At 34.5% G+C, this 72,089-nt stretch overlaps 4 protein-coding genes across 5 annotated transcripts; 1 reads left to right on the top strand and 3 right to left on the bottom strand.

Annotated features, from left to right (window-relative positions):
• Positions 1-10,486: 10,486 nt before the first annotated feature.
• On the bottom strand, positions 10,487-14,752 carry LOC100252832 (putative E3 ubiquitin-protein ligase LIN). The gene is made up of 7 exons (XM_002274283.5): positions 13,509-14,752; positions 13,263-13,410; positions 12,195-13,165; positions 11,962-12,109; positions 11,499-11,762; positions 11,088-11,397; positions 10,487-10,900 (listed from the first exon to the last, which is right to left on the bottom strand). The coding sequence occupies exons 1-7, from the start codon at positions 14,591-14,593 to the stop codon at positions 10,716-10,718; spliced, it is 3,111 nt and encodes a 1,036-aa protein (XP_002274319.3). The 5' UTR covers positions 14,594-14,752; the 3' UTR covers positions 10,487-10,715.
• An 11,007-nt stretch (positions 14,753-25,759) lies between these two features.
• On the top strand, positions 25,760-27,310 carry LOC100257977 (probable 3-ketoacyl-CoA synthase 21). The gene has a single exon (XM_010657627.3). It carries the CDS (start codon positions 25,830-25,832, stop codon positions 27,225-27,227), a length of 1,398 nt encoding a protein of 465 aa, XP_010655929.2. The 5' UTR covers positions 25,760-25,829; the 3' UTR covers positions 27,228-27,310.
• Positions 27,311-27,491: 181 nt separating this feature from the next.
• Positions 27,492-49,295, bottom strand: LOC100252857 (eukaryotic translation initiation factor 2 subunit 3-like). Of its 2 annotated transcripts, XM_059740404.1 has the most exons (10): positions 49,158-49,283; positions 48,880-48,918; positions 34,143-34,334; positions 33,921-33,982; positions 33,323-33,435; positions 33,125-33,227; positions 29,572-29,799; positions 29,264-29,482; positions 28,379-28,639; positions 27,492-28,055 (listed from the first exon to the last, which is right to left on the bottom strand). In XM_059740404.1, exons 3-10 carry the CDS (start codon positions 34,246-34,248, stop codon positions 27,753-27,755), a joined length of 1,395 nt encoding a protein of 464 aa, XP_059596387.1. In that variant the 5' UTR covers positions 34,249-34,334; positions 48,880-48,918; positions 49,158-49,283; the 3' UTR covers positions 27,492-27,752. The 2 variants fall into 2 exon arrangements, with proteins under 2 accessions (XP_059596387.1, XP_059596386.1); XM_059740403.1 differs by lacking the exon at positions 48,880-48,918 and having other exon boundaries at positions 49,158-49,295.
• A 6,281-nt stretch (positions 49,296-55,576) lies between these two features.
• On the bottom strand, positions 55,577-60,630 carry LOC100240850 (protein argonaute 2). Its single transcript, XM_010657626.3, has 3 exons — positions 59,853-60,630; positions 57,770-58,958; positions 55,577-57,133 (listed from the first exon to the last, which is right to left on the bottom strand). Exons 1-3 carry the CDS (start codon positions 60,397-60,399, stop codon positions 55,690-55,692), a joined length of 3,180 nt encoding a protein of 1,059 aa, XP_010655928.1. The 5' UTR covers positions 60,400-60,630; the 3' UTR covers positions 55,577-55,689.
• Positions 60,631-72,089: the final 11,459 nt, after the last annotated feature.

Here is a 72,089-nt window from a genome sequence, read left to right on the forward strand (position 1 = left end):
GTCTAAAAATACCCTTTATAGGGTTAAAGCTTCATTGTTCTAGCATTATCTCTTATGTTTTAGAGACCATAGTCATCACCCTCCAAATCTCTACTGTATGAGTGACTAGTTTCAAGGAATAGACATTGAACAGAAGATCAAAAGTTTATGGGATCGTTTTCAACTACCATGTCATTAAATGATGATCTTCATTATAAGGATTTGATTTAGGAACATCCAAATATGAGGTAAGCACCCCAAACCCATAATTTAGATCCTATTAAAGTTTTTAAATACTTTGTTTCCATTGTGCATACGATCTAGTTGCCTTAAGAATAGTTTCATGCACCTAACAATATTTAAGGGCCTAGGAAATGATTAATCTTAAGTTCCCAACAATTGAAACCTCAATTAGAAGGTTTTTAAGCACTTTTAGGTATAATCAATTGAGGGTAACCTAAATCACTCGAACTAATTGGGGAACTATCTCAACCAGTTAGGCCCAACTGATTGAAGATTGGTTGGGCTCGACTACTCAAGGACCAATTAAGGGTGCACACAATTTTTCTCTCTTCTACTAGCTATTATGCTAGTGATCGAGGTTTTAGCTATTGGGATTGAGCCCCTAAAAGCAAGACATAATGTAACAAAGTTACACTTAACTATCTTCTTTCTATCCCTTTAGTGTATTGACATTGATTTGAGCATTCAACTCACGTCTCTTACATTGTACATGACTTGGGTGCATTAAGAATTGCACAAAAGATACAAGTCATGGGTTCCTTGTAAATAGATAAGTTGTCCAAAATTGGTTCATGAATTTGGACAATCCAGTATAGACAGTATTGAATTACCTCCTAATTGGAGAGATTACTTGTCTTGGTCATCAGGATGGGTGTCCCATGGTGAGTCCACTAGTATATGTGATGCATATTGGACAGGGCCTATAGTGAATCATGATGCAAGGCTATCAATTGTCATGATTCACCAAGCTACTATACTACATGAACTTTCAACCTTAATAAGATCTTGAGTTCGTGCCAAAATCAATAGGAGGCTTTAACTTATGGATGAGACCCTAAAGTGGTCATATATCCCTATGGATTGGGTCACTATTGATGAAGGCTGGTGGCAACAGGTATTCTCAATAGAGGCACCATGATATCTTATGGGATTGAGACAATGTGTCCCATTGGGTGATCTAAAAGACATGTGATCAATAAATCTATGGCCACAATAATTCCTTTAATGGAATTTGACATATGTTTCTTGAAGATAAAGTATGTCATTTGATCACATAATAAGTGGAATCTGTAACTCAAGGATTGAAGAGGCGATCTTGATAGGTGATAGCACTACCTTGTTAGATTACAAACACCAGTTCATGGGAAGTTTGTATACAGTGGATAGTAAGTCACGAACCCAAGCTCCATCTCATTGTTATTTACATAAAGTATTAGAGTGCAGTTGATTCTCTTTAGTGAAATGTTGAATCAATTTCAGAATTGGATTTTGAGGGAGCTAATACTCCTATGAGTCTCGTGGTCCCTACTCTAAGTTCCTATACTATGATGACACTATTTATTAGGATTGGATTGGATCTAAGTTCATGCTTGTGCCTAAGGACATTTTGCTAATTTTGTAAGGTTGCATAGAGAATAATGAACAAGGTATTTAATTTGGGCTAATTGATTAATTAGATGGCCTTATGCGGTTAATTAATCAATTATGACTTGTTTTGGGCTAGATTAAGTGACCCAAGTCTTGATGGGCTTAAGTCACTTAAGCCTAATGGCCGACCCTATAAATACTCATTTATGGGTAAGGGTTTCCTAATGACTTTTCGTGAAAGTTGTCTTCCACCTGCAAAGAAATGGTAATAGCCCCCTTCCTTCCAAAGCCCACACTTTATATTGCCAAGATTGTGGTTCAAGTCATCGGGAAGAAGATCTTGGGTGTATGTGACTTCCTTGAATGCAGGGTTATAGCGCATGGGACTCGCACAGGCTGCGTGCATGGGAATCACACGGGATGTGCACGTGGGTAGCAACTTAAGGAGAGAGACTCTCCAATTTTTCCAGGTATATTCTTCAATAGATGGATTTTGATCTGGGAACATCCAAATTATAGGTATGAGTTTCAAATCTCTAGATCTTTTTTCTATAATGGTTTTTGAAGCCATTATTTTTTGTTACATTAAATCTAAAGAGCCCTAGGAATAAACACATGCACTCTACGAGATCTAGGGCATAAGAATGGAGTGATCCGAGGTTCATAACAATGAGAGGCTCACAACCTATCTTTTTGAGAAAAAGTTTGAGAGAAGGGGAGTTGATAGAACCTTATTCATAAATAGGTCCAAGGATGAATTGTTAGTAACTCAGATTTATATTGATCATGATATAGTTTTTGAAGCTACTTTTACAGACCTGACCCTTAGTTTTGGCAAAGAAATGAAGACTTAATTTGAAATGAGCATGGTAGGTGAATAAGCCTTCTTTCTAGGATAGTAGAAGGCAACTAAAAAATGGAATCTTTCTTTCTCAATCCAAGTATGTTAGGGAGCTAGTTAAGAAATTCAGTCTAGAATTTACCAAACACTCTTGGACATCTATGAGCACTACCACTAAGCTTAGCAAGGATGCATTTAAAAAAGATATTAAGCAAAAGCTTTAAAGAAGTATGATAGGAAGCTTACTTTACCTCATAGTGAGTCATCCCAACATATCTTTTAGTGTTGGAGCTTGTGCTAGGTACCAAGCAAACCCCAAAGAGTCACACTTAACTAGTATTAAAAGAATAATTCGTTATATAAATGGAATTCTTTATTATAATTTATAGTATCCCTATGATTCTTCTCTTATGATTGTTGGATATTCTAATACTAATTGGACCAAAAATGTTGAGGATAGAAAAATGACATTTGGTGTTTGTTTCTTTGTTAGTGATTGTCTTGTGGCTTGGCTTAATAAGAAACAAAACTCTATATCCTTATCTACTGTCGAAGTTGAATATATTGCTATTAGAAGCCATAACACAGAACTCCTATGGATGAAGTAAATGCTAAAGGACTATGGAATTGAGAAATGGACCATGAATATACACTGTGACAACTTTAATGCTATAAATATCTCAAAGAATCCTGATCTCTATTCCTATACTAAACACATTGAAATTCATCATCACTTCATTGGGAATCTTGTTAATGAAAATATTGTTTCTCTAGAGTTTATCCCCACTGAACATAATTAGCAGATATTCTTAACAAACCCCTAGATTCTCTTAGATTTGAATTCCTTAGGAAATCCTTAGACATATGCCTAATCGATTGATCATCAATGTTATAGGCCTTAATGGTTTTGAGCTTATCATGTATTTTATGTTTCCTTTGTCCTTCTTACTTTTTTAGCTTAGGCATATGATTTTTGTTTATTTACTTGATATATTAGCATGGTTCATAATATTTCAAGTTTGTGAACTAGAGAAAAATACTATATTTACAAAACTTGATGTGGATTGACTCAGATATTTGTTAATCACTATTGACATATTTGATTCTTGATAATTGAATATCTTTGTATTCTAGAATTTCAACCTTAGTTACATCTGGAACTTGGTGATCAAAAGGGAGACTTCTTTAGTTTAACTCATAAACTAGACTTTGATTTCTTTGGAAGGATCCGTTGTCATGCTCAAATCTTATTATCCACATATCTTTTTTTAACTATGATCATTATAATTGTTTCTCGAATTAAGTTAGTGCAAATTATTGAATTATTGATTAAGCTTAACTCTTATATACCTTCTCTAAGATGCATGATCTTAAATGTATTCTACTCACTTGCAGCATTTGGAAACACCCCCAAAGTGGATACAAAGGCAACCATGAATGAAAAGAAAATAAAAAATCAATTTTGATCATGGTGTACAATACCTCCACTTTCAAAAGAAAAAGAAAATGATATTAAATTAAGAGAGAGTCAAGTTGTGTTGTATGTAAATCAACGAGGTCATGTCAAATAGAAATCTGATGATCTTAGTTTAAAATGACTAAATGTGTTTGTTAGGATAGAGCCCTTAAAAGCATGACATGATGTAATAAATTTGAAATTCATTATTTATTTAATGATGTTCCAGTGTCACTTTTATCTATCCTTATTCCATGTATTATACTTTATGAGCATTCTTGCCTGTATCTTTTGCATTATACGTGACTTAGATGCATTAGGAGTTGCACAAAAGATCTAAGTCATGGGTTCCTTGCAAGTAGATGACTTGTTCAAAGTCGGTTCATGGGCCTAGGCAACCTATTAGAGGTTATACTGCACCACCTTCTAATTGGAGGTATGGCTAGTCTTGGCTATTGGGATTAATTTCCCATGGTGAGTGCACTAGTGTGTATGATTGCATATTGGACAAGACCTATGGTGAGTTATGACTTAAGGCTATCAAGTAGTCATAAATCCACAAGTTGCTTCATTGTATTGTCTCTCAACCTTGAGAGAATATTGAGTTTATGTTGAAGTTAGTAGTGGCTTTGACCTACGGGTTAGATCGTAAACTGATCATATATTCCCTATGGATTGGGTCATCGTTGATGGAAGCAGGTAGCAATAGATATTCTCAATAAAGGTACCATGATATCTCTTAGGATTGAAATAGTGTTTCCCCTTAGGTGATTCTAAGAAGTTGTGTTCATAGAAACTATGACCATGGTAGTTCCTTAAGTGGAACTTGACATAGTCTCTTTGAGAGCTAAGATATGTCAATTGAACACACAATAAAAGGATATATAACTTAAGGATGGTAAAGGTAATCTTGAAAGGCTAATAACTTTCACCTTGTTAGACTAAGGACATCAGTTCATGAGGAAACTGAACACAATGGATAGCAGGTTACAAACCTGAACACTTGGTGTCTCGTTATTATTTACATAGGATACTAGAGTTCAATTGATTCTCTATAGTGGGATGTTGAATCAACTTTAGAATTGGATTCTGAGGGAGCTAATATTCCTATGGGTCCCAATGGTCCCTATTTTGAGCTCATATACCGTGTTAGCATGGGTTATAAGGATCAGATTAACTCTAAGTTCACTTTTGTGCACAAGGGTGTTTTGGTAATTATGCAAGGTTGCATAGGGGTATGTGAACAACTAATCAATTATGCCCCATTTTGGGTTAGATTAAGTGACCCAAGCCCTTAGTGGGGTTAAGTCACTTAAGCCTAGTAGAAAACCCTATAAATATGCCTTTAAGGATTTGGACTCATATAGTTTTTTTCTAAAGACTTGTATTCCATCTCTATAAAGAGAGAGAAAGAGTCATAGCCTCCATCCTCGCTTCTATTCCCACCAGAAGTGTGTCAAGATCAAGGTTCGAGTCATTGGGTAGAAGACTTCAGGTTTACAAGACTTTTGTGATTTCGTTCTTCATCTTCACCACATGGATTTGATTTGGGAACATTCGAATTTGAGTTATGGTTTTCATTAGCACTTTCTGAATCCCTTTAAAGTTTAAAAATGCAAATTTTCCGTTGTGCATAGGGTTTAGAAAAGGCTTAGGATAGTTATGCATGTTCCTAACCTGATTTGGGCTTGGGAAACCGAGATATTCCAGTTTTTTCTATCAGTGTTCTTTAATTTGATCAAAGGCATGACTGGATCTCTTCTAAGTGATCAATTTCGACATAAATAACTAGAGAGTAAGTTGTATACCCTTGAAAATCAATACTTATGTTTCTATGTGGGCTCTCTTATACATTGATTATTATGTATTAGGTTTCAAAACTAAAATTATGATTAACTCTGACCTTTGAACTGAAACCTCATTCTTAATGGATTGGTGTATACGATCTAAAGTAACTTACTTGATTTATTATTGATTAAACTAATATTGAGAGTTTTTGAACTGATGATTTGCCTGAGTTGAGTGTTCATTATTTTTACTTGTTTCAAATTGATTACTCTTAAAATTCTAATTCTCTTGGCTTGGTTGATTCTTCCTTTAGAATTGTCCTTAAGCTTCAAGCACTCAAGCGTTGCTCCCAGCACTCAAACGCTCCATTTAGAGCTCCCAACACTCAAGTGCTAATCTACATCGAGTGTTCCAAATGGTCATATAAGGGCCATCAAGCGCGCCCAATTCATTTCCAACCTCTATGTTTCTCTTCAAGTATCTAGGTTACTATCTTTTACTCATTTGAGGTTAATTTGCTTCTCATTTCTCATTTTCGTTCGTATAGAATTGTTTTGCACATCAAGTTTAGTGTTTCTAGTGGCTTTGTTTTTCTTCGTTTTTGTTTGTCTTTTTTGTACTTTGTGACCTTTCATATTCCACATAGTAGTTATGTCTAGTTGTAGACGTCAGAGGAAGGTGACCCCTCTTGGGTCACTTGAGCCCATCCAAGGTGTTCCATTCTAGGGTCTTTTTGATCTAGATGCACTTCCAAATGAGTGTTTCCATTGCTAAGAGGCACGTGAGCATTACTATCACTCTTTCTATGACTATCAAGTTGAGAGCGAGTGTGTCGTTAACCTTTGATCTTTCCAGGACACCGTCCTTCCTATTATTGTTTGAGATAGGGGTTGGGAGACCTTGTTTTCTCTCCAGGGGGCTTACTATCACTATTCGGTTCACATGTTCTATTCGAACATGCATTTGGTCATGTTTGTGGTCACCTTTTAGGTGACCATGTACTGTCAGTCTTTCTCGATTTCTTCTCACTCTATTCGATGCGTACTTGGCATGCTAAGATTAAAGGCCCGTGTTCCTTTCTTCTTGAGCTGCACATGAGACTTTTACATTTGCCGACCCGATTGCCCGAGAGTCACAAGATTCCATGGCCCTCATCCATCAGAGGTTAGACTCTCAGGACCTCCAACTTCAAGAGATTAAGGGACATCTCAATTACAAAATCGCTTGGATCCACTCTTAAGGCACTTCGAGCTCTATTCCTCTATCACCATCGGATGCATAGTTGTTTAGTTTCTTTATCTTTATGTATTTTTGTTGATTTGGATTGTTTTCATATTGCTTATTTGTGTATCAAGAATCGATTCTTTTAATATATATATATATATATATGTGTGTGTGTGTGTGTGTGTGTGTGTGTGTGTGTGTGTGTGTGTGATGCTTGCATTTCTCCTTATTTCTTGTGTGTTTTCTCGTGTTTATAATTCATTTATTTGGCTATTTTTGTGACAAAAATGGGGAGATCATTGAATATTTAATTTACTTTAAAAGAGGGAAAATATAAATAAGAGGAGATGCGGTGAGCATAGGCATGCACTATATTTTAAAAGAAACTCCTTAACATTTAGGGTACATTTAGGGGAGTTAAGATTTTTAAATTCTTTAATTCAAATTCATACATTCATTAAGGGAATTATTAAGGGAATTTAATTGAAAAATTGAAGGAAATTAAACTTGAGACATTGGAGAAAACCAAATCAACTTATGAAAGTACAACTTAGAAAATTTAGAGAGATATCTAACAGGAATGTTTCCTACAAGATATTTATGTTTGAATTAACTATCTCTCTAGAACAATTCTGAGTCACAAAAGCTTCTTCCCATGTTTTCACTACCTATTTTTTGGTTGGAGATAGACCTTTAGGCATCATTGTTGATCTATTGTGTCTTATCTAGCTTTTATTATGTATGTTTAATTTGCATACATCTATATTCCTCTCAAGATTTGCTTTGTACTTTGGTGTCATTATAGGAATTTGTTTTTTTCATGCTTTCATAAATGCATCAAGCAAAGTCTGTAACTATCCTATTCTATTACTTTGATCATAGCTTATCCCACACATTACTTTAACATTGGTATAGTTTTCTATATGTGTGCAGGTTACAAGGTTGGAAGAAAAGTACTACAAAGTAATGCAAAGCATTCCCTTAGTTTTTTTTTTTGCATTATTGTGTGTTATGTAAACTCCTTTATGATAGTTTGGGTGGGTTTGTGTAACAATATTTTGTCACAAAATTGCCAAAGGGGGAAATTGTTAGGATAGTAAGTCTTGTATAATTGTTGAAAATTTTGTTCTTTTTCAAGTTTGGTCATAAAAGTTTTTTTAGATAGTGACTGCTCTCCATTGAAGATCAAGGGTATCTATTCGTCCAACTGGGAAGTCACAGGTACATTTAAAAATGTTTGACTTGTAGCAAATTAGGCTATGTTGAGGTATTAAGAGGATTGGTTTTCGTTTTGAACCTAAAATGGTTTTAAATTGGATTTTTAAATTGAGTAGGACTACTCAAGAGGGCCATGTCGCTCAAACACTCAAGGCACTCAAGTGGTTCATGAGTTGACTTGAGCAGTCATGCAATTTCTACTGAGTTTTTTTCACTCAATTTCGATTGAGAAACCTTCCAAAACTGAGACTTTTCAGGTTTTTGCCTATAAATACCTCCCTAATAACCCTAGAGGGGTAGAATTTGGGTAAGGAGATTGGAGAGATTATTGAGAGACCCTTCATTTATGACAAAGAATCTCCTAGAGAGAAAGTCTAAAGTACCACATCATTTCCGATATCTCATTCAAGGATTAGATCTTTGAATCTTGGGTTGAAGACCATCATCCTTTTGGACTGGCTAGAGGATCTATTAGGCTGTAACAGGAGGTTGTTGCGTCACAAACGTCAAGTTATAGGTATTAGAAAGTAAGTCTTTAGGGAAAAACGGTCAAGTAAATCTAGGTAACTTGATTTTAAATAATGGATTTAGATCAGCGGTCTTAAACTTCATGATTTTTTTATCTTGATAGTTAGTGTGAGGGTTTTTCACGTAAAATCTAGTGCATCATTGTTCATATTTGTTTATGTTTGGTATTCTACTTGAATTAGATATTTTACAGGTTATTCCTAAGTAATAAAAATCATATTTTTGTATACCTAAAGATTTTAGGTATAATCCATTGATTATATTGAGTCTTCCTTATATCTCTTGGGATTAAAGAATTTGGTATAATATATAAACATTTATTTAAAATTTTTAAATCACCTATTCAATCCTAGTATTCTCTATTGGACTTTGAGTGGTTTTTCACTAACCTCTCCTATTTTTTAATTTGAAGAATAATTCATTTTTGACATAAATACCCTTCAACATTTCAATTATTTATATGTGTTATTTCAAAATAAATAAATAAATAAAACATTTTTATCTTACATGAATATTTTTTTTATGATGAAAAAAGGAGTGGAAGAATTTCAACCCCTTGAATCAAATAACTCTTACATTTTTCCTTGAAAGATTCTTCTTAACACGTTTCTTATCTAGGTGAATTTTTGACAAGGAAGTGGGCCCCGTTTCCCATGTTCTCCTCAATTCCAGGTCATTCCACATTCCCTGTCTCATAGAAATGTAAGATAAGCTTCAAAAAGAAGTGGAGGAGACTGTAGGAAATTCTTTGGATTCCATTCTTTTTAATTTTTAAGAAAAAACGGTTAGGTCTGTGAAAGTGTATATTTATATATATATGCTTCAATGTTATATTAAATCCAAAATTGGAGGTTTGTAATTTTCGAATTGGTTGAAACTGTGGTCCATTTCTTGGAAGATGCAAGATTGGAATATTTTAGATGATGCCAGAAATCTTTATTTTTGGCAATTTGGAATCCTAGACAAGCTAAAAGCATTGAAGGAAATATTAAATGCAATAATTGTAGTTCTATATTTATGTATTTAGCATTGAATCCATGTCTAATTAATGGACAAAATTCAATGTTCCAATGGTTTTTCACTTAACTATAATGCCCTAATTTCTGATTGTGGAAGTATTCAAAATTAGAAGCTGCAGGGTAATATTCAGTAGCCCATAATTCAAAGCCTATAGTTGGGAATTTGATGAAATTTTTCACTCCCAACACATGTTTTGTAGCTATTATTTTGGATTTTCCCTTGTACATTGTTTCCCGAAAATCTTTCTGCACCCAAAACTACAGACCCTGGGATTTGTTTCCATCCCAGAACTTCTGCTGCGAACAGAGCCTTGATTGTATTCTTTCAGGTCATTAGTACACGATGGTGCCTACATTGTCCCCAAGGAAACCGCTGAAACTTGAAAATACTAAGTACTGAACACAGCCCGGTCAGTTGATGCAGTCCAGATAGTCTGAATCTGATAAAATGCAAGTTGCCTGAACACCCAGCTACATGATTTTCTGGGTTTTTTTCCTTGGGTATTCAGTCTTTAGGTGAAATGGTGGAGCTGAAAGCCAACTAGGCCAACTGAAACTGCGCTAAAACATTACGGCCAAGTTCAAAAATGCTATTAGCTGCTACGTTTCTAGCTAGCCCTGTTGCTTCGAAACAGCAGAACACTGAAAATTCTTCTGATCCAAGAATGAAAAATGACCTCAATACTCTCTTTAGATCTCCTGTATGAATTCTTGAGTTGTTCAATGTTATAGCTTATTTGTTTGTGGAGACTGACTAGACATTGATGAGCAACCAGAACGTCCAAGCAAAATTTTGAGGGAGACAAGCACTGTAGAGGACACTAGAAATTCTTTTTTTGGGTTACATAACCTTATCTGGATTTTTATGAGATGTACAATAGAGGATTTGGGAGATTAAAAAAAGGGAAAATAAAAGAGAACTATGGCGTATACTTGCACACAATAAACCCAAAAAAAATGGAACATTCCCTTTGAATGAACATGTGATGGCAATAACATAGGAAGAATCGCCACCCTTAGTAAAAAGAAAAAGAGAGAACAATTGGGGAATTTAGATTTTAGATGACTCCTTTCTACTTTTTGAACTTGGCACGGTTTCTCGGTCAGGAAACCGATGCCTTGGCCTGCTTGTGATGATTGACATAAGCTCGTTGGCTGTCCATGTGACTAACGATAGATTGCGAAGAGAGTTCACCAGCTCTTCATGATCCAAGGATGAGAGCATTGAAGTGCATTCTGTGAAAAATATGAACCCAAATAGATCAATAAAGATGACTATTTTTGGTGCAAGTTAATTTGAAATAAATCTCAAAGAAGAACAATTCTGATAAAATGTTTCCTATGCCAAGTTTATAATTTATAACATCTTCCTGGGAGTAATTCTTCTTTGAAGTTACTGATGATATGTAGTTGCATATTTTACCTGAATTCTTGGCAAGATTCAGCAATGAATATGAAGCAATCACTCTTTCCTCAACATCTCTGTTGTAACTCAACAACTCTATCAACTGTGGGACAAGGATTGAGCATGCCATCCACCGAAAACTTTCATCTTCCATGGAACACAAAAAGTTGCTCATCCATGAAACTGTGACCAAGCTTGCTCGGGCCAAACATGGAATGCCATTGGCTATGGAATCTGAGAGAGCAGACAAGAATCTCTTGTTGCCGCTTCTGAACAATGCAATGGCTGCCTTCTTCTGCCAGTTTTCTGTTGCTTCTTCCTCGTCATTCTGATCATTGTTGCACAAAATTAGATGTGGGAGATTCAATTGAGAAATTTAGACCCACTCAGACTACCAAATGGAACTACAGTAATAGCCTAGCAGCGTACCTCAAGGCTTCCAGAGTTCATAATTTCATTGACAAATATTTCGGTGTTGTGGAGTGAATCTTCTGAGATCTCTTCTAAACCAGCTTGCTGTAAGAGCCATTTTTCTGCTGATGCCTCTCCTGTGTAAGAGAATCGGCCTCCCAATATCATGAGAGTTTTTGATGACTGTTGTTGGACCTTTTCATTACATGTTTGACAGTCCAAAGCTGCTATAATTGTCTCGACTGCTTCTTCTCTATATACGCTGCTCTTTGAAGGATCTCCCTGCAAAATAACTGCTACTCCATGTGGGGGCTGCTCAAGAGTCTAAAACCAGACTGTTTTGAACTAATGCATGCCCAGGTTGGTTCCCAAGAGAATTGAGGAAAAGGAAAGAAATTTTGAAATCTCATGGCATCCATTTCTTCAAATTCTCAGAAATCAAGTGGGGCACAAGTGAATGAACGACTAAAATTAGACTTACCAGAAGATCAAGCTGTAACAACAGAGCTGCAACTAATGGGCGTTCTTCAGGTGGAGCCCTCTGCAGATAGACTAACAAGATGTGCATTGTGTTCAAGTGAGCACCTCCATTCTGAAGACCATCTAAGAATTTCGTAATCTGAGTTCTTCTGTAGAGCGAAGCAAGCTTCTGACAATTACTTCAACTATTGTTGAAAGCAAAAGAAAGAAAGACAAGAGAGAAAAAATCGATACCTATTGAGGCATATCAACTCAGTCAATAAAGCGAAAGCACAAGAACTGGAATTCTTTTGATTGCCTAGAACGAGGAGTTCAAGAATGGAAGCCTTGTTCAGATTGTTCGCCAAGTAATGTCGGCAGCTTCCATCAGCCTGAATGCAACAGGAAATGATGGAAGCAGCATTGTTCCTTCCGCAGGCATCTCCAGTCTCTATTCTTTTCACCAACAAGCTCAATCCTCCAATTGAAACAACTTGTCTGGCATTCTCCAAGTTTTGGTCTTCATTGAAGCCCATAAGAAGTTGGTCTAGGAAGTAATATGCTGCCACTTGAGGACTGCATCTAACTGTGAATAAGGTCTGCAGCTGGTCCCCAAACTCCAACACCCGAAGGACCAATGGAATCCACTCAATTGATATCAGCTGTTTGGCCTTTGGCTTCAATAGATAAAGCAAAACCGCAGCTTTTAGAAATAGACTACTGCTTCTCAGGAGTCTCATAAAGATCTCAAGTTGTGGATCTGAACTCAATATTATCTGCCTATTTGCCTCCTTTCTCCATACAAATTCTGCTAAAATTGAGATCCCCAATTCTAGAATTTCATCGTCATTGGAAGCAAATAGAACTTCAAGAATTCCCTCTATCACAGGTGCCTTTGACAATGCAGATTCAGTGACACGATCGCCATGTGAGTCCAACCAAGCTTTTGTAATCACCCGAACTGCTCTTTCACAGTCAGTTAGGCTGTCTGATGAGGAAATGGTGGTAATTGCTCTAGCGAGATCACTTGCAGGAAGGTAGCTATTTTCTTCCTTTCTGATTGAATCATTCCTGACTATGAAATTGCCGTTCACCAAGCATTCTGTCAGCTCCCTTTGGCAGGTAAAGAACCGAAAAAAGTCTATTCTCTGTGTCTCGGACCACAATTCATCTTTTGTGAATCTGTAATGTTGGCTTGGCGATCTTCTCTGAGCTCCTAATCCATTCTGCCAAGGGAAAAGAACAGATGAAATTTGGGAAATTTCTAAGTAACAGTTACCTTATATAAAATATTCACCATCCTGAGGAGACGGAGTTACTCACATGAACATAATGATGTCGGGCGTCGCTATCTTCATTCGTACAAACTTTTTCTTTTTCCTCCACACTCCATGTATCAATTTTAGCTCCAGTTCGCTCACTATGTTCCATGGATTGCCGCTCAGAGGTGGGGCCGAAAACAGCTTGATACCTTTCAAGATAGAGCAATGATGAAACAAAGCACACAAACAACTTCGGGGTAATTTTTTAGAAGATCATGGAAAGTGATTAAAATACTTTGAAACTTACAAGTTTTTGTTGATGGAGAGATTCGAAGAGAAAGAGTCCGATGATCGCCTCATTGAATTCCCATAACTAGGCCTTGATGGTAAGGGCACAGAGGGTATGGGAGGGGCTTTGACCCCAACTTTGAGCCAGTCCTTGTAGTAAAACGCAAACTGCCTGGTGCCCATGTCCATTTGATCGTTGTAGATCTTGCTCAAAGCTATAGCCCTCTTCTCTTTGTCCCCAAAATTTGGGTTTGACAGGAATTCAAGCTCATTAGCGTACCAAACCTTGAGATGGAGAAGATGGGGAAGGAAAAAATGCTCCCAAAGATCAGGAAGCAAGTCAGTCCGGGCTAGAAAAGGTGCATCACAGAACACTTGAAGCAAGTGCCTAGCTGAAATTCTATCATTTTTCTCAAGCTTATAGACTATGGACAAGTAGAGCTGAGCGCAAGCTGAGAGGTGGGAATTGGGAATCCCACAAGTAGAGCCGTTACGGGATGTTTCAGAATTAAGTGAGGCAACGATGCTCAAAAGCCTAATGGAGTTCCTCAGGGATTTCATCCTCAACTCCATGTGTGTCCCAGGGCTCCCAAGTACCAGCTGCTCAATGCTCTCAATTCCCAACTCCATGTTTGCAAACACCCCATTATCCGAATCCTTTTTCCTACTCTCCAAACAAGCGTAACACTTTTCCCTGACGCTTTCCCGGAAAGTTTCATCCTTGAGGTACCTCCCAATGTATCCACTGAGTATTGAAATCACAGCCCTGATGGCCACTTCATCAATGGCAGGCCCATCCCTCCTTGCACCCTCAGAACCACCCAAGGACTGAGAATTGGCCCTCTCTGAATCCGAACTAACTCTTTTGGAGGAAAGGAGGCCAGGGGCGTTTCGGGTGATGGCCTTGTCGGCCTTGTGCTTGACGGAGTGGAAGTTTCTTCTGTCATGGCAGATGTAGATGGGGAGAGCAATGGAATCATCTCGAGCAAGTCTGGGGTCTCTGTTGGGCTTGGAGAGGAGTGGAGGCTTTCGGGAGGTTTTGGGGTGGTTTTTCGTGCGCTCAAAGCCTTCTTCAACGAGAAGGTCGTGAAGAGACGCCATCATTTGTGAAGACGGTGCCGTTGGTGGGGAAGGTGGTGGTGGTGTGGTGGAGCGATTCTGAAAAGCTTCACTGACATTCTTTCAAAACCTAAAGATAACAAAACAAAAGCACACACAAGAAGAAAAGGAGAAAACAATGAGATGAGGACAATATTGCTTGGCCGTTCCTTTTTTTTTGTTAAATTATTACTTTTATTTCTATTTTTAAATCATCCGCCTTTTTAAATTTTTCCTCTTAAAAACAAAATGATAGGAATTAATAATTAGACAATATTAAGCAATTGAACTTAATCAAAGAGGAAGGGGGAATGTTTTTTCCCATCTTAAGATGTCATTAGTGGGTGAGAAAAGGATAATAAAGAGAAAATTACATTAATTTTTTAGACTAGGATGGATGGATCAGGAGTTATAATTTTAAAATTATAAATTTTATATTATAATTAAAAATTCTTTTAATAAATTTAATTTAATTATATTGATTGATATTAATAGATTATTTTTAATTGAACAGAAAAAATAAATTTTCTTTTTTGTTAAGTCACTTTCCTCAAAAAATACCAAAAATTTTTGGTAAACCCGTTGAATTGGACTGGTCAGGGTGATATTATAAAATATAAAGTTTTTAAGAAAAATATCAAACAGAAAAGGTTGCATGTAAGTTTGGGAACTCAGAACATGTGCCGTGCTTAGGTGAATGGGGCACACTAATCAGCGCATAGAGATTGCGAGATTCTTACTCCAAAAAACAATGTAAAAATAATAATAATACTAATCATATTCGGATGATATCATCTACATGCCACCGCAGCATAACCAACCAGGACCCGCTTGAATATTCTTAGGACTTTGGTTAATCGTGACATCTGTTGACGTGGAGTACATATTACGGTGATCGACTAGAATGTGAAATGGCGCAAATATCCAAGTCTTTGGTTTGAAGTGGAGAAGAGTGTCAAATGGTGCAAAGATTGTGGAAAATTGTGGAGCATAGGGAAGACCCGCTTTAATATTGTTAGGACTTTGGTTAATCGTCACATCCAAATCCTATTTTGATGTGGACCATATTACGGTGATTGAGCAGAGTGTCAAATGGTGCAAATATTGCAGAAATTGACGCTACGGAAATTGACAGTTGGATGGTGTCCCTTCAACTCTTATCAAAATTGGAGATGTGGAGTCATTTTTTAATCCAAAACTATTAAAATAATAACTTTTATTTTATAGAACAAAAATACTACATCGATGAATCATTATTTTTTTATGGGTCATTGCAAACAATTTTATTATTTTTTTCATATATTTTTACCCCAATTTTCAACATATTATATGTCATTTTATTATAATAAAAAGTGAAATATCAATATAGGAAAGATAAAATCTTACATACTCCTTATGTTTATAATCTTCTATAAAATAAGAAAAAAAAAATAAGGTTAGGTTTGAATCTGGAAAAATATTAAGAAAAGAAAAAAAACATATGTTAATATTTGATTTTATTATAAAAGAATATAGAAAAACATCAAATATAATTAAAATTAATTAAAAATTTATATATTTTAAAATTATTTAATTTTTATATAATTAAAGAAAATAAGTGATATAATTAAAAAAAAATTAATTTATTAAATATTAAAAATTGAAAAAAAAAACAGTCATAATAAATTTTATGACTGGGAAAAAAAACATTTGATAGAGTTTAAAATTGGGAAATGAAAATAAGAAATGTTTGAGAAATGGGCGTTGAAGAAGAGCATGTGTAAGGATTTGAATTTGTGGGCTCACGCAGTGGATGGTGGCTCCGTGCCAAATAAAAGGTCGAGGTATAAAACGAAGGAGAGGGGAAGGACATTGGGGCTGTATAGATATATTCAAGTATGCCTTAACGTTTTCTGACCTTCATTCTCCGCCTCCCATTTTTCGATGCCCTCTCTTCTCGTCTTATTCTTCTTTGCCGCTGCCAATCACTTTAGTTGGTGTCTTACTTTTTACCTAATTTGAACTTATGCTTCGATATCTTCTCCTCACACTTACCCTAAAAAGTAATGAAAAATGTTTATTATCCAAATTATTATATTCTAAGAATATATTTTATAGTGATTTTAGAAAATATTTTTAGATTAAAAATAGAAATTTTTTTTTTAAAAAAGGTATTTAATGAAATTTATAAATATTTTTTTAAAATCTCTATACAATATATTTGATAATAATTTTAAAAACTATTTTTTAAAAATAAAAAATTTTAAATATTAAAAATACTTTTTAAAATCACTTAAAAAATAATCAATATAATTTATTTTTTTTAAGAAACAGTCCAATCATAATTGGAATGAAAACAGCCAAAGGAGGAAATGAGAGATGTGCATAGGTGTTGGCTTTCTCATCTTTCCTTCTTTTATTTTCTATTTTGTATTTTTTTTTTTTTTTTGTCTTCAATTGAAATTAATCGATTTCATTTCATGCATATCTTTCAAGGAATCTCGGAAGCCCGTGAGCTGTTGACTGCGACAAACATTGATGGGCATGTGCGTTGGAACTTGGAAATTGGGTCACCTTGGATTGGAAGAGGCGGCATATGGATTCCACCGACGACTTTTTCTGTCCCTTTCTTTTTATCATTCTAATGATGCAATTATTATTAAAAATTAAATCCATGTTGTAAAAATAAATGAAGGGATTTTGAAAATTAAATACAACATTTTAAAAAATAATTTTTAAAATATGACAATTGAAAATTTATTTCTAATTTCCTGTAATTTATTAAAAATTAAATAAAATGTGATCTTCCGAAGAAACAATAACAATTTAAATATTAAATTTTGAAAAAAAAAAAAATTTTAAATTTGAATTTATATTGAAATTGGTTTCAAAAGACAATTTGTAAATATAATTTTTCAATTGTTATAAATCTCAAATTATCTCTCCACTACCATATTTTGCAAATAGTAATTTCAGAGTGAAGAGAGTGATAAAAGTAGAAAAAAAAATCCATAAATATAGATGTCAACGTATTTTCTCATCTAATTATGTTAAAGATGAGTTGCTTGAACTTTGAATGTCTCAAATTCTTTCAATTCTCCTTTCCACATTTTCTTTTATTTTATTTCCCATTTATTCTTCAATTTATAAGACATGTTCAACATATGATGTTTGGGAGTTAATTATCTAAATCTTAATTCTAGATTGTTAATATAAAGTAGATTTTATATATTTTATTAATGTTTGTTTTCCTATTAGCTCAAGTTGTTTTGAAGGTAATCATCTTAATCTCAATTGTAAAATTTTAATATAGAGTAGATTTTGTATATTTTTATTAATGTTTATTTTCTTCATCTAAATTACATTATATACAAAAAGAAACTATTAATAAATTATTTTACTTTATCATAGTGAAAAGTTATGCACATATCATTATAAGTAGAAGTTATGTGACAACTATTTTAAATTTTCTTATAACAAAAATATATATATATAAACAATTTTATAATTTATTATAGCCAGAAGTTATAGTAATATTATTAACCTACAAATTACACAAGTTTTATTTTATATTGAAGCATACTTTTATAATGATAAATACTATTTATGAAAATTTGTTGGTTACACCTAATTAGTAATATAAATTTAAATATTGTTTGGTAATATAGTTTTGAATTTTTGCGATTGATTCTAATAATATTATTTTATTGCATGTGAAAAGTTTCTAATAATGTTGAATTTCACAAAACTTGAATGTGTTATTTGAAATTTCAAGAAAAAAAACTATTTATCTTGGATCCTTGATGCTGAAATATATCTTGAATATGTGAGATCGGTAATTGGTTTTTCATTACTTCTCATATTCTTTTGGAGACATGTCTTAAAGATTATGTAATACTTCTTTTTCTTAAGAGGTGTATTAGTTTATGAGATATCCAAGATAATTTCAAGGGTCACTTCCTTTATAGTCAAGATCATTAGAAGATGTTTGATATTACAAACATCAGATTTCTAATGAAGATTATATGATAAGGAATAAGGTAAAAAGTAATATAGATTGGAGGATACACTAGAAGATAATCTTACATTACACAAGATACTATGAATCTAGAGGTATAAAGACATATCATTCATATGACTTTTAATATACCAGTATCTCATCATAGTGGGAGGTTTATATCCCACAGATTATGAGGAAGAAGTAAGCAGTGTTTGTTTTCACTTATGGCAAGGTGTTATGAAGGGATAGTTAAAATTGATTCATGGATTTGAGAAATTTAGTAGAGACTGTAGCACACCACCTCCTAATTAAAGGGATGCCTTGTCTTGGTTGTGGGGATGGGTTTCCTATGGTGAGTGCATTAGTGTACTTAATATACATTGGACAAGACCTATGGTGAATCATGATGCAAGGTAATTAATTGTCATGATTCACCAAACTACTATGTTATATTGACTCTCAACCTTAAGAGGATATTGAGTTTGTGCTGAAATTAATAAAAGACTTTAACTTATGAATGAGACCTTAAAGTGATAATATATCTCTATGGATTGGGTAACTATTGATGAAGGCAGGTAGCAACAAGTATTCTCAATAGAGGCACCATGATATCTCATGGGATTAAAACAATATGTCCTTTTAGGTGATCCAAATGACATGTGATCAAAAAATTTGTAACCGTAGTAATTCCTTTGGTGGAATTTGACATATGCTCCTTAGAGGTGGAGTATGTCAATTGATCACATAATAGTGAGATTTGTAACTCAATGATTGAAGATGTAATCTTAATAGATGATAACACTACCTTGTTAGATTGTAGACATCAATTCATGAGGAGTTTGCATGTAGTAGACAATAGGTCATAGACCTGAACTCCATCTTAATTTTATTTACATAAGATATTGGAGTGCAATTAATTATCTCTAGTGGGATGTTGAAATAACTTTAGAATTGGATTATGAAGGAGTCAATACTCCTATGGGTCTAAGTGGCCTCCTCTCTAAGCTCATATACAATGATGACATGGTTTATGAGGGTTATATAAAGGTGTTTTGGTGATCACGCAAGGTTGCATAGGAGACCGTGAACAATGTCTTTAGATTGGGTTAGCTTATTAATTATATGGTCTCGTGTAGTTAATTAATCAATTATGACCTATTTTGGGTTAAATTAAGTAACCCAAGCCCATATGAGTTCAAGTCACTTAAGCCTAGTAAAGAAACCCTATAAATACCCTTTAGGGGTTAGGGTTAGGGCTTCCATGGATTTAGATAGTCATCTTTCACCTCTAGAGAAAGAAAGAGAGAGACTAAGTTTCTACTCTTCCAAAGCCTACACTTTGGAGTGCCAAGATCATAATTCGAGTCATCAGGCCCAAGATCTTAGGTGAACGAGACCTCCAAACTTTTGAGGCTTCATCCTTATCGAATGGATTTTCATTTGGAAACATCCAAATCATATATATGAGTACTATAACTCTAGATTTATAGTTAATAATGGTTATTATTGTCATTTTATTTTGCTACAATGGTTTTAGAGATGCCCTAGGAATAGAAACATGCACCTTACGAGATCCAAAGCCTATGAACAAAGTCATTTGGGGTTCCTAGTAACACACTAGTGCACTTACCATAGGAAACTCATTCCGATAGTCAAGACTAGTCATTCCAACAAGTAGGAGGTAATGAATGCACTATAACCTTTAATGAATTGCCTAAATTCATGAAACGATTGTGAACAAGTCATCTATTCGCAAGGAACCTATGACTTGAATCTTCTGTACAACTCTTAATGCACCAAATTCATGTACAATGTAAGAGATGCTATGTGAGAATGCTCATGAAATACCATGCATGAAATAAGGATAGGTAAAAGTAAAACTTGAATATCATTAAATAAATAATGAATTTTAAATTTGTTATATCATGTCATGCTTTTAAGGGATATATTGTAACAATATAGGAGCTTGTGATTAATCTCTTTAGATTAGGTTGATTAACTAATTGAAGCTCAGTTGGGTTACTTACAATTGAGCTAAATTAAGTGATCCATGCCCATTAGAAGCCTATAAATACCCCCCACCCCTTATAGGTTAGGGCTTCAATCTTACTTCTTATTCATTTTGAGAAAGAGAACTTGCGAAACCAAGGTTTAGTTAATCTATATTTTGATGATAATAAAATAAAGTTTGGAACTAATGATTATATTTCAAGTGTGATTAGGCAAGAAAATTTCCAAAGTGGCAATCACAAAGACAAAATCAAGCCAAAGCGAAATCAATAAGAAGATGAAGACCTCAAAGAGAAGTGTTTTTCAAGACCTAAGCTTCATAGGATCTCTTTGTAAGCTTGTTGGTGCACTAGATTTTTCATGCATTATAGTCTTTACTTATGCACCAAAATCATTCAAGAGTTATTTTGTTTTAAATCTTTTAAAATTGGATGATTTCATGTTTTCAACTAAAATCTTATGTGCTTTCCAAATTTGTTTAAAAGGTTTTAAGTTGAAAAAAAGTGGTTGTTAAGCCACAAAACGGCTCAACCAGTTGAATCAAATGAGGAACCAGTCGACCTATTTAGCTCAACCGGTTGAGGGTTGCAAAACCTTCTCTTTCTTCCAAAACGCTTGTTCAACTGGTTGAGGACTAGTCGAGGGGCATTCAAGGGGTGGTCGAGGTCCAACAGTCACTTGTCATGCATTAAATGCTAACAGTTAGTCAACCGGTCAAACCGGAGCTCAACCGGACGAACACCCAATGGCTAGTTTGACATTTTTCCTTTGTAAAAAAGGCTTCAATCTTCATTGTTTTAAGAGTTTGACCTTCCTAAACATTTATTGAATATATTTGAGCCTTAGGGGAGTGTTTTTTAGTGCACCATTGTTCTAAAACTTGCATATCATTAGTGCACCTTTCGATCTTAATTTTTCTTGTACATTTGAGCCTAAAGTTTTTTACTAGGATTTTGTGAAATTATTTCTTATCTTCATTTGCAAATATTTGAGAGGAATAATCTAAGTATGAGGTATCACTTAGGGATTCTCAAGTGTGGGATATCACTTAAGAGATTATTCAAGAGTGAGATATCTCTTGAAGATTGTAAACGGTGCTTAGAACCAAAAGTCCAAGAGGGTGGATTGGAACCATAATCCAATTGTATGTTTGAAGGCTTGGTTTGAAAGTCTTAAATTAGTGGAACCTCAAGCTTAGGATTGAAGCTAGAGGAGAGTGGACATAGGCCGAGTTGCGCCGAACCACTATAAAAATCTTGTGTTTGCATGCTCTCTTCCCTACTCTTTTACTTTATATGCAATTGTCTTTATATTATTTTATTATATATTTGCAGATAATTTTCTCTTGCATTCACATAATTTAAATTTGTAAAAAAAGATCATCACCCTATTTACCCCTCTTCTAAGGTGATTTTACCTTAGGTTAAATTAGCCCAATTTTTTTAACAGAACCCTAGTCACCAATCATCCTAAAGGCTTCCACCCCTTTACTACCGAGATTCAAGGAGACAGTCATTGTGATTTAAAAAAAAAAAACAATCAATCGGTTCGTGAGATCTATTGTGACTACTACACCTTCGACAAGCTTTCTTCATCGACTAGATTAGATATGGAAACATTCGGATCTTGGTAAGCACTGAACTTTAGATCCTAATTTATATATATATATATATATATATATATATATATGTACTACTTTAGGTGCTAGAATCTATAAGCCCTAGGAAGAATTGCATGCACCCAATTGGCCCTATGATAGGGAATAAAGTAATCCAAGCATTCTCTATAGTTTTTAGTTCCACATCACCATTTTCACTTATTGGAATTGATTTCGAAACATTTAGATCACATGTATTGTTTTTTAAGCATCTAGATTTAATATTTTTATTAAAAATTGTTTCCTTGCTTAGGTTTAGTATCCCTATAATGTTAGTAGTATGCACCCCATGATCCAAAGCTTGGAATGGATTAATCTAGATATTTCAATAAATTTCATTAGCTTTTAAAACAAAAGGAACATATAGAAAAAGTTTTTTAAAAAAAAAACAAAAACAAAACAAAATCATAAAAGGAAAATAAAGTTGAATATGGTATTTTTCTTTTTCTCTCTCTACAACCCAATATTAATACCAAAGATCTTAAAATATAAATTTTCTTTGAATTATGTGTTTCTTTAATTTCCTTTAACTTCCCTAAAAAATTTCATTAGGTAAATAAATTCCAAATCAAACCGTAGATGATATATAAATTTATTAATTTTAAAAAATAATTTGAAACTTAAAAACCAACTTAACTAGTATTAGAAAATCATGAAAACTCAATGACATTAGAAAGTCATAGACTAAAATTCATTTTGAATGATTTAACTAGTTTTTTTTTTTTGTATATAATAGTATATTTGTAAATTTTTTCACTAGGAAAATAAACATCAAATCAAGAAATATTTTACGTGTTGGATTTATTAATGAATCTAGTAATTTTTAGAAATAACTTGAAACTCAAATAGTGATCCAATTAATACCAACAATTTATAGACAAAAATTGATTTAGAATGACTTTATTATTTCTCTTCTACGTAGGAACATATTTTTTCAAATACCACATAGTATTGAATTAATACCAAACTAAGTGACACTTGTATTGAATCTATTAATAACCCAATAATAACTTAAATTTAAAGATGACTTTTTTCTAACAATGACTATTATTTCTTTTCTACATATAATTATGTTTTTATAAATTTTCTAGAAATACCACATAGTATAATTAAAAATATATACCATATTTTTAATGTAGTTGTAATTACAAGTCTATTTTCATTTTTAATAACACTTGGATTAAATTTAATGAATATTATATAAATTGAATTTACAATATTTTTATAAAATCAGAATATAAAAATTATTTTAAAAAACAACTTATCCAAATTTTTTTTAAATGTTTTTAAAAATAATTTATCAAATACCCTTGTTTTTATAAAATACTAAAAAAAAAAACTATTTTTTTAAATGAAAAACAATTTTTAAAAACAAATATTTTCACCACATAGAAGGAAATGGATACTTTCCCAAAGCTACCATTATTTTTGTTATTTTTGTTGGTCTTGAATGTTAGTGGGACTAAAATAAGAGATTAGCCTAATGCAATTACTGTTAAATTATTGTTTGCCCAAAAATGTACAAGTAATGCTCAGTAAAGAGACTCTAAAGAACTATTGTTAAATTACAAGTTATATAAAAATCCATTTGGGAGTGATTTTGAGAGGAGCATAAGTGCTTCCTAAGTATTTGAAAACACTTTCTTAAAGAAATTAGTTTTAAAAATTGAGAAAGTTATGTAAAATGATTTTATGGACAAATTACATGGTAGATGATGCTTTCAAAAACCACTTATTCGTTATATAACATGATATCAAAAACATTACAAAAGTTTCTTTGTATATATAGTAATTCTCCTTAAAATTGTTTCTAATGAAAAAACTAAGTTTTTAATAATAATTAAAAAAAAAAACTAATAACAAGAGAACAATAACTAAAAGCATTTTAACTGAAATCGCCTTTGCAGTACTTCCTAAGTATCTATAAGGTCATGTATCATGCGACATTCTTACCATATTATCTCATATGAATATAATACCTATCCTAGCTTTGGAAAAATTAATAATTACTAATAATTAAAATATTTAACATGTTTGTAAATAAATAGATATTATATTATATCATTATATATTATATATTAAACTATAAAGTAGATGATATTTTAAGCATATGAATAAGGATGAAAATATTAATTTTGACGAATATATTGTTAACTTAATTCTATGGATATATCGAGATATATCGGAAAATATTAGTAGATAGTTTGATACAAAATATCAATGAAACGAAAATTGATCAAAACTCATTAAAATGTTGAAAATTTTTAAAAATAAAAATGATATAAGAAGTAAGAATAAATATTTTGAAGTGGTTTTGTTAAATAAATTAATATATCTATAATATACTTTGTCGTATTCAATAATAATATCATGTGTTGATAAAAAATATAAATTTTGTAAGTATATGTTTATTATTAAGTTACATTAAATATTATTGGACAATAATATTATGACATTTTATTATAATATGTCTATCTTTAAAATATAATTAATATTAAAATTATAATCCATTTAATTCTCAATTATATTAAATAGTATAAAATAAATGATAACATATGTACAAATTTTATTAATATTTATATTTCTTATATTTAATTAACATATATATGATTAAAAAAAATTATTAAGAAAATTATCATGATAATTTTTATATTTTTAGTGATGAATTAAATGAAATTTAAAAATAAAATAATTAGAATTAATATTTTTATTAAAATATTCTTTTAATATTTTGTTTTTATGACATGTTTTGGTATATATTTATTCTGGTGCATTTGTATAATGAAAGGGCCGGCATGTTTGCCTAGTGGTAAGCCAATGTTGTGTGTTTGGATGTTTTGTCTAGTTTCATAAATTGTCGAACAATCTATGAAATTTCTAATAAATTATCAAAATATCGATAGATCGATATTTATGTGTCATAAATCTTGTCGGAGACACCAACACCCCGACACCCGTTATATCAAAGAAATATCAAAATATTTTCGTCCTTGTATATGAATATATATATATATATATATATATATATATATATATATATATATATATATATATATATTATTTATCTAAAATTGATTACGTTTAGAGATTTTCTTAAATTCTTTTATTGTTTAGCAAAAGATTTCACATTTTTCGTCATAATTTCTAATATCACAAAGTGATTCATACGAGAGAGAAATTACTTAAAAGAAATGAAGCAGAGTGATGGAGAAAAGAAATCTAGTATACCTGTGTTTTATATGTCTCATCCCGTATTCTAATCCTATTTGGTAAATGTTATATGTCGATAGAGAGAGAGAGAGTATACACAAAGCATAAATGAAGCCTCCTGAATTCTGCAACAAATAGTCTTCTGAGACCATCTAATCCAATGCATCATCCCAAGTCAGTGACACGCAAAATGGGAGTTTTGAAAATGCAGATTCAAACTGTGGGTATGGCAAACCCATTCAGCCGTGCACGGCTTCATGCCTTTAGGCAAGGCACCAAAAGGATGTTCAATTGCCTATTCATGTTCTCCTCCACTTTTTAGTTCCCAATTCTGCAGTCTTTCTCCCGGCGATGCCATATATTATTCCAGACACAAACAACTCCATATGCAACATCCTCAGGTGCCAAAGCCCCACATCTCTCTCCTTTTCTTCTTCATGGCTATCGTCCTGGAAATCAATATGGGTTCCTCGGAATTCATTTTCTTCGTTATCCACCATTTCGCGGTTGTGGTAGCAGCAGCCTTAGTCATTATTTATCTTGTGCACAAAAGAAAAGCTTCCATCTACTTACTGGACTTCACTTGTTATCGGCCACCGGCTTCTTGTCGCGTACCTATCTCCATGCACCGCGAACTTGTGTCTCTTGACACCCGATTTGACCCTGACAGCATTGCTTTCCAGATCAAGATCCTGGAGAGATCAGGATTCAGCAGCGAAACATGTGTTCCTCCATCTTTCTGTGAACATCCCATAAGAAAGTCACTCTCATTCGCCCTAGAAGAGGCCTCATTGGTGATCTTCTCAGTTGTTACCGACCTGTTCAAGAAAACCAACATTAACCCGAAATCCATAGACATTTTGGTATTGAATAGCAGTATGTTTTCTCCTACGCCCTCTCTCAGTGCAATGGTGATAAACAAGTTCAGAATGAGAAGCAACATCAGGAGTTTTAATCTTTCTGGCATGGGGTGTAGTGCAGGAATTGTCTCGGTTGGTTTAGCTAGAGACTTGTTGAGAGTTCATCGCAATTCCTTGGCACTAATTGTGAGCACGGAGGTCATAAATCTGAATTGGTACACTGGAAAGAACCGATCCATGTTGCTGACAAACTGTCTCTTCCGGATGGGAGGTGCAGCCATACTAATGTCCAGCCAAACCCAAGATATGAACAAGGCAAAGTACGTGCTACAACACCTCGTCCGAACAAACAGGGCAGGTGATGATCAGTCCTATGCTTGTGTCTTTCAGGACATGGACCTGGAAAACAACGTTGGAGTATCAATATCAAAGGGCATAATAAATGTGGCTGGAGATGCTCTCAAGGCCAATATGGCCTCCACTGGACCACTGGTGCTGCCATTTTCTGAGCAATTCTTGTATGGTTTGTCCATCATTTGCCGGAAGATATGGAGGAGAAGCATCTACGTTCCAAACTTCAGGCGGGCTTTTGAACATTTTTGCATACATGCAGGCGGAAGAGCTGTGATCGAGGCAATGGAGAAAAGCCTGAGATTGAAGAAAGAGGATGTTGAGGCCTCTAGCATGACTCTGTACAGGTTTGGAAACACGTCCTCTTCTTCCATCTGGTACGAGCTTTCTTACCTGGAAGCCAAAGGGAGGATGAAAAAGGGAGACAGGGTTTGGCAGATTGCATTTGGAAGTGGCTTCAAGTGCAATAGCGCTATTTGGAAATGCATTCATGAGGTAGGGGTTGAGACGAACGTATGGAGCGATAGGATACACTCATATCCCATACATGTGCTCGATATTCTCAAAGATTGATTGATATAATTAATGCCATTCAATTGTCTAATGTTGTCAACTCTCCAAATGAATCCCGAGGTAAACCCCAGTACAAAGTTCAATAGCGTGTTTTGCCCTCTATTGGTCATTTTAGTGAGAAACAGAGGCAAATATCTTTCTTTAATTTACTTACAAGTAATGGAAAAATCAATTAATGAAGATAACACAGCACGGACCCTAATGAAGAAGCAAACCAAGGCTGCAGAAGAGGGTTATCAAACAGCTGACACTCAAGACAATGTCTTTACCCAACATCAACCATTGATATAAATGTCAGTTCAGTCGGAAAGATACTGAAGCAAAAAAAAGAATCAGTCTGGGGTACTTTCCTATCACAAAGCAAACAAATATCACAACCACAAGCATCCAGAACATGTTTTCTTCTCCACCTTAAAAAAATTGTTCCTAACAGTTGTCTGCCCTCCCACATTTTCCTTAATCCTCTTCTGCCGTATTACTCCTCTTTTCAGCCGCTTCTGTTTTACCTGTTGATTCAGTTCTCACTCAAATGGGGCTGGGTGGGACATCGAGAGTGGTTCCAGCTTGAATTTGGCCCCATCCAATCAGACGCCAATGCTTCTCAACTCTCCGACTAAGTGCAATCTTCTCCCCTCTGCTGGTGCACACAGGAGATGTGAGTTGCAACTTTGCCAAATCATTCCTAACAGCAAGGACTCGAGCACCTGTAGACATGGACCCAATATTCAACATGAGGATCTCTCCCTTAGTCAGCTTTGAAACCTTTCCCTGCTTTTCTGTTCCCTTAGTCCTTACACCAATAAGCCGTCGCAGCAGGAAGAAGTTTACCTGCAGAATTGGAGAACAGAATGATCAGCAACAAAGGTGTGCTTCATAATACGAGGATGCAAGTATTTTATTTTCTTTTCCACGGCATTTGAAAAAGCAAAATGAATTCTTTGGCTAGCATTTGCAAGGTACATTTCTTGGTTGCTGGTAACTAAAACCAATACAAGCGCTGATAAGCAAGAAAGGAAGAACAAATAATGAAAACTTCCAAAATACCACCTAAACTAAATAGAAGAAACAACAATTGCTTTGATGTGTAATGTTATCTGGGCATATATAGGAATAATACAAGTTTAATCAGTCCTGCAGGTTTAGTTGGTTACCTCTAGTTCAACAAAAACATCAGGGAGGGATCCAACCTCTCCAAGAACTTGCCCCACCAGGCGATCAGCTCGTGTTAAAGTGGGGTCCATGGTTGTGCCAACCCCAATGAGGCCTCCAGGCACAGCAAATTGCAGCTCATTTTGTTCAGCATACAATGAGACTATCCTAGAATATATTGGTGTGCATTTGATGTTCCCATTCTCATCTTTAACAACAATCCCAGGACGAACCTCAATAAACTGATTCACTTTCAAAACACCCTGCCAAGAACATAATGTCAAATGTGGTATTCAAAAATAAAAGATATCTGAGATGCCCAATTCCTAAAGATATCTATTTCCAGAAAAAAAAAAAAAAAAAAAAAAAAGAGGTTCTAGAAGGTAGTTTATCAATACCAAGGCTCAAACAAGGGTCTGTTTGGCCTATTCAAAATGCATCTCCAACAACATGAATTTGATTTTTCATAGATTTGTGAACAATCAAGGAGTTGTAGCCAACGGTGAGAACAACAGAAATCACTAGCCCAATATGAAGTGTTTTTTTATCTTTTTTTTTTTTTTTTTTTGGCTTTCTGCTGGAATCCACTCTTCCAGTTTACAGTTAAGAAATATGACTCAAATACACTCTAAATGTGATTTTGCTGCCCATTCTTCCACCCTAAGTCCATGAAGAAACCACGCTGGATGACTCAAGGCATTCTTTAAAAAAAACAAAAAAAACCTCTATGGTTTATTTCAGTTCAAAATATCCCTATCATGAAAGCAACAAGCTCGCTAGATCTTCCATGTGGAAGCAGATAAAGCATTTTGCATCAGCAGCATCCATGTGAAGCATTTACATAGTTCTTACTTCTGAATCTCTGAAGTAATAGAGGAGATACATACCCTGAGAATGCTTCCACCAGCAACACCACCTCTTATCTCATCAACCTCAAACCCAGGCTTATTGACATCAAATGACCGAATCACAATCATATTTGGTGGTGAAGTAAAGTCTCTCTCTGGAATGGGGATCTTTTTCACAATATATTCACACACAACATCAATATTATACTTCAGCTGCGCAGAAATTGGTACCACTGGTGCACCATCTGCAACAGTTCCCTGGTATAGTACAAGTTCAGCAATACAATTCATTGAAGTAAATTGACACATAACATATAAATTCAACTAGTGTGGTCTAAGGAAACTACCTGAATAAATTTCTGAATTGCTTCATGCTGGTTGATGGCTACATTTTCCTGAATGAGATCAACTTTATTTTGAAGGATTATAATATGCTGAAGACGCATTATTTCAACAGCAGCCAGATGCTCAGCAGTTTGCGGCTGTGGACAGCTTTCATTGGCAGCTATAAGAAGTAATGCCCCATCCATAATTGCCGCTCCATTAAGCATTGTAGCCATGAGAATATCATGCCCCTAGATGGGAAGATGAAAAAAGAAAAACATAAAAAAAAAATCACTAGACAGTAGACCCAGGCATTTAGGCCTGGACATCCAGAATCTTAAAGCCACCTTCTTTAATCCAATGGTGCAATATCACTGCACAGCAATCTACAAAAATGACATAAATGGAAAGAAAAGGCCATCAACAAAGGCATCCCTAATAATAACCATAACTACCTCACTAAACCAGTACCATGCCATCCAGCAACAAGCTCCAAAATTTACCAGGCATATATACTACTTTCAACATCCTGCTATTGCTGAACAAATCTCCAATAAACCACATAATGGGTTATTGCTGTGCACACATCACAAGTTGAATCTTCATATATGAGAAGATTGGTCTCTGTTGCTGTTCTTCCAATAAAGAAAATGACAAAGGGGTACCAACTTCGATGAGTAGTTTTGTGTCATACTATCATCAATATCTTCCATAACTTTCCTAATCTCTTTTTCAAATCTCAAACTAAGGCAACCCTTTCTTAATTTAAGTATCTCTATCAGACATAACTTCAGATTTTGGATATTTGCCTAAAGGAACAATAGGTCCACCACCCTTTTCCTTTAGAATCACCTACAGAAAGAATATGTTATGCCTAGCAGCAATGTAAATCATTTGATGGGTTTGAATCCATTTAGTAAAGAAACAACCTTCAAGCCACAAATTTGACACTGTTTACGAGTGACAGAATGCAAAACTAATATGCACTTCCAAGGATAAACTGGAGAAATACTGCATTAGAAAAATTAGAATGCCCTGGAGAGGGAGTGGATGTCTCACATTTGTTTTTTGCTAATGATACCCTAGTCATTTGTGAGGCTTCTCACTCTCAAATGATCTATTTAAGTTGACTTCTTATGTGGTTCAAAGCTATCTCAAGTCTGAAGATCAACCTTGAAAAAAGTGAATTAATCCCTATATGCAAGGTTGACAATGTTGAGTATTTGGCTGCAGAGTTGGTTTGTCATGTGGGTAACCTTCTGGCTACTTACCCTAGGTCTTCCTTTGGGCGCTTATTTCAAAGTGGATTCAGTGTGGGATAGGTTGGAAGAAAGTTTTGAAGGTAAGCTCTCAATGTGGAAAAGGTAGTATATTTTGAAAGGAGGGGGACTTACATTGATTTGTAGCACTTTATCCTGTTTGCCTATTTGCTTTATGTCTACATTCACCATCCCTAGTAAATCAAAATGAGGTTCAAAAAGATCCAAAGGGATTTCCTATGGGGAGTGAGCACATTGGAGAAAAAGTTGCACTTGGTGAATTGGTCGATCATATGTAGAGCTGCATCAAAAGTCTTTCTTCTCTTACTGTTGGAAAGTGGAATTGGAGATTTGCCTCTCAAGAAGATGTCTTTTGGAAGCAAGTTATTTAGGAAAAATATGGAGAGGAAGCTAAGAGGTTGGAGATCTTATGTTGTGAGAGGCAGGTATGGAGTGAGCCCTCAGAAAGCTATTAGAAAAGGGTGGGACATTATGAACTTCTAAAGTTTCTTTTGACATAGGGGATAGGAGAAGGATGAAGTTTTGGGTGGATGGATGGTGCAGGAGGAATCCTTACATGTGTCTTTTCACACCTTGTATGTTTTAGCTTTGAATAAAGTGGCGTAGGTAGTAGATGTTATGAGCAAGGGGAGGGGGGGCATCATTGTTTTACTAGACATTTGAACAACTGGGAGTAAGACATCATGAAGTCTCCTTTCTCAAGATTGCATGGGAAGTTTGTGAAGATGGGAAAGAAGGATAGGTTGTTGGTGTGGATTGGCTCAAGGAATGGTTCTTGGGAAAATCTCCCTATTCTGTTCTAGAGCCAAGGTACTCAATTCCTTTCCCTTAAGGCATTTTAGAAATTTATACTATACGTCCCAACTAAAGTAAGTTTTTTTCACTTGGGAAGCTTGTTAGAGGAATGTTTTGACTTTAGAGCAACTTCAAAGGAGAGGTTGGTCCTTGGCAAACAAATGTTACCTTTGTAAAAATGAAGTGGAGCCTACTGATCATATCCCTCTTCATTGCCCTAAAGCTAGGGAGATATGGCACTTGCTTTTTGCTTTATTTAGAGTCACTTAGGTGCTTCCTTTGTCGGTTAAGGAGGACCTATTAAGTTAGCATGACTCCTTTATGGGAAGAAAGCGAAAGAAGGTTTGGAAAGTTGTCCCATTGTGTATTTTGACTTTGTGGAAAGAGAAAAACCAAAGAGTGTTTGAAAATACAAACAAACGGTTCATTCTTTGAAGAGTTCATTTGTGATTAATCCGTAGTTATGGGCTAGGATGTCCATTGCCTATTTGGGTTTGTAAACTAGGTGGGGCCTAATTGAGGGAGGGAGTTGTTTTTTGCATTTTCCCTCATTTTGGCTATGCCTTTTGATTTCCCTTGTATGCAACGTATGTACCTTGGTGTATAGCCCTTTTCATTAATATATTTTTCTTCTTGCTTATCAAAAGATGAGTTTTTTTTTTTTTCCATGAGGGATGAAAATCCATTTTCTGATAAGTGAATTTTTAGCCTTTAGTATATAGACTCAAACCTAGAATGATAAGGATGAATCTCCAAGATCTATTCAAAAAAGAGAAGGAAAGAAACAAATAAATGATAGGTAGGATTAGTGTTAGTTGGAATTAAATTAGGATTAGCACTTATTAGAGTCAAATTAGGAGTAACTAATTAGGTTATAAAAGAATTAGAATAAGAGTTATAATAGGTTACTAGAATTCTAGCAGAATTTATATTTTTTAGATAAACCCATATAAATAAGGCTAATTGATGTAAACCAAAGTATTGATGATTAATAATGTTTTTTAGTGCCTCTTTGTAATACAATACTTTTGCTTATTTATCAAAAAACAAATAATGTTTTTAAGCAAACTTTGCAATTCTCAATAGTGAGATTCCATTGATTTTCTTCTAGGTTAAACCCCCAACAGGCTTTAGTGTGGCTCTAAGTTTCCTATCCCTTGTTCTCCTTACATTTCTTCTCTATATTTTATTTTATTTTGCTGTTATAAACTTTATCCTTTGTTCCTCTCCTTAAACCCTAAAAGATAAAAACCCTAGTCCACCTATTCAATTGTAGGCAGTCCTAAGGTTGTCCTACATCATAGAACCTCCCCAGTTTCCACCCCAACCCTTGCCACCTCAGTGAGGCCTCAGGAGCTTTATTAGAGGAAAAACTTGCACAACTGAAAACCAAGTATAACCACAAGAAAACTATTAAAGTGATTTGATACTCATCATAGAGAAATAATTCATACATTACAAAAGACAGCATTTTCTAGATATTAGCATTTTAACACCTTACCGGGCAATCTACAAAGGACACATGTCGTAGCAACTTCATCCTGCAGTTTTCAAACCCAGGCACATCACAGAGAGGACTATCTTCCTTTCCACTTCCATAGGCCCTGCAATAATATTTTGAATATAACAATGAAAAGCCTGAAGTTAACATGAAAAACAGATATATATATATATATATATATATTAGACATCACCCTACTTGTAGCACATGGGTCGAGGGCACCGTTCATCTTCACATTTGTATATCTTGGCATTTGCATATCCAAGTTTGATAGTAATGTTGCGCTCCAGCTCATTTTTAAAACGAACAGTCTGTAGATAAATAAACCATAAAGGACCCACCTTTCAGATTTAAGCCTGTAAATATTTTTAACAAAGTAATTAGAGGATTACTATGGTCAACCATCTTCTAAGTCAATGTTTTTTTCTCCAACGAAAAACCCAGCAGTAAGGAATAATTTTCCATAACCTAGCAAGTTCAGCTAACCAAAGCAGGGACAGAAACACATTTGAATCCCCACAAATTCAAAGAAACAAGATAGATTTCATTTTGTTGTTGCCTGAAGTTCTCAAGGGACTATCTTTATGTTAACTTAAGGCTTTTCATTATTATACTCATAGTTTGAATGTAACAATGAAAAGCCTGAGTTGGTCCAAAGGACTTGCTTCCTTTCCACTGAACAAACTAGCAAAAGAAGGTGACAATACAAATTTACACTCAACTCTTCTAAAGAAATAAAACTAATAAAAAGCAGTGTTAAATTCAAAAAAGAAACCCAAAAAAAAAAAAAAAACACCTGAACACCAGATATAGCTTTTACAACTGTGGACTTCCCATGAGCCACATGACCAATTGTGCCTGAAAAGATAAAATCAACTGAAATTATCAACTTCAACTGATATAAAAGATTAGGATTTACAGCTGACCATCACCTAGACAGGGATTTATAAAGCCTTCTGCAGTAAATATGATGACTAATCTAAGGTAAGGTAGTTCAAGCATTCCATAAGCTAATTACCGATATTTATAGTAGCCTGACGAGAAATAACTTCAGGTGAGAGCGGATGTAGTGTTGTCACATCCAGCTTGCTCAAATCCTGCTCCATCAACCCTCTTCGAGACATTTTACCTGCTCCTTAGGAAAGTAGTACTCCTCCAGAAAAAATAGTTCTATTCGCAAGATTCAATTAGATGGGAACCTGGGTTCAACCTACATTTAATTAAAGAAATGAAAACTGTGTTATCAACTAAAACATCCATCAACCATACTTGAAGAAAACACACGCATTATAGTTCAAAACTTGTAGTTTAAGACACAAATTCCAATCCTTTTACATCTTAGTATTAAGTAAATTCAGACTTCCAAATTTAACACTCAGCATAATCCTTCTTCCCAATTTCATTTATCTCTACAGAAAGGCATTTCTTCCATTAAGATTGTAAATTGCTTTTTCATCCTTGATGCATTTTATGCAGTGGTTGTGCTCCAAGTTCTAGAGTGGGGCTGTGGCTGCTGTGGATTGCATCTTTTGTGTTCTCACATGTATACTTCCAATGTACTGTGTTTGCTACTTTTAAATGATGCTTTTATACATACATACATACATACATACATGTATGTATGTAACACACACACATGAAATTACTCGATTTTATAATTCATTGTTCTTCTACTTGCATGAAAATGAAAAATTCGACAAGATAGGTATCAGAGTCAACTAACAATTACTTGGAAGTAATAAAATTAAAACCAACATCATATGTTAAAGAATTAGTTCACTCTATATATTGTGTGCACTTTAAATCACCAATTCCAATCACTTTACATTATGATACAAGTAAATCCAAATGCATAAATTCAACATCTCAGGATAACCCTCCCCACAATTTATTTTCTTGAAACTGTAAATTGCCTTTTTCCCTGGATAAATAATGAAAATTTGAATTCATTTCAGTTAACTTATACAACTTTATGCCAAAGAGCTCTACTAAATTTATGGTGCATCAAACTCATACTCAACAAGAGTTACTTTCTAAAACAATAGTCATTCAAATTGAAAAAAAAAAAAAACAAAAGGCATACAAATACAGCATGCAGAACCCAAATTAAAATCACAAATTCCAATCACGTTACATTATGATGCAAATAAATTCAAACCAGGAATTCAACATCTCAGCATATATCTTTCCACCAATCACTAACCATCACATAAAGAAAATTTCTTTCACTTGAACTCTAAATTGCTAATTTTTTTTATCCAAATAAATTATGAAATTTTCAATGCTAATTATACTGAAACTACATAATTCTAAACATATAGTTCTCTTAAATCCAGTGTGCATTGAAGAAGCATCGAGTCACTTCCAAAAAACTTAATATCTATAAAACATTCAAATTTGAAACCCATACTTAAAATCACAAACCCTTATCACTTCACAAAATCAAGTGAATCCAAGCTCATGAATTCACCATCTCAGAATAAGCCTTTCCCCCAATTTTAGTTCAATTTCTTTCACTGGAACTGCAAAAGTGCTTTTCTTTCCAAATCAATAATAAAACATTTTACTTTAGTTCCATCAGAGCCACAGTTTTTTGCAAAGAACTCTACCAGAACACTCAGCAATGAGCTAATGCTAAGTTACTTTCTAAAGCTGTAACTATTCATGTACAACATTCAAGAAACATACATGTACAACATTAAAACTCATCTGAAATCTTGATTTCCAACCACTAACATTATAATACAAGTAAATCCAAACATATGAATTTAACATCTAAACATATAACCCATTCCACAACTTTAAGTACACAAAAGGAAATTTCCTTTCACCACAACTGAAAATTGCTTGCTTCTAGAAAAAGTAATGAAAAATGTAACAATAGAAATCTCTTGCAAATAGTTCCATCAAAATCCACTCTCCACTGAGTTAATGTTGAGAAATTTTCTTAAACCCTAATTATTGAAATTAAGTAACATACATTCAAAACATCCAAAACCTTGTATTTAGAATCACTTCACTTCTATTTCTCCTTTTGGGCCTCTTGTATCAACGCATTTAAAGACATTCCAATCAATGTTATTGGGCTCACTGGCTTTTGGTTTATAATTCAAAAAGGTTGCAATATTGACCTCAATTGGCTTTTGGTTTATAATTCAAAAGGGTTGTACAACAATGAGAGGAGCTTTACCTGGAAATCGATATATATCCTCAAGTTGACTAAACCTTTTGTATAGGTCTCCTTGTATAGTGGAGGAGTTTAGCCTCACTTTGATCAGCTTCTTTTATTTTGTGGGGAGGACCCCTCATCCTTCTCATGTTTTTTTATCCATAATTAATACATCTTTCTTTCTAATAAAAATAAATAAATAAAAAAATTGATAGGTAAATATAGCTTGTATTAGAAGTGCCTAGAAGCGGTGAAAACAGTACATACAAAGTATACAATCAAAACACCAAAAAAGCTAGGCAAAGAAGACAAAAAAAACTTTCCCCTATCTAGACATATAGTCATTCTATAAAGTCAATCATAGACAAAGTATGATCCTCTATAAATACCCTAGCCCAATTTACAAGAGTATACAAAAAGGAATGTTCTAAATCTTGGTTCGACTGTTTGATATCATTGAACACTCTTTCATTTCTTTCCTTCCATAAGGTCCACAATAAGCATAAAGGGGCAGCCCTCCAAGCCTTCTCCCTCCTCTTACCCACAAAGGCACCATGCCAACCAAAAGCAAATTCCTTTTAATTGAAGAATGCAAAACCCACTGCACACCAAAAAGGGAGAAAATCAAACTCCAAAGCATTGTAGCCTTTTTACAAAACAAGAATAAATGATCACTAGTTTCCTCTTTCTCTTTACACAAGTAACACCTATTTGGCATATTCTATCCCCTCTTTTTGAGCTGGTCAATGGTCAAAATTCTGTTCCAAGACGCTTCTCAAGCAAAAAAGCTCACCCTCATAGGAGCCCAAGACCTCCAAATAAGACCCCAAGGAAAAGGGTCACTATAGGCCCTTGTGAAGGAAAGGTAGAGGGATCTAACAAAGAAAATGTCATCCCTACTTTCTTTACAGCTCAAAACATCCTCCACTTCTCCTCACTACCAAAGGATTCAAATTTCGAAACAAGCCCTCCACCTCTTCCAATTCCCAATCATTAGAATGCCTTAAGAAGTGAGGATTCCAACAACATGACTCCCCATTCCCCTCCTAAGCATTTGACACCCACTCGTCTTTGTTAACCGCCAACCGGTATAGGTTAGGGAAAGCTTCTTTCAATGTTTGGTCCTTACACCACAAGTCCTTCTAAAACTTGACATTTCTCCCATTCCCAACAATAAAACGAGATCTACAACAAATACCCTCCCATTCTTTTCTAATGGCTTTCCACACCCCCACACCATAGCCTCCCCTGGCTACTCTCAAACACCACCCTCCTTCCTCTAACCAAAATTTGTTGATGATGACTTGTTTCCAAAAGGGCTCCCTCTCTATCGCAAATCTCCAACTCCACTTCCCAAGTAAGGCTTTGTTTAAATCCACAAGTCTACGAATTCCCAAGCCTTCCTCCTTCTTATCAGTACAAACCAAGTTCCAATTCACCAAGTGGGGTTTTTTCTCTAAGGCACCACAAACCACAAAAAGTCCCTTTGAATCTTTTCAAGTCTTGCAAACACCTTCCACGGAATAACACAGAGAGATAGGAAGGAAATAGGGAGAGTTGATAAAGTGCTTTTTATCAAGGTGAGCCTCCCCCCTCCCTTAGAGAGATATAGCCTTTTCCACAAAGACAGTCTTTTCCTAAATCTCTCTTCCACTGCATCCCACACTGTTGAAGATTTGGAGGCACCCAAAGGAAGTCCCAGATAAGAAGTAGGGAGTTTCCCATCACCGAAACAACATCCTCCAAATACTAAATCTTTTCTACAGGGATAACCTCACTTTTATCTCAATTCACTTTTAAATTGGAGATCGCCTTGAACCACAAAAACACCCAACTCAAGTATCTTAGATTTTCACTGTTAGCGCTGCAAAAAATTAGTGTGCCATCAACAAACAGGAGATGGAGCAAGTCCTTCCCTTCCCCACTGTTTTTTCCCATCTTAAACCCCTCAACGAAGCCCCCACACTGGCTTTAGTCAGCAGTTGACTAAGAACTTCCATGACCAAAATTAAAAGATAGAGGGATAGTGGGTCGCCTTGTCTCAAGCCCCTAGTGCTACGGAAAAATCCGAAAGGAGTTTCATTGATGAAGAATGAGAAGCTAGCAGTGGAGATACACCACCTAATCCAGCTAATCCACCTTTCTCCAAACCCCATATTAGACATGACAGCAAAGAGGCAGTCCCAGTTGACATGGTCAAATGCCCTCTCAATGTCCAATTTTAGGAGTCGTCCAAGGATGTTGCCCTTTAACCTAGAATCCACAGCCTCATTTGCGATCAAGGCAACATCCAAAATTTGTCTACCCTGAATAAAGGCATGCTGGTTATTTGAAACCAACACCCCCACACCTAACTTCAACCTGTTTGCCAGGACTTTGGCGAGAAGCTTGTACAATCCCCCCACCGGACTGATCGGTCTGAAGTATTTCAACTCTTCTATACCCCTTTTTTTTGGAATTAGTACTAAGAAAGTGGAGTTTAAGCTCATCTGGAACGTGCCAAGGCAGAAGAAATCTTCAAAGAGAGCCATAATCTCAGCTTTAGTGAAATCCCAGCAGAAGTGCCAAAACGCCATGGTGAAGTTGTCTAGGCCTGGCGCTTTGTCACCAAAAAGGCTAGAAAGGGCTTCAAACACCTCATCTTCCGAAAAAGGCTCTTCTAAGTTTCTAGACCTTTCTTCTCCCAACACTCTAAACTGAAGACTCCCAAGACTCAGCCTGCAGTCCCCATTTTAGTCAGTAGAGTTTGGTAAGCCCTGTACACCCCAGCCTTGATCTTTTCTTCGTCAATCAGTGTAAACCCATTAATTTTCACCTTAGGATGCCTCCGAACACTCCCCCTAGCATCAACTGCACCCCAATCCAAAATCTACCAACACCCAGACTTTTCACCACCTTTAACAACATTCTCTTGCATTTTTGTCTCAATAAGACAAACCATATATGTCTTCTAGGACCTAACCACCGACGCAACCTGGCCCAACTCAGAAAAGCCCCCTCCACTAAGCTTTAACCCATCACCTACAGGGGGCAGACTGGTCTCTGCACCAACAACTGCTCCCATCACATCAAGGATAGTGCCCTCTTCCCCTTTTGCAGAGAATAGCGAGTCATCCAATGACACCAAGCTAGTCCCCTTCATAGAAAGAACTTCAACTACTCTTCGAGGGTGTGTGACCCATCCACACCCTCATCCCCTCCCCCCCTTCCTTTGCAACGCTGCAAGGGTTGCACCTTGCTCTTTTAAGGAGGAGTCTCCTACCATAGCTAGATCGCGTAACCAGTGGAACCAAGCACCACTTGCAAAAAACTAGGAAAGTTCCACCCTCTGATTTTAACGAAAATCCTAACCCACTGCTGCAAAAACCTACATTCCAACGTATCCTCATCAATAGCCACTAGCTTCCCCCAAACTTTTGAACTAACTATTCCCCCAAAGATGCAAAGGGAGACCCAGAATTCTAACCCACACCTCGCAAAACTCCTTGTCCTCAATGAGACACCCAACAGAGGGGTTCCACCAATCCAAAAAGAGACCTTTTCCCCTAAACCACTTCACCCCTGTATGAAGCACCCACTTAGTTACTAAAGGCTATACTCAGGTTTATGGTTCTGATTATGGTGACACATTCTCCCCTGCTGCCAAGATTGCTTCTGTCCGTTTGCTTCTCTCCATGGCTGCTATGTGTTCTTGGCCTCTTTATCAGTTGGATATTAAAAATACCTTCCTTCATGGTGATCTTGCCGAGGAAGTTTATATGGAGCAACCTCCTGGTTTTGTTGCTCAGGGGGAGTCTGGTTTAATGTACAGGTTACGCCGTTCTCTATATGGCTTGAAACAATCTCCTCGAGTATGGTTTGGTCGTTTTAGTTCTGTTGTTCAAGAGTTTGGCATGCTTCGCAGTACAGTAGACCATTCAATTTTCTATCATCATAACTCCTTGAGGCAGTGTATTTATTTGGTTGTTTATGTGGATGACATCGTCATTTCAGGCAGTGATCAGGATGGTATTCAGAAACTAAAGCAACATCTTTTTACCCACTTTCAGACCAAAGACTTGGGGAAACTCAAGTATTTCTTGTGAATTGAGATAGCTCAATCTAGTTCCGGTGTGGTCCTTTCCCAAAGGAAGTATGCTTTAGACATCCTGAAAGAAACTGGTATGTTAGACTGTAAACCAATAGACACACCTATGGATCCGAATGTCAAACTTGTACTAGGACAGGGGGAGCCTTTAGGAGACCCTGGGAGATATCGACGGCTTGTAGGTAAATTGAACTATCTCACCATTACTCGTCCAAACATTTCTTTTCCTGTGAGTGTTGTTAGTCAATTCCTATAGTCACCATGTGATAGCCATTGGGATGTCGTAATCTGCATTCTTCGATATATCAAAAGTACATCAGGCCAAGGTGTGTTGTACGAGAACAAAGGTCATACTCAGGTTGTTGGTTACACAGATGCAGATTAGGCTAGCTCACCCACAGATAGACGTTCCACTTTAGGGTACTGTGTTTTTATTGGAGGTAATCTAATATCTTGGAAGAGTAAGAAACAAGATGTAGTGGCCAGATCTAGTGCCGAAACTGAGTATCGAGCTATGGCTTTGGCAACATGTGAACTCATATGGTTGAGACATCTTCTTCGAGAGTTAAGATTTGGAAAGGATGAACAGATGAAACTCATCTGTGATAACCAGGCCACATTACGTATTGCATCCAATCCAGTCTTTCATGAAAGGACCAAACATATTGAAGTTGACTGTCACTTCATTAGAGAAAAGATCGCATCAGGATGTGTTGCTACAAGTTTTGTTAATTCAAATGATCAACTAGCAGACATCTTCACTAAATCTCTCAGAGGTCCTAGGATTAAATACATTTGTAACAAGCTTGGTGCATATGACATATATGCTCCAGCTTGAGGGGGAGTGTTGAATATAATGAATTTATAGTGTACAATCTTTCCTTTTTTTTTAATATAGGTCACATGTATGGTAGATATATATTTTCTCAATTGTAAGTAGATACTAAATGAATGAGAATCAAGGTTTTCTTCTCTCTCTCTCTTAACAATAACTAATAATATTAAATTCATTTTATTTATTTTGTACTTTAAAGTTCTTTCTTTTCCTTTTTTAATATAGGAGTGCTTTATTCTTTTCTCTTCTTCTTTTTTCCTGGTTGATCTTCCTTTTCTTCCAAATTGACATAGCTTTTCCAAAAATTTGCTTAACATTTGAACAATATGGGAAAGCATTGATTAACTATGAGATATAACGACCTACTAATTAATTGTTGGTAAGTTGAAGGATCTAATAGAAATTCACAATAAAACCTTTTTTTTTCTATAAATAAGAGAATGTATTAAAAGTGCAACTAACGCACGAGAGTACACATGACATATACAAAGAGTACCAAGAGGCAAAAAAAAAAGAGGGAAAACAAAAAACCACTCCCTTCCTCAACAAGAACACAATCAATCCATGAAATCAATTAAAGGCATAGTGTTTCCATCTATGTACAATGAATCCAAAAAGATAGATTGTTAAGAAAAGAGCTTTTGAGTCTTTGATTTGACATCTACTCATCTTCAGACACTCTTTGATTTCTTTCCTTCTTAATAGTCCAAAATAGCATTTCGAAACTTGGAAACTACTTTTCCCATCACTTTCTTGCGTCTATTGGCAAATACGTTCATTAATAATTTATATAGGCCTCCTACCAAGCTTTTAGGCCTAAAATTCTTAGATCTTTTGCTCCTTTCTTCTTAAACTTTTTACAAACCTACCGTGCTCATGAAACTCATTAAAAAAACTTAACACTTCAATTTTCACAAACTCCCAACTAAAGTGCCAAAGGGCCACAGAAAAGCCATCTAAGCCAAGGGCTTTGTCACCACTCAACTCTAAAATGCACCAAACACCTCCTCCGTGAAGGTCTCCTCCAACTTCCTAACTTCTTGATCATCTAGCACCTCAAAGGACATAGCATCAATGCCATGCCTCCAATCCTCTTCTTCAAGAAAAAGGGTTTTAAAAGCTTAAGCCACCCCCTCCTTTATATATATATCTCTCCCTCTCTCTTTCTTTTGTAAGTCACACCCCATTCACTTTAATCTTAGCAAGAAAAATTCTTCTTTTTATAGGCACCAATGGAACTCTCTAGAACCTTGGAGGGTTCCTTACAAATCAGAAGATTCTAGAATACCCTACACAATTCTATGTACAACCCTATGTACAAGAGATCTCTAAAATTCTCTAGAAAATCTTGAACTCCTCTCATGCCTTCCACCATAGTGTAGAGATGTGTGGACATATCTAGGCATCTCTGGAACCTTCCACACTCTTCCCTCCAATGGCTTAGTGTAGATGGCTCTAGGAGTCTCCAAAAGCTTCCTGAACTCTATATAAACCCATGAGGAGGCTCATTTGAAGCATCCTGTGACAATAAGCCATCTTATGAAAAAAAAAACTTGGTATTTCTATCTCCTGTCTTAAGCCAAATTTCCCTTCATTTTTGTCTCCAAGATGCTTCTTCCATCAAAGCCCATATTTGGTAATCTTCGTTGGAAAAAAATCTTCCTAGCTACTACCTCAACAAGAAACAGTGCACTTTCCCTCTCCTTAGTATCCCAAAAACCTAATTGCTTAAAAGCCTCCTCCTTCCTCATCAAGACATCATCAAACACCTCTTTATTTCAATAATAACTTCAGGGATTTTAACTTGGAAGCCAAAATGAAATTGGCAAAACAAAAAATGATTAAGACAACCTTCGACAGCTCTAAAAACCCTTCCTCCCTTGACCACATATTTTCAAACCTAAAGAGAGTAGGACCTTTATATCTAGCAAGATAGGCAAATGGTCAAAAACAGGTCGTGATTAGGCACTTTGAACCACCCCACTGAAGTGACTTTCCCACCCCTCAAACACTAGGAAATGATCCAATCTGGAAAGAAAAAGATTGTTTTGCCTACCACACCAAGTTAAAGGACCCCCTACCAACAAAAGATCCCTCAACTCTAACTCATTGATAATATCAAAGAATCTCTTCATTGAAGCAATTAATCCGGTGCCACTCTTGCACATTGGAATCCCCTCCTACACACCACAACTCATCCCATAACCCTTTTGATGGCCTCTAACTCTAGTCAAAGATCCTCTCTATCCTTTCCATAAGAAGGTCCATATACCGCTATGAAAATCCAAACAAATTCATCCTCCCTATTCTCAAACCTACACAAAATGGAGAACTCACCTACCTCCAACCCTATCAAATCTACCAATCTATTGTTCCAAAAAACAAGAACCTCTCCAATAGTACACCTAACATTCACAAAACCCCACTCTAAGAACCAACCCATACCTAAACTTCTAACAATCTCCATCGTCATAGACTAAATTTTGGTTTCTTGAAGATAGACCACATTTACTTTCTGCATCCTTGTCGTGGAATTGATTATTTTCCTTTTCTCCCTATCATTAACCCCTCTTAACATTCCAAGATGAAATTTTTAATATCAAACCTCCAACCCTATCAAATCTACCAATCTATTGTTCTAGAAAACAAGAACCTCTCCAATAGTACCCTTGACATTCACAAAACCCCACTCTAAGAACCTACTCATACCTAAACTTCTAACAATCTCCATCGTCATTGACTAAATTTTGGTTTCTTGAAGATAGAGCACATTCACTTTCTGCATCCTTGTCATGGAATTGATGATTTTCATTTTCTCCCTATCATTAACCCCTCTAACATTCCAAGACAAAACTTTTAATATCATTGACCAACTGGAACAAGATCCCACCCAACCTTGTCCCTACCTCCCCTCCCAGAGGCTCCTCCACCATAGTTAATGGAGCTTTCCAACTTTTTAAGCTCCCTATCAAACTTAGATGAGGCAACCTTTTTCTTCCCCTTTCTAAGCTTTCAACTCTTCAACTCCCTTCTCTACTTCATCTTAATTAGAAACGACAAGATCTCCTCTTCGAAACCCATTGTAGGCATACCTAAAAAGTTGCAAAAAGCAGCCAAAGAACTGAAGGACAACTCATCTTGCGTAACCACCCCTCCTTTTGGAGCCCCCTTTAAGAGCTTATCCCCTTATTTCTCTCATCCTCAGAAACCTCAGCACCTGATTTCTCAAACCTAGCCAAATCCACTTCTTACATCAGCTAGAACCATTCTCAGCAGGCCCTACTTGAGAAAATCAGAAAACTTGCCTCCCTCCTCTCCCACACATTCTACAGTTGCATCCCCCCTCAAGGATCTCAGTCATCACCCCAACCCCAGATGGAGAAGAAGTAGAAGAAGGCCTTGACCTCAAAGAGGAACCCATAGAAGAAGCACCTGAGAATCTTGACGCTTCAACTAGGAGAGCTTCGTCGGTAGGAGATTGTTCAACCGTTGTTGTCGACATGTCAGCTTCAACATCTGGAATGAATAGAAACTCTTGACTGTCTCTTCTCTCTGAAGTAGCACCATCCACTGAGAGCTTATAAACCAAACCCTTAAGATGCTCCAACCCGGGCCCAATTAGAGGGTAATTAAACCTCAAAGTAGTAGTTGTCAATTTAGACAAAATTCCATACATAGCATGCCTTTTTCTTGACACTAAGAGCCTTAAGCATGGCTCTTCTCCAAATATTATAGTTTTCTCCTTTTAATGTATAAGAAACTAAAATCTTTCCTATTTGATAAATGCATAAGGTAATAACTCATGGAATTACATTTTTCCAAAGTGACTCTATGACAAGGGATTAAATTTCGGATATAAATAGTGACAAATGATGCATGAAACAAAGAAAAAGAGAAAAAAAAAATAACAACGTGATAAAACAAGTAAAGCAATTAATATTATTAAGTTATAGTTATTTATCAAAGATATATATATACATAGTTACAAATTTGAACATATATCATATTGATATTTATACACATGGAATGCTAAAATTTTAGAGAGAAATATTCAATAAAAAATAGAAACAGGGCTTATCCAATAATTGGCTTCATATTTTAACACTATGGGAGAGGTTTGACTAAGTGACGATCAAATATACAACCTACCAAGTAATCATTGGTAAGTTAGGATCTAATAGAAACACACCAAGGAAAACTTGAATTAAGCATGCTTTAAGAGCTTGAAGCATGGGTTTACATTAAACAACATAGTTTTATCCTTTAGTGTGGAGAAGACCCAAGAGCCCATCTAACTTGTGTGTGGTACAAAACTCATGATGCAGAACTTTTTTAGTTCATCCTATTGACTCTGCTCATTACAAATAATCATCTAGCTATTTTGATTTGAATGAGTTGGGTCTCCTAAGATACATATAGTCAGCCCTTTCGGTGTCTTGGTGATACAAACCATTCCTATTTGATGAATGAAGATGGTAATACTCGTGGAATTAGGTTTTAAAAAAGTGACACCATGACAAGGATCAAAAGTGGGATATGAATAGCAATAAAGTATACTTAAAACAAAGAAAAAGAGAAAAAAAATCATACACCATGATAATATGGGTAAAGCAATTAATATTATTAAGTCACAGCTACAAATAATTACATGTACCATAATTATTTATATACATGGAAGACTAATTTTAGAGAATAATATACAATAAAAATAGGAATAGTGAATATTTTTGTTGTCCAATATAATCCTAAAATTTAAAAGTTTGAGGTTTTATTTCTTAATTCCTTTTTATTTTTAATGGGCAATAAGAAAACACACACACACACATACATATATACAAATAGGAATAACAAAACAGAAAGGAGCCTGTAACAAGGGCACAACAAGGACAAGAAAAGTATACAATTAACGTTGGAGAAGAATTTGGCGTTGATTCTAATTCCCAATACTTCATGCCTATGCAAATGTGAATTGACTCATGGAAAGCAAAAAAATATTAAGAACATTAATATCTATTTCAGTAACTGATTAGAAAATTTTTTAAATTGAAAAAGCCAGACAAAAAGCATGAAAATAATCTCAATAAAATTTAATTTTTATTCATGCATAAAATTATTTCATATTTCATAAAACTTTATCACAATTAGAACTAAAAGTAAAATATTATTCCAAATCTAACCTTACTACAAAATGAGTTTTATAAAGCATTGTTTTGAGATGAAGCAAAGGGATTGCCAAATTTACAAGATTATCACCATAAAATTAGTTATATTTAGCATATCTCTAAGTGAGCATTTGGATTTCTTGTATCATCTTCAGATTATCTAGAGATATTATAAGTAATCATGTAAATGTATTTCTATTTTCAGATTATCTAGAGATATTATTCCAAATCTATTTCTATAAATGTATTTTTATTTTCATTTTTTGTTTATTTTGATAAGTAATCATGAGATATTATAAACATGCGTCAAAGAAAAAGTGCGACAAGGTACACAAGAAACATACAAAGAGCACCAAGAAAACAACAAAAAAGCCAAGGAACAACCAAGGCAGGAAAACTAAAAAACAACTCCCTCTCTTACCAACAACCCAACCGATCAACAAAATCAACTAGAGACAAACTGCATCACCTATATACATCTTTACCCATAAAAAGGAAAATAAAAAAAAAATAAAAATAAAAAATAAAATATTACAGAGGAAAGTGTTCTTCAAAATTTGGATAGACTGTTCCTCATTCTCAAACAACCTTCAAATTCTCTCTTTCCAAATAGTCAAAAAATACGTAAAGGAGTAACTATCCAGACCTTCTTATGCTTCTTACCAATGAAGGACCCATGCCACCCTAACAGAGTTTCTCTCACTATGGTCAATAGAACCCAAAGACCACCAACCAAAGAAAATAGCAATTGTCAAAGATCCCTTACCAAGGGACAATGAAGGAGAATATGATCTATTAATTCCTCTTCCACTTTACATAAACATCTATTAACCAACGTTCATCCCCTTTTTTGCAACTAATCAAGGGCCAAAACATCTCCTAGACAAGCTTCCCATGTAAAGAAAGTCACTTTAGATGGAGCCTAAGACTTCCAATGACCCCCGCTGGAAAAGAAGGTGAACTCCCCAACTTTAAGGCAGCATAAAAAGACTATCCACATTACCCTATCCTCTCCTCTATTCACGATCTTTCCTTAAAATCTTGCAAAAAATTGTTCTATATTATCAAGTTCCCTATCTTTCGTAGTTGTTAAATTTGCTTTTAACAGTTCAAAATATATTTACCCTCCAAAACATCCTCATTTTGAACATGTAATATGTTAACTAAAGTCTAACTTCAATACGACAAATAACATCAACACAAGTTCTTGATTGCTTTTCCCCCTCTTTCTAACGTAAATCAAACTAGATTATGGAAATTAAGTTCCAACCATATGATCATAATAAACACCAAAGCCATGAGAATCTTGAAAGAAAAAAAGGCATGAGAAACTTAAAGAGCCTAAATGCATGAGAAAAGGGAAACTAGGGCATGTGTGGTCTTCCCTATGGATATAAGGAAACTGGAAAAATCATTGCCTTGTTTCCTAAGGCCTTGTTTTTATTGTTCATGGAAGCCGCAAGTTCATTTTCCATCAAGTGAACACAAGTCATTGAGTTTTTCAATGTTCGAGGACCTTTTAATGTTTTGGAGTATTTATTCTTCATATATACTACATATCATCCATCAACTTTTATCTGTTTGTCAACCACCAAATATGGCTAATTTAATTATCAAAAACATATTGAAGTTGCAGCTTTTGGTAAGATTTAGTCTTCATTATGTGTATTGAATTAGACTATTGGTATAATAGGAATGCAAACAATTCTGAAATGCGTCAGACATGTTCATAAGAGACTAATACCACTAAAGGGGGAGACAAGGACCAAATACATGTAAGACAGGCATAACTAAAAGAAAAATGGTAGAAGGAAACAGAATGTCAACTGGGGACATAACATACTAAGAAGAGCCCAGGATTTTATGTGTATTCCTCTAATAATTAAAGGAACATTTCACATGAGAGCTCAAATCCAATGAATATCTGGCATCATATATGACTCAGATTAGTCACTGTAGAGTGACATTGGAATAGAAAAGGACATGGTGGATAAGGCAAGGACTGCAAACTTCAGATTGGTAATTGTGAAAACCAGGGAGTGCATAAATGAAAGACATCATCATCTTGTATAAGGCTTTGCTTCAGCTTATATTCTTCTTCTCAAAAATGTTTTATTCTTATTGAAGCTCCAGACAAAAAAAAACAAAGAAAAGGAAAAATCAGCACAACTAAGCCTAAACGTCACTGAACTTTAAGTAAAGTGGCATTTTCCTGTATTCACAAATCATCGCTGGAGTGAATTTTAAATTCAAAATTTTAATTAACTTCTTCACATTTTCTCTGTATTTAAACTATATCTGTTTTTATACAAGAAAACATTCCCAAATAGCAACGACCATTAATCTAACAAAATATTCAGTCTGAGCTGTAATCCAAAGTGGGATTAGTTCCACTGCTGTTCATAGAAAACCCCTCGAATTCAAAACTTCCAGCATTGGCATTCCCAAGTCATAAATTCTCTGTTTGGTTGCCAATAAAATGAAGAAAAATAAAAAGAATACCACATTTTGAGTTCTATGTTATCTCTCTCACTTTCCTTGCTGCCAAAAATCCAAAAACAGAAAAATAAAATAAAATAAAAATTAAAACTCAGATCAACTAAGCCAAAGAGTCATATGATTTTTTGGAAAACAGTAATTTTATGTATTCTAGAGCGTTCTATGGTCAAATTTAAAATTGAAAATTTTCTTCCATTTTAACGTTATTTTCTCGGCATCCAGACAATTGTATCTAACCAACAAGTCGATTGATTGAACGGGAGTAGAGATTGGAACAGTACCTTGAACGGAGGTATCCACCGAAGCGCAGCGTTTGGAGAAGGAACGATTGAATGCTTATATGAAAGAAAGATCGGCGGTCCTTGTGCTGCAAGCAAACCCTAAAGCAGTGTGGAACGTGAGTTCAGTCCGGTGATAATGGGCTGATGCCGTGGCCGGCCCAATTCTTGAATTAATAAGCTCTAAGTGGGCTGATTTCTAATTCAGGACCAAATTTTGTAACTCATAGTTTGGGCTGGTTTTTTTCATTTTTTAACTTGTACAACAACTTTAAATAAATTAATTAATTAATTAAAAAATGGCAATAATAAAAATATTGTCAAATTTACTGTACTTTTTTCCACATAAGAAGATGTCTCTTTAAAAAAAAATACTTTTCACGATTTTCTTATCAATAATATACGTTATAAAAAAATAAATTTAAAATAAAGATATCTTTTGAAAAAGTAATTTTTATAATTTCAAAAAATTGAATTTTTACTTTCCAATATGGCAAAAAATCATAGATTTTGAAATATTTTCCAATATACTGTATTTTAAAAAATTGATTTTAAATCTACCATACTTTTATCAAAAATTCATTTGCACTTAATAAAAAAGTTTCATTCAATCTTAATTTGCTGGTAAGATTTTCAATCCACGATGATTTAATTAGACTTAAGCCGCTTTGAATTTCACAAATTCTATAAATAATTCAAAATTTCAATCAATGATCAATTCAATCACATCTAGGGTTTCACAAATTTGATAATTAATTCTCATTAAGATTCATTTTTTTTATTTTTTAAATTAAAAAATAATAGTAATTTTGGTATAAAACACAAGAACTCATAGACACTTACATTAATAAATTTAAAAATTATTTAAAATATTTAGCTATTAAAAACTTTTTACTACTTAATTTTTATTTTTTTATGTAAAATTTATTACTACTTTTTATTTTAAAAAATAAAAAATAAGAAGTGTTTCCAAATGGATCCTAAGTTAATTCTTTAAATTTATGCAGTTTATATTCATTAATTTATTAATTTTTAATTTATATAGCTTATTCTCATTATTATATTAATTTTATAATTGATAAGTTAAATACTTCACAATGACTAGAATTTATATTATATCATTTTATTTAGAAGATCAATATCTTTTTTATATTTTCTTTGTCCATATATAAAATACCTTTTATAAACATTTTGATTCACTCTTTACTATTCTTATCATCCTAGTTCCAAAATAAAAAATTTGTTTCACAGTAATTTTAAAAAACGTTATTACCTTAAAAGTGTTTTGGAAAAAAATTGAGATGTTTAGCAAAATTTAGGAAAGACTTCTAAAATTTTGAAAAATCATTTATAATGTTGAAAAATCACTTGTGTTTTTTGAAGAAACGGTGATTCTTCTTAAAACACTTTTAAAGCTAAAAATACTTTGAGTAAAAACACTTTATTCAAAGAATTTTTAACCAAACACACTCTAGGAGAATCATCGTTTCTTACAAGGTTTTTAACCATTTTAACACTTGATTGATAAAAAATTTCAAGTATTAAAAATAGTAAAAACACTTTTTAAATTCACTATCAAACGGGCTCTTAGAGTGTGTTTGACAACAATTTTAAGAAATGTTTCTAACATTTCTAATATTTAAAAAATAAAAATTTTCAAGTGTTACAAAGGCTAAAATCACTATCAAACGTACTCTTAATTATCTTTTTCTTTCATAATTTTATATCTCATAACCATAAACATTAGAAATAGTTAACATTTTTCCTTATTTAAATTAAATACCATAAATGAAACTATTCATATTTAATTTTTTTCTCATTAAAATTTAAAATATTATTTAATTACATTCAAATTATCTTCAAAATCATTAGATTGTTATTATGTCAAATTTATATTATTTTATTTACAAAACCAATACCTTTATTTCAACTTTCTTATATTCTCTTAATATGAATATATAAAATATTTCTTGAACTATTACATCAATATTCCAAAAGGTTTGATTCATTTTCTATTGATCCTTTCTTTTTTAATTCAATAATAAATTATATTAATTTAATAATTCTAATTTTAAATATTGATGTCAAGTATATAAAATAAAAATTCATTTATTAAAAACCATTAAAATTATTATTTTATTGTAATTCTAATACTAATATGATAGTCCTAAAAATACAAAAGTTAGAAGCGAGCATAATAATGATTCCAACAAGTACCACCTAGACTTACTTAGAATAGTAATACAACTAAAATAAAATGTCCTACAACATAATGATTAAGTCTCCAAATCTAAATTAACAATCTCCCAAAATAAGATAATCAATTAATAATTGATATAAAAGTGAATATCTATGAAGTAACTAATTTATAAATCAAAAAAATAATCAAGCCTAAAGAACTTAAGAAAATGTCTACCTAAACCATATGACTTCTTACAAATGTATAAAATACTTGAAAAGGGTTTAAGAAAAGGGTGCTCAAGTTTCTTAGTAAATGATGATATGAGTCTTGATCAAGTATATATTATATATTGTATATTGCCTAATAAAAAACAAGGATATCATGTCATAAATTTCAATCATGTGATAAATAACATAATTTGAATACATGTGCTTACTTTGTGGAATCTATACACATTGTTAGACAAATTAGTTCATTATAAAACTATTTTATATAAATAAGAGGGAACTATGATATTGAGTGGAAATGCTCAATTTAGTGAGACTTACAAAAGTGGCTAGTCTCTATTGTTTTTTAGTGTGTTGGTTGAAATCAAATCTAATAGGATAATATATCATATATTAGTAACTACCCTATTAACTACATTGCATCCCTTCCTCCATCGATATAAATCATATATGCGTTCATAGACAACATATATTTCACGTAACATGTTGTCATATAGAGATAATACCCTCACATCTCTCAACACACTTCTCATACAAACTATTTCAATGCCCCTTCATCTCTCAACTCAAAATATCATAAGGTTAATCAACTACTGTATGTCTCTCCATCTTTATGGCACAATATTGGTCCGAGGCCGGTGACAATCACATCTACAATAATAATGTAAAGTACCATAATGATAGTACCAATGATTTTTCAATGAGTAGTGCATACTAGGTAAGTTCCCATAAAAGACTGGAGGGGTCATAATGGTCTTGCTTAAAACCATGGCTCCTTAGATATGACTTTCCTAAACCATGTCTATTCCTTCATGATCACCAAACCATTTTAGCTATTAATATATATATATATATATCAAGACATTATAAACATGACATTTAACCAACGCATTTTCAAAATATATCTCATAACATTTTATAAATAATGAACACATATAACATTTGAAGTATGAGATACATAATTCTAAAACCAAATACAATCAAGCATTATAAAGATCACTTACCATTAGAACTATAAACTAGAATTTTCATAGTACTTTTGTTATGATGATTCAAAGATCCAACCTTTGGAATAAAAACAACATAGGAGCTTTTTCACACTTCTTTTCTTTTCTTTCTTAGTAGATGAAGACTCATATTTATAAGTATGGATGGAAACCTAAAGCAAGTGAGTTTACAGGTGACTCATTGCATGACTTACATGGGTGTCGATCAAAGGAAAATGATTAGTGTCTTTCTCATTGCATGGAAATGACATGTAGTGAAGTGCTTTATCCATGCAATTGCTTGAGTAGATGAAGTAGGTCCATGAGTCAACATGCTTGACTAGGTCTCATGTGATGAAGATGACTTAGTGTCCTCTCGGTTGCATGCATCCCAATACCTCATGCTTAATTGCATGTATTCCTATACCTCATGCTTGGTTGCATGCATTTTGACACCTCATACTTGGTTGTATGCATTTCAACCCCTCATGCTTGGTTGCATGCATTTTGACACCTCATACTTGGTTGTATGCATTTCAACCCCTCATGCTTGGTTGCATGCATTCCAACACCTCATTCTTGTTTTCCTACATTTCAAAACCTCATGTTTGGTTGTATGCATTTTGACACCTCATACTTAGTTTCATCCATTCCAACACCTCATACTTAGTTTCATGCTTTATGTTAGAAAATTTGGGCTAATTTAACCCAAGGTAAATCACCTTAGAGGGGGGTGAATAGGGTGATGATCTTTTTTTGCAAATTTAAATTACGTTAATGTAATAGACAATTATATGTAAATATATAATAAAACAATATGAGGATAATTGCATATAAAGTAAAAGAGTATGGAAGAGAGAATGCAAACATAAGATTTTTATAGTGGTTCTACGCAACCCGGCCTACGTCCACTCTCCTTTAGCTTTAATCGTAAGCTTAAGGTTCCACTAATTCAAAGCTTCCAAACCAAGCCTCCAAGTAATACAATTGGATTATAGTTCTAATCCACCATCTTGGTTTTTTGGCTCAAAACACCCTTTATAATCTTCAAGAGATATCTCACTTTTAAACAACCCCTCAAGTGATACCCCACACTTAAGAATCCTTAAGTGATATCTCACACTTAGATTCTTCATCTCAAAGATTTACAAAAGATAAGAAATAATCTCACAAAATCCTAGTACAAAACTTTAGGCTCAAATATATAAAAAAAAATTAGGATTGGAAGGTGCACTAATGATATGCAAGTTTTAAAATAATGGTGTGGCAAAAAACACTCTCCCGAGACTCAAATATATTCAGGAAAGGTTTATGAAGGTTAAGTTCTTGAAACAATGAAGATTGAAGCTTTTTTTATAGAGGAAAAAAGTCAAACTAGTCGTTAGGGGTTCGTCTGATCGAGGTTCAATTCAACCGGTTCACTAGCCATTAGCATTTAATGCATGATAAGTGACTGTTGGACCTTGATTGCCCCTCGATTGGACCTCGATCGATTGAACAAACATTCTAGAAGAGAGAGAAGGTTTTTGCACCCCTCGACCGCTTGAGCTGAACAGATCAACTAGTTCCTCATCTAGTTCAACCGATTGAGTTGTGTTTGGCTCAACAACTATCCTTGTCAACTTAAAACCTTTTAAACAAGATTGAAAAGTATTTGACACAAGCTTTTAGTTGAAAACATGAAATCATCCAATTTTAAAAGATTTAAAACAAAATAACTTTTGATGATTTTGGTACATAAATAATGTAATGAATGAAAAACCTAGTGCACCAACAACCTTACAAAGATATTTTATGAAACTTAGGTCTTGAAAAATATTTCTCTTTGAGGTCTTCTTATATATTTCCTTTTGACTTAATTTTGTCTTTATGATTGTCACTTTGAAAATCTTTTTGCTTAAACGCACTTGAAATATAATTATTAATTTCAAATCTTGTTTTGTTATCATCAAAACCGAGATTAACCAAACCTTGGTTTCATAATTTCCCAATTTTTTATGATGACAAAACCAAGGTTGCTAAAAAAAGTTTATGCTAGAGTCTTAAATGGCTTTGACCTTTGGGTATGACCTTATAAGGTGGTCATATATTCCTCATGGATTATGTCACTGTCGATTAAGACCAACTATACTCAAGATACGCATTATGATACGTTTTTAAGGGTTCCATCCTAACTAAAAACTTCTATTCTATCATAAATTAGTTGATAGAGATTTAATAGCAAAACCAAGGCTGTGACTCTATTTGAAAAGAATTATCAAAAACAATTTTTGAAAACTATTCTATGATGTTTTTAGGAATTCGAAATGTTTTAAACCCATTAGCGATGTTTTAAAAATAATTTTTATCTATATTGCTTTATTTTTAACCATTTTCCAAATTTGTATAATGATTTTTTAAAATAGCCTTCGAAAAACAAGTGAAAATTGGAAATTTGGTTCTTAAGTTATTTTCCATGTTTCAAAAATAACTTTTATTTATAGTTTTTTTTTAAAATTTATGTACAGTATAAATATTTTCATTTTAGTTAAGTTTATTATTAGTAAATTTTAAATCTTGTTAAATATAAATTTCTTTTTTTATTTTTAAATTGATTTTATTTTATTAAATTATATTAAATTTTTAATTAAAAAATTATTATACAATTTTATAATAAACATAATTAGGGGTAGTTTTATTTTTATAAACTATAAAACCCTTATTTGAGGCTGTGTTGCTGATGCTTTAAAAAGATGATATTAATAATAATGAAAATACCCGAAACAATTCACGTGGACTGGGAATTAGATTGGGTAATATTCTAAGGGGTAGTGTAGATATGGGATTTTTTATTTTTATTAAAAATGGTTAAAATGGCCCGAAACAAAGAGAGAAATAACATTCCTCCCATTGCATGTCCAAAATGGATCAGGCATATGAGGCGACGCACTATCCGGAGATACAGCCTGACACATTATCATGTCTAGCAACCGACGCACTAACAGGAGGTACAGCATGACACCTTATCATGACTAGCAACCCATTAGATTCACGCACAAACTCCATAAGCTTGCATGCATAGGAGCTCTACGCCAGAGGGCCTTTAAGTGAAAAATAACGTCAAAAATCTTCTTCCCTTACAAAAAGAAACAATTGGGCTTTCAAACAAAAAACATCGTATTTTCCAGATCCCCGTGCAAGCGGTAAAACCTCTCATCAAATGAAGCTGCAGAGGCTGCAGAAGCTGAAGCTGGGCGCTCCAACTCCAGGGCGTCATGGTAGAGCCGTCCTCTGTATGCAGCAAGGTCGGCATAGTATACAGGAGGAACAAGGGAGACAGGTTTGGTACACCGCACAAAGGTGAAACACAAGTTGTAGATAAGCTTCTGGAGTTGGTCAGAAGAGAACCTGTGCTCGTCATAGAGGACATGGTAGTGTGTTGGCTTGCTCGTCCCAATACCACCATAATGGCTACAAAGATAAAAATCAAACTCGAAGGGGTGAACCACAGTTGTGTCTACAACCGTGCCTGGAGACACATTCTCATTGAAGCTCCTGTCCTGACCCCTTTCCCTCTTGCTTTCTGGAAACAGTCGAGTCTGATGTCTCTTCTGGGTTATAATAAGTGTGATTGTTGGGTTGTAATTTCCCCTCTGGATAGCCCCCTTCAGATCTACTAATTCTTCATTAAGCACCATGTCAAATTGGCCCTCGCTCACCCCATCCCTAAACACCACAATCTTATCCGGCTTGGCTCTATTCACCTGAGCATAGGTCTCAATAAGCTCCAGGCACATGTCCCCAAAATTTAGAATCTTCTCAGTTCGATGGAGCTGGGGGCGTACACGAGCAGCATAACGATTTACAGCAGGCCAATTTACAGTGGCAACAACAGCAGCTATGGAAGGGCTAGCTGAGTTCCAAGCACCAGGATGATTGACATCAGCACCTACAAACATTACATAACCTTCATTCTCAAAATGAGGAAGCCGGTCAATGAGCTCCACGTTGCTGCCTCCAAGCTTGGCATTCATCTTGAGAGCCAAGTTTGCAAGATACTGGTCATTTGCTTTATTTGCAGGGCTGGACAAACAACATTGAGTAACTATCCCAATGTTGGTTTCACAGAACCACTTGAGATAGTTGTAGCCAGGATCCTTCCTAGCCATCACACATACAAGAATTTGCAACTGGTTTTTTGTACTATCATGAGCTCTGCCAGCTACTCCTAAGAGCAGTTCACGAAGCATGGCAACATTGGAGAAGGCATTCATTCGAGACGACTGATACAAAAGTGGCTCATCCATTCTAATTCCAAGACTTGCACAGCGCCTGATAAATTTGGGAATAAAGTGGTCAGGATTCAGTCTGTTGAATCCTTCATATGCACTGAAATCAAGTACAGCCCACCGATCAATGTGTTTGCCCTCCACCACAGATTTTCCTACAAAATTCCAGTGACACCTGTTCCTGTCCACAGTAATCTTGCTCATCCTTCCATTATGAGCCCCTCCTAGCTTTAATTCAGGTGCCATAATCACACGTCCTGCAACTGTAGTCATCCTCATGTTGACTTCAATCCCAAAGTTATTGATCATATCTCCACTGCCAACAATGAAAAAAGAAAAAAGATAATAAGAAAAAAATTCAGAGGCATAACTCAAATCATGCATGTAATGTAATAGAATCCATCAGCATATTGAGTTTTTGGTCTGTTGATACTCATAATATTTGTGCACCCATGCATGATGCATATTAACAATTTGGTAATCTACACCTCTCTGAGTCTATCCCTAAGGGATAAGTAGTAATAGTAGTTGATGCTAAGTATGAAAATCAATGCCAATAACAGACTGGATTCAGGACATGTCAAAATGAAAATGTGTATTGGGGCTTTAAAATAAAAGGAAACTCTAAAAGAAATGATACAATCCCAACCATTCAATATTGGCATGAGATCTCCTAAGTACATGCAAGCCAAATGCTTACTAAGGATGTCATAACATATACCCCAGTGGTGGCCAAGCTTTACGTAAGTGTTTACCTATTAGGGAAAAAAAAACATATATGAAAATAATCAAATCCTATTGATAATGAACAAAGGAAAAAATGGCCAGCTGCCATATGTGAAACAAAGCAACCAACTTCAGACAATGTGGTATAATCTTTGCAGGAGAAATTATAATATTTTAGAACACAACAATTATATTAAAACAAAATTTACGCCTCATAATCACATACCCACATGGTCCAGTCTTTGATCGCACCATTTCACATATGTTGTTCTCTCTGACTTTAGGGGCAACCAGTGACAAATTTTTCAACTTCTGAGCCCCATTTCTATCCAAGTTCTCTTTGAGAAACCTCTGTCCCTCAGTCAAGATGCAGAACTCCATGGGTACATAGTTCTTCCTATTGTTTTTCCCCAAATCTAAGCACGGAATATCCTTGTACTTAATATCCTTCCCATATTTTTCCCTGAAATAATCAATAATCCCAACTTTCTTTGCTGGAGATTTGCCCTCTAGGTCTTCAGCGATAAATGAAAGATACCTTGTGTCCTCACCACTTAATCCTGAGATAGTGTATTTTTGTTTGCAAAGACGATGAATGACTCTAACTTTTAATCCTTTTAGAGCAACCTCAACTTCTTTCCTTACTCTTCTTAAATCATTCAACTTAAATCCATTAACATGCTCCTCAAGGAAATCTATAACCGGAATTGGCTTTCGAAATGCTAAGACTGAGTAGTCCAAACATAAGGTTAAACCCTGGGCCGTGGGCTTGAGGCTATGTAAAAATCCTCTAGAAGCTACAATGCCATGTCCAAGATCATCATCTAGAGAGAACAGAGTTGGGTAAAAGCTCCGTCCAACAGAGATCATATGCCTTGCAGGATTCTCCTTCATCACCACATCCATCCCTTGCAATATCTCACGAGGTATGGAAAAAAGTTTCCCACTTAAATAATCCTTCAACTTGCGAAGCTCTAGTTGATTCACAAGCTTTATGGTGAATATATACGAACAGATCTTCATGTCTTCGCTCTCAGAGAACTCCACCTTAAATTTTCCAGTGGGCAGCTCAACAACACTAAAAATATTCTTCTCACCATCAAAAGCCGTTCTTGACAAGGGAAATCGTGAGGGATCATCAGAGAACAACTTCTCTTTTATCATGCAGCGATTAGACTTTGATAACTTCAAGGTACGACCATGCTTGGGTAGCACCTCTGGTTTAATATCAACATCATAGTGCAGAATGATTTTCTCAGAGTTGAATTTCACAGGGAAATGATTGACACGAACCATGGTAGATTGGATTGCATTTGTGCCACCTTTGTCAGGTCGCCTTATAGGGAGAACTCTGTCCATGCGTTCCAAGGAGGATGTTGGTGTCAAGCTACCTAAAAGTTTTGATGGCTCCATTTCTGGAATAGAAGGATCAGTATAAGTAATAAAAACAAAGCTTCCAAGGCCATCAGACAATGTATGTATATAAATCATAAAATTTCTAGGGCACTCCGTTTACGATGCAAAATCATTTGCTTACAAAAAATGATAATGGAAGAAGACTTCCTACTAAAAAGCTTTCAGCTTCCATCCCACTCAATTAAGAAATGAATCAAGGGGGGCACATTCCCGGAGAATTTAACATTCTTATCTCAATCTTACAAAACCATTCATCCACAAGAGGTACAAACTATAGTAAATACTTATGGTTCGTAATCATATTAATCTAAACCAAACCCACTAAACACTTGAATCACACCCATCATTTTGAGGAAACATATCCCACATGTTTTAAGTACGATAAACACTTGAACAAACAAACGTATACTAAGAGCCAGTTTGACAGTGATTTTAGGAAGTGTTTCTAACATTTTTAATTTTTAAATTTTTTATTATTCTAAGTGTTTGAAATATTAGGAACATTTTCTAGAATCACTACCAAAAGCGGTCTAATATTGTGATCATAATCCAGTTTGAAGGCTTATTGAAGATGAAGACACCCAACAAGGGCCCATTTGGCTTCTTAGCAAAAATATAGATGAAGGGTTTATCCTCTTTCATTATCCTCCATTTCATAGGCAACCAGAGGACAGAAAATAAAACCAAAACTTCAAATAAATACAAAACATTGAAGAATTCAGGTATTTTGAATCTATGAGTATCCGATCTAAAAGAAAACACAAAATGGTCCAATAATGCACTTTCTTTTCATTTTCCTCCACCTCTTCGGCAGCCAAACGAGGGTTAAAATCAAGCCAAGACCTAAACAAATAAATAAACAAAACAAGAAAAAAAAAATCCCATTTCAATACCTGGAACAGTATCAGGAGACCTCCGGGACTCGACAAAAGCGGGCATGGAAGGCAACGGGCGCCGAGGCGGCGACGGCGGAGGAAGTGGGCGCCGGGGGGGCGACGACGGAGGAAGATGGCGCCGCGGGGGCGAGAGCGGAGGAGGATGGCGCCGCGGGGGCGAGAGCGGAGGAAGAGGGCGCCGGGGGGGCGACGGCAGAGGAAGCGGGCGCCGCGGCGGCGACGGAGGAAGAGGGCGCCACGCCGGAGAATTTCTAGGGCTGAGGCCAGAGCTCCGCCACCCCCCGCCACCATTGCCACCATACCTATCACTGCTTCCGCCATAGTGGTAGTAGTCTCGGTCGTGACCCATTTCGGGAGGCCCTCTCCACCGGTGCACTGGTGGCGGCGGTGCGTCTTCCTCGTACCCTCTGCTGTACCCAGGCCTTCGACCTCCTCTAAAGCCTCCTCCGTGGCGATGGCGCGGGTGATCACCGCCGCTTCTTCCCCTATGGAGACCGCCATCTCTTCCTCTATAGCCGCCGCCGCCTCTCCAGCGATCTTCCATAGCAGAGACTCAACTCGGCGGTGACTCAATTGACTTTTCACTAGGAGTCTGAGAGCTAAAAGGTGAAGGGAAAAGAGGGTTTGTAGGTCAGTGGGTTTGTGAAATGAGGGGAAGGGTTACTAAAGCTTTTCAATCATTTAATATGAAAATTCATTCTTGAATCATTGGTAATAAAACTGCAGTCCAAAGAAAATGTAAATTCGGTAGAAATGTGACTGTCGATTGGATGGCGGTGGAGTTCAAACAGGACCTATTCAAATTGCTTTCTTCTCGGTTTTACTCCGGAGGTTACCTCCTAAATCAACTTAATTACTTAAACCGACTTAATGACATAATTATTTCATTAATATGAATTTCAAATATTTTTTATAAACGTAATTTCAGATTCAAATAAGAATAAATTAATTCTAAGTATCAGAATAATTAATTTGTTTTTATTTAAATTTTAAATTATGTTTACAAAAATAATTTGACATTAATATAAAAATCCTTAAATTATTAAGTCACTTTAAATCATTAAGTGAATTCATCAACTTTCTTCTTACTTTCAATAAATTATTTCTTTTTTTTTTTCAATGAATAAATATATCTAATTTCACATCTATAAGAATAAGTTGTCTTTCCTCAACAGTATGAAATTATTGTGTCAAAGGTGCATAAGGTTTGAATCTATTAATTTCTTTCATTCTTATTCTTAGAAATGAAAATAAAAGAAAAGTGGAAGGACTACGTTTTATTCCCATCTGTTTCATAAACGAAATCTAATTTCTATATATAATTTAAGATTTTATTTTATAAATTCGCATTAAACCTTATATAACTTATTAGTTAATTAACATTAAAGCTAGGTTAAACAAATATTGAGATCAAATTTTTATATCCATTTGAAAGTTATCTCCCAAAAATGTTAGGTATGTTTGGATACCTTCCTTTAAAACATGTTTTAGCAATAGGTTTTTTGAAAAAAAAAAACAAAAAGATTTATAAAATTTTCGTTCAAAAATATATTTGGTCAATCACAAACTGTTGTTCAGAAATAGAAAATACTCACAATGATTTAGTTGTACAAATTAAAAAAATTGTTCCCAAAGTAATAAAGATAAAAACATTGATGGGTACAAATGGAATATCATGTAATGATAGATATTTTTACCAACTATTGTTCTAACTAATAAAATTGAGGAAATAGTTGAATAAAGAAGATATCGAGTATCATTGAGACAGGACCATTAGTGCCATTGATGCCTAAGCACCTGTTTGGTAACTATTTTAAAAAATTGTTTTATGATGTTTTGTAAAATAAAAAATTATTTGAAAATTTAAAATGTTTTAAACTTGTTTTTGTTATTTTTAAAAATAATTTTTATGTCTAGTGTTTTATTTTACATGTTTATATAATTATTTTTAAAATAAATTTTGGAAAACAAGTGAAAACAATTAAAACATGTTCTTTAAAAATAGTATGTTTTCTCGAAAATAGAAAATTATTTTCGAAAACAGTTGCCAAATAGACCTTAAGCCTCTACTAAACTCTTTCACTCCTCATTTTCAAATAATTATGTACTTACTACCAACCATTAGGCCATACTATTGGTTACTATACCTCTTTAACATCTCAACCTTTCATATCATGCATACAACTATTCATTCACTAGTTGATTATGACCTGATTGATCTCAATGTTGACATAAGATGACATACATATGGTGCCTTAAGCTCATAGTGTCGATTGGTCAATTGGGAGAGGCTATGCTAGAGCTAGTTTCTATTATTGTGTCCTATCATAGTTTTATGGTGCCAAAGTTGATAATCCATGTCGAGAGTCTTGTTATTGGTAAGTCTACTTTTGCTTTTACCTATGATGAATTCATTGATCATTTTGTAACAACCTTAATTTTTTGAATAATTTGTTTGAGTTTTCCCTTCTTCTTGCTAAGTAAATGAAAACATCACCTTCTTTCTTATCCTTTGCCAAACAACCAAGTGCATCACCTTCTTTCTTATCCTTTGCCAAACAACCAAGTGCACCACCTTCTTGCTTATCTTTTGCAAAGAAACCAAGTGTGTCACCTTCTTGCTTATTCTTTGTCCAGTAACCAACTACATCACCTACTCTATTTTGTGAGAGATTTCAACCATACGTTCCTAAGTAGCTACAAGGTTCATGTAATCTAAGCACAAGGTTTCATAATACATGTGATCACTTGCTTAAAAAGCTGTAAGGCTCAAGCATATTGCCACATGTCACCCCCATGAAAATCCTTTGCCTTTGATCAATACCTAGATAAATCATGCAACAAGTCACTTATATGTTTCACCTACTTATGTAGCTGGAAGGCTAAAGCATATTGCCACATGTTATTTCCATGCAAATTCTTTCCCTTTAATTGATACTTAGGTAAGTCACCCAACAAGTCACTTGTATGCTTCACCTACTTAAGTAACTATAAGGCTTAAACACATTGCTACATGTCATTTCCATGTAATAAGAAAGATAGCCATTTTTTCCGTTAATAGAAAGAATATGCTCTATAGTCACATCATCTATGAATTATCTTACATAAAAGGTAGTACTTCCTCTTAATTCGTTTTCTCTTCCAGTGGTACTTTGGTTCTTTAAACTATGCTACCACCCTACTATTATCACATAAAAACATCTTGGATGATACAACCAAGGGAACTACCTCTAAGCCAAAAAGGCTTCCTTTGTTGCTTTAAAAGTAGGAACAAATACCACTTAGAGCTTACAAATACCTAAAGGTAGACCTGCAAAAGTCATTATCAAACTAAAAATCTAATTCCAAATACCTAAAGAGTACTAATTTATAAAAAAGACTCACAAGCATATAATCCCTCATTCTCCTAAGATACTTGAGTATATGCTTAACATTCACCTAAAGCTCTAATGATGGATTAAACTAATATCTACTCACTATCCCTATTACAAAACAAATATTTAGTCTAACACATAGCATCACATACATAAGACACTCACTCTAGAGGCATATGTTATTACCTTGATGTGATTTCTCTTCTTAAATATCTAAAGACACTGATCTTGAGAAAGACAACTCCAAACTTAAAGGGTAGCAAACCTTTATTGGAGTTCTTCATCATACACTTGACCAAATGCTTGTCATTGTAGGAGAGATAACACAATTTTCCTATTCTTGCAGTCCCAAAGGACCATAATCCTAAGAATATATTATGCCCATTCTATATTTTCATCTAGAACTGAGTAGACAACCTGATCTTGATTAATAGCAATATCCCTACTTCATTCCAAATGAGTTACCTACAAGATCTAAGAGAATCACCATGCTTCCATATGCCTTCTTAATTAACACTCAAGGCCCTTTGCCAAAAAGGAGCACCAACACTACTCATTGCTCATCATAATTTGTGAGATACAAACCTCTCACTAGGATAAGGTACTAATGTACTATGAGTCATGGGAATAGGATGTCTCTAAACCTTTGGATCCATAGTATCTTATGCAAAAGTGTGACTATCCTCTAATGTGTTTTGGTTTATATTACTCTTTGCCTTATTACTTATCATATAGTATTTATCAGAAAGCTAAATTTTGCATTAATAAACACCTTATGATTATCTTGACTATGAAGAAATAACCCTTAAATCCTCTTCGATATCTTATAAACTAGTATACCTCTTTAGGTAAAGAAGGTATAACACAATATCTAAGACAAATCCCCAAAAGAATATGGGAAGTGATGAGAAACAAATTATTGATCTTACTATGTCTATTAAAGTTTGATTTTTTCTTTCCATTACTCCAAATTAGAATGGAGTCTCGGGTGTACACAATTGGGATTTAATCTAGTGCTCCTTAAGGAAAGAATCAAACTTACTAGACACACCATCTCAATCTAATCAAAGTGTCCTGATATATTTACCCGGTAGGTTTCCCAATTTTGCCTTAAATTGAACGAATTCATCCAAGGTATCAGATTTCCTAGGTGCTAGGTACACATATCCAAACCTAGAGTAATCAACTTAAAGTGATGAAATACAAATGCTTCCCTACGAATGAACACTAAAAGGCATATATGTGACTGGAGCCAAAATATGTGCTCCTATGGCAAAAATATGACAAAGCTTAATTCATCCAACTTAACTCAAATTGATGTTATGACCCTAACTATATATCTAAATTCTATTTTGAACATAATTCCATGTTTAAGGGATGAAAAAAATTCTAAGTACAAAATCCATTCTCAATCAAGAAAGTAGAATGGGTTGAATATGCATAAATGATAGACTCAAAACTTTGGAACCATGAAGAGTCTAAGTAAAGGCATAAAGTGTAAGCCATAGGCATGAATTACTAGCAACAAATGTTCTGGAGTGAGATAGAGGGTAAGCAATGATAATGAAGGAGGTTTGAAGCAAATGCAATCAAGTTCACATGGAAATTTGGAACTCAAAATTTGAACGCAATATGTACTTTGAATTTGAAGTTAAATTTAGAGTACTTTTCAATGTAATTTTTTTGGAATTCTATATATCTTTTTGAAGCTTAAGAATTCGTGAGTCCAAAACTTCAAATAGTGTGCAAATTGAAGTTGAAATGAGGAAGTTATGGGCATTGGAAATAAACTAGTAGTGGGTAAGTTCGAAATTCACATTGACTTACGAACTCACCTCCTTGATTTTGAATTGCCCACTTTTCTTTCACTTATGAGTTCAAAATTGATTAGAAAATCACCCTAATTTTGAACCCAACCACTATTAATCAAGTTTTGAGTTTCGAAACATGTCAAAACAAGTTCCAAGTGCTTCCATCCAATTCAAAATGCTTAATACTCATGTAGAATTCATAGTATTTTAAGTATTTTAGGTTGTTTATGACTTTTCTTTGTAATAAGTGACCAATGAGGTGTGCCACATGTTAGGTTTTTGAATTTATTATATAAACTCTTTTGGTTCTAGGGTTTTTGGGAGGGGGAGAAGAGAAAGAATGTAGGAAAAGAGATTGATCTCTCATCTTGAAATTCTTTAATAAAATTTTAAGTTTTCTTTTATTTTCTTTTATTTTCCATCTTTCTATTTTATTTGCTTGAAAACCAAACATAGAATGTGAGGGGAAATCCTCTATCATGTTTAGCTAACTTGATTGATCTGGAGATGCTAACATGAAGATAGAAAATCCAAAAAAAAGTAGTAAGAACATGATAAATTTATGGTTTTCTTTATGTTTTCAAGATTTAATTGATAAAAACAAATCCTCTATGTGAGATCACTCTAAATAAATTATAAAGGGTTCTTATTGAGAACTAGTGATTCTTTGGAAGACCTTGATCACTAGTAACTATAATTTGATCTTACTTTTTACAAATCTAATAGACAAATCCAAAAATATGGATATAGTCTTTGATTGAATAAAATTAAAAATCAAAATTAACTACACCTATCATTGTGAGTTGCATTAGGGAATGATACGATAGATTATTACTTGATACTAGTATTTCTTGGTAACTTTTGATCATTAGTTATCCTAGACTTCCCTATCATTATCTCTCCTAAAACAAAGTTACTATGAGTGGGAAATGTTAAAAAGCCAAACCTTTAACCATTGATTAATATTATCTTAACGGTTTTAGGAATCTATCTTAAAAAGGACAAATCTAAGTTTTGGATGCAATATTAATTTTAAGATTCAATTTGGTTACATGAAGTGTCAAAGAGCATGCAACCAAGTATGAGGTGTCAAGGGCATGCAGTGAAGCATGAGGTGTCCAAGCATGTAATAAAGCACGAGGTGTCCAAGGCATGCAACCAAGCATGAGGTGTCCAAGTATGTAAACAAGTATGAGGTGTTACAATTCATGCAAACAAGCACGAGGTGTCAAAATGCATGTAACCTAGAGGACACTAAGCTGTCTTCATCGCTTGACACCTAGTATGACGTGGTGACTTAGCAAGCTGTTGCACCTGCCAAGTAGCTACAAGGATCAAGCACTTTCCATGTGTCATCTCCATTCAATAAAGGATACACTAATCACTTCCCTTTGATCGACACCTCTTGACAAGTCACCTATATGTTTACTTGCTTTGATTTCCTATAAATAGGGTGTTCACCTACTAAGAAAGAAAAAGAAAGAAGTGTGAAAAAGCTCCTATGGTGGTGCTATGTGGAAGGTTGGATCTTTAAGTTGTCATAATGGATGTAGTACAATAATTCCTATCTAAAAGGTGAATGATTTTATTATGTATAATTTTACTTAGTTTTAGAATTATGTATCTTATGCTTAAAATGTTATATATATATTCATTATTTTTTAAATATTATGAGATATGCTTTGAATATGTGCTGACCAAATGTTATGTTTATGATAAATATGTGTTCTTTATATCATTTATATATATATATATATATGTATGTATATAAATAGCTAAGATGATTCAATGATCATGAAGGGGCGGGTACGACTTAGGGAAACTCTATCTAAGGAGGCTGGGTTTTAAGCGAGACCATTATGACCTCTTCAGTCCTTCCTAGGAGCTTACCTAGTACATAATATTCATTGAAAATCACTAGTATTGTCATTATGGTACTTTATAGTATTGTTAGAGAAGTGATTGTAATATACCCTGGACCTATATCGTGCTATAGAGATGAAGAGGCATAGTGTAATCGATTGACCTGGTAATCTTTTGTGCTGAGAGATGAAGGGGCATTGAATTAGTTTGTATGAGAAGCATGCTGAGAAATGTAGGGACACTATGCCTATATGACACCATGATATATGAGATATATGTTGTCTACGGATGCATATATGATATATGAGAATGGAGGAAGAGGTAATGTAGCAAATTATATTGCATGATATTAGAATGCGTCGAGAGTTAGAGTGGTACCACAATCGTGAATTATGAATGTGTTTGATTGACTATACATTGGGTTGTTTGATGTTGTAAGCTTACTTGATTGTTATGCTATATATTATTTGTGTTGAGTGTTACATGCATGATGAACCACTTTTTTCTATTTTGGATTGACCATCCTAAAACCTGCATTATATGATCATTCACTAGTTCATATTCGCTTTGTAGTTCTATAAAATTTTCAGATGAGGACCTAGTAGAACCAGATACCAAGTAAGTTTTCGAGGACATACAACAAGGCATATAGTCATTGTTGCTCTTTTCTTTTTTCTTCTTTTTGGATAGACTACTAGCATGTAGCCATTCCTTTAAGTATGTACAAGTTTTTGATCCCTTAAGGCCAACTTTATGTACTCAAAACTTTGTATCTCAAAAGGGTAATGAATATATAGTTCCTTAAATACGCTTCCTTATGTTGCTCTGACATAGTATATCTAGTCACAAATTAATTTTTCCTTCGTAGGATAGTATCTCCATCTCAGTCTTCAAACTAGAGAGGAGACACTATCTAGTTGGAATGGTGCTTGAAAATGTGGGTCGTCACATAACATGTCAGTATGAACTAACTCCAAACATTCCTTAGCTTTATGTCCTTTAGCAATAAAGGGTATCTTGGCCATTTTACCACCTATAAAGGATTCGTAGATTGGAAGATCCTCCATAATCAAAATGTCCAAACTTAATAGGTCTTTGGATCATATTTAGATCAATATGAACTTGATTTTAAAAGCCAAATGTTTTTATTAGTGTTAGGTTCATTTCTTTGGTGAGACCTGATTGTCCTCATTACTTTGTAAAATGATAATGGATCACACATAAAAAAGAAAAGTAATAACTCACACTAGCCTACATAACTATCCTTGCAATTGAAGCCAAAGTAAGTACAATCTCTTCATTTAACTTTCTCATCTATTAAAAACCTTGTAAAGAATTATAGATAGTGGGTTTAGAATCTATCCACCATAATTGGTGAAATCCACCCACCACTAGTTATTCAACAACGAGAAAATGATGCATACTTTCATTTTTCCTTAGGCAAATCAAGCATTCATTTTCTAGTGTTCAAGAAGGACACAAATTAATCTCTTGCCCTTGAGTTTTCTCTCTTACTCTTTCTCCTGAACTTTCCATATTTGGTGTTGTTATTCTTCTTCTTGGTAGAAGACCTTGAAAAACCCTTAACTTCCATATGAACACTCCTACGATCTTAAGGAATTCCTCCTAGCCATTTTGAAGGAATCTGGTAATTTCTTATGATCATATAAAACTTGTTGTCCATAATTGTCTTAAGAGTAGTTTATCTAAGCTGACTTGCCCTTATCACTAAATAACCCTTGTAGACTAGAAAGAGAATATCGAAGTTCGTGGTAATAAACACGTGTTGCTTTTGCAACACATTATTTAAAGACTCAAGTATGAAACACTTAGTCTTCTAATTTGTTTAATTCCACCTTTAATATACCACTATTTTTTCTTGTGAGGTTAGTTCATAAGGAATAGTTAACTTTGTTGGGATTGAGCCCCTAAAAGTAATACATGATACAACGAAGTTAGATTTCATTGTCCCCTTATTATTCTTTTTATGCATTGATGTTGATTTGAGAATTCTACCTATATCACTTGTGTTGTACATGACTAGGGTGCATAAAGAGTTGAGCAAAGGATATAAGTTATAAGTTCATTTTGTAAGATTGTAAGTTATTTGTGGTCAATTCATGGATTTAAGCAATTGAGTAGAGACTGTAGTGCAATGTTAGGATTGAGCCTTAGAAATCATGACATGATGTAATAGATTGATATTCATTTATAAATTCATTTATTCATATTTAATGTTTCCCTTTTATCTTAAATGCATTTATTAGTTATTTGAGCATACTTGTCCATATCTTTTACATTATACATGACTTAGGTGTATTAAGAGTTGTACAGAAGATATAATCTATAGGTTCTTTATAAGTAGATAAGTTGTCTATAATCAGTTCATGGATGTGGGCAATCTAATGGAGATTGTAGTACACTACCTTCTAATTAGATGAATGACTTGTTTTGGCCATCAGGATGGGTTTCCCATGATGAGTGCACTAGTGTGTATGGTTGGACAAGATCTATGGTGAATCATAAAGCAAAGCTATCAATTGTCATGATTCACCAAAGTACTTTATTGCATGGATTCTCAACTTTGAGAGGGTTTTAAACTTGTGCCAAAATTAGCATGAGGCTTTGACCTACAACTGAGACCCTAAGGTGGTTACATATCCTTATGGAATGGTCACTATTAATGGAGGCCAGTGGCAACAATTATTCTTAGTAGAGGCACCATGATATCTCATGGTATTTAGACAATGTGTTATCGGGATTAAGCCCTAGAAAGCATGACATGATATAACAAATAAAAATTCATTTATAAATTTATTTATTTATATTTCTTGGTTTCCCATTTATTATCCCTTTTGCATTAATAAGTTATTTGAGCATACATGCCCCACATAATTTGAATTGTACATGACTTGGGTGCATTAGGAGTTTCACTAAAGATCCAAGTCTTGGGTTCCTTATAGAGTGATGAGTAGTTTATAGTTGGTTCATGGATTTGGGCAATCCATTTGAGACTATAGTGCACTATCTCCTAATTGAAGAGATAACTTATCTTAACTATTGAAATGGTTTCCCATGGTGAGTGCACTAACGTATGTGATGAATATTGGATAGGACTTAGGGTTACAATTGTCATGATTCACCAAGCTACTATGCTGCATGGACTCTCAACCTTGAGATGATATTGAGTTTATGCCAAAGTTAACAAGAGGCTTTGACCTATAGATAAGACCTTAAAGTAGTCATATATCCATGTGGATTGGGTCACTATTGATGAAAGTTGGTAATAATAGATATTCTTAATAGAGGCACCATGATATCTTATGGATTGAGATAGTATGTCCCTTTGGGTGATCCAAAGGACATATGATCTAAGACAATATGACCATAACATTTTCTTAAGTGGAAATTTGATATATGCTCCTTAGAGTTAGTGTATGTCAATTGATCACATAATAAGTGAGATTTGTTAGATTACGAGTAGTAGTTCATGAAGAGTCTACATGTAGTAGATAGTAGGTCACTGACCTAAGCTTTGTATCATTGTAATTTATATAGGGTGCTAGAATGCAGTTGATTCTATTTAGTGGAATATTGAATCAACTTCAAATTTGGATTATGAGAGAAGTAGTACTCCTATGGGTCCCAATGGTCCCCATTTTAAGCTTATATACCATGATAACATGGTTTATGAGGATGAGATTGGTTATAGGTTCACCCTTATGCATAAGGGTGTTTTGGTAACTACGCAAGGTTGCATAGGGGATAGTGAACAAGTTCTTTGGATTGAGCTAATTGATTAATTGGATGACCTTATGTGGTTAATTAATCAATTAGTACTCGTTTTGTGCTAATTAAGTAACCTAAGCCTTGGTGGGCTCAATTCACTTAAGCCTTGTAAAGCAACCCTGTAAATATCCCTTAAGGGTTAAGAGTTAGGGTTTCCATAGCTTTAGTTAGTTGTCTTCCACTTCTAAAAAAAGAAAGCCAAAGCTTCCTTAGTTTCAAAGCCCACCCTTTGAAGTGCCAAGGTCGTGATCAAAGTCATTATACGAAAGACTTCGAGTGTACAAGACCTTTGCAGACTGCAGGCTTCATCTTTATCGAGCGGAATTGATTTGGGAATGTCCAAATCAAAGGTAAAGTTTTATAACCACTTTTTATTGGATCCTAGAATGTTAGAAATTTTATTTTCACTTCTGTTGCATAGAATCTAGAGGCTTAGGGTAGTTAACATGTACCTATTCAATCTAGGGTTTGGGAATGTAGAAGTCCAATGTTTCCTGCAACTGGTATTAAAGCCCTACGATAGTTTTTTCATGTTAGTATGCTTTAGGATGTGCTAACGCTGTTTTATAGGTTATGGTTATTTATCCCATGGCCACATGGATAATGAATGTGAATTCTATATTATAATCTTATAATATCATTGTTATAATTGTAATTGATGTTAGGGTAGCATTGTTGGGTTGTTTGTTTTTTAAAATGGGTTGTAAGCTTTGTGTTTAGGAACATAGAGTTTTTATTGATAGTAAAAATCTTGTTTTTATTAAATTGGTCATAAACTCCTTTAATGGAACATAAGATTTTTTTAAATTGTAAAAATATGTTTTATTTTTATCAATCTTATAACCTATAGAAGGCAAGAAAGTAATCCAGGATGTCAATCATGGCTATCGTGGCTCCCACTTCAATCAAGGTAAGTTTTCGATGGAGAAAACGATTGAATTTTGCAAAAGTAACACCCTTGGGTGCATAGGAAAGGGGTGCAACACTTGAGTGTTGAGATAAGTGCTCAAGTGGTTCGCGCACTCAATTGGTCACTTACAATGCTCAAGCAGTATGAGCAATCAAGTAATGCTTCTAGTAGTCCTAAAAAATTTTTTGGCACTCAAGAGCAAGTGATGATAGATTGGGATTTTTGTAATAGATTAAGGTTTTTTTTTTTTTTTTTTTTTGTAAACAACCCTATTTTTGGTAATTTTGATTTTTAACCAAATTTAATTACCAAATATACAACAAGATCATTAAGGCCATGAGAAGCAACTAGTTTATTTTTATTATTTATTTTATGCTTTGTTTGTTGCTTAGCATGTGTTAAATAAATGATAAATTGGAAAAATAATTTTGGATTTTCCTTAAGGAAAATAAATTTTCATGAGAAGTTATTTATGATGTAATTTTTC

This window comes from Vitis vinifera, chromosome 10, assembly GCF_030704535.1.
Source record: "Vitis vinifera cultivar Pinot Noir 40024 chromosome 10, ASM3070453v1".
In the NCBI taxonomy this organism is placed as follows: domain Eukaryota; kingdom Viridiplantae; phylum Streptophyta; class Magnoliopsida; order Vitales; family Vitaceae; genus Vitis; species Vitis vinifera.

Coding starts and splice junctions, on each gene's coding strand:
- LOC100257977 (XM_010657627.3), top strand. CDS start 25,830: ATGCAACATCCTCAGGTGCCAAAGCCCCACATCTCTCTCCTTTTCTTC.
- LOC100252832 (XM_002274283.5), bottom strand. CDS start 14,593: ATGATGGCGTCTCTTCACGACCTTCTCGTTGAAGAAGGCTTTGAGCGC. Junction 13,411..13,508: donor CTCTCCATCAACAAAAACTT/GTAAGTTTCAAA, acceptor CTATCTTGAAAG/GTATCAAGCTGTTTTCGGCC. Junction 13,166..13,262: donor CCCGACATCATTATGTTCAT/GTGAGTAACTCC, acceptor TTCCCTTGGCAG/AATGGATTAGGAGCTCAGAG.
- LOC100240850 (XM_010657626.3), bottom strand. CDS start 60,399: ATGGAAGATCGCTGGAGAGGCGGCGGCGGCTATAGAGGAAGAGATGGC. Junction 58,959..59,852: donor GTCTCCTGATACTGTTCCAG/GTATTGAAATGG, acceptor CTTCTATTCCAG/AAATGGAGCCATCAAAACTT. Junction 57,134..57,769: donor TCAAAGACTGGACCATGTGG/GTATGTGATTAT, acceptor CATTGTTGGCAG/TGGAGATATGATCAATAACT.
- LOC100252857 (XM_059740403.1), bottom strand. CDS start 34,248: ATGTCTCGAAGAGGGTTGATGGAGCAGGATTTGAGCAAGCTGGATGTG. Junction 33,436..33,920: donor AAGCTATATCTGGTGTTCAG/GTGTTTTTTTTT, acceptor ATTTATCTACAG/ACTGTTCGTTTTAAAAATGA. Junction 33,228..33,322: donor CCTCGACCCATGTGCTACAA/GTAGGGTGATGT, acceptor ATATTATTGCAG/GGCCTATGGAAGTGGAAAGG.